Below are 72089 nucleotides of genomic sequence, written 5' to 3'. Positions count from 1 at the left end.
ACTCAAAGACTTAACATATTAACTGACACACCACTGTGTACACACTAATAGACTTAACATATTAACTGGCACACCACTGTGTACATACTAATAGACTTAACATATTAACTGTCACACCACTGTGTACACGCTAATAGACTTAACATATTAACTGACACACCACTGTGTACATACTAATAGACTTAACATATTAACTGGCACACCACTGTGTACACACTAATAGACTTAACATATTTACTGGCACGCCACTGTGCACACACTAAAAGACTCAACATATTAACTGGCACACCACTGTGTACATACTAAAAGACTCAACATATTAACTGGCACACCACTGTGTACATACTAAAAGACTTAACATATTAACTGGCACACCACTGTGTACACACTAATAGACTTAACATATTAACTGGCACGCCACTGTGCACACACTAAAAGACTCAACATATTAACTGGCACACCACTGTGTACATACTAAAAGACTTAACATATTAACTGGCACACCACTGTGTACATACTAAAAGACTTAACATATTAACTGGCACGCCACTGTGCACACACTAAAAGACTCAACATATTAACTGGCACACCACTGTGTACATACTAAAAGACTTAACATATTAACTGGCACACCACTGTGTACATACTAAAAGACTTAACATATTAACTGGCACACCACTGTGTACATACTAAAAGACTTAACATATTAACTGGCACACCACTGTGTACACACTAATAGACTTAACATATTAACTGACACACCACTGTGTACATACTAAAAGACTTAACATATTAACTGGCACACCACTGTGTACATACTAAAAGACTTAACATATTAACTGGCACACCACTGTGCACACACTAAAAGACTCAACATATTAACTGGCACACCACTGTGTACATACTAAAAGACTTGACATATTAACTGGCACACCACTGTGTACATACTAAAAGACTTGACATATTAACTGGCACACCACTGTGTACACACTAAAAGACTTGACATATTAACTGGCACACCACTGTGTACATACTAAAAGACTTAACATATTAACTGGCACACCACTGTGTACATACTAAAAGACTTGACATATTAACTGGCACACCGCTGTGTACATACTAAAAGACTTAACATATTAACTGACACACAACTGTGCACACACTAAAAGACTCAACATATTAACTGGCACGCCACTGTGTACATACTAAAAGACTTGACATATTAACTGGCACACCACTGTGTACACACTAAAAGACTTAACATATTAACTGGCACACCACTGTGTACATACTAAAAGACTTGACATATTAACTGGCACACCACTGTGTACACACTAAAAGACTTAACATATTAACTGGCACAAAACTGTGTGCACACTAAAAGACTTAACATATTAACTGGCATGCTACTGTGTACACACTAAAAGACTTGACATATTAACTGGCACACCACTGTGTACATACTGAAAGACTTGACATATTAACTGGCACACCACTGTGTACACACTAAAAGACTTGACATATTAACTGGCACACCACTGTGTACATACTAAAAGACTTAACATATTAACTGGCACACCACTGTGTACATACTAAAAGACTCAACATATTAACTGGCACACCACTGTGTACATACTAAAAGACTTAACATATTAACTGGCACACCACTGTGTACATACTAAAAGACTTAACATATTAACTGGCACACCACTGTGTACATACTAAAAGACTTAACATATTAACTGGCACACCACTGTGTACACACTAATAGACTTAACATATTAACTGACACACCACTGTGTACATACTAAAAGACTTAACATATTAACTGGCACACCACTGTGTACATACTAAAAGACTTAACATATTAACTGGCACACCACTGTGCACACACTAAAAGACTCAACATATTAACTGGCACACCACTGTGTACATACTAAAAGACTTGACATATTAACTGGCACACCACTGTGTACATACTAAAAGACTTGACATATTAACTGGCACACCACTGTGTACACACTAAAAGACTTGACATATTAACTGGCACACCACTGTGTACATACTAAAAGACTTAACATATTAACTGGCACACCACTGTGTACATACTAAAAGACTTGACATATTAACTGGCACACCACTGTGTACACACTAAAAGACTTGACATATTAACTGGCACACCACTGTGTACATACTAAAAGACTTAACATATTAACTGGCACACCACTGTGTACATACTAAAAGACTCAACATATTAACTGGCACACCACTGTGTACATACTAAAAGACTTAACATATTAACTGGCACACCACTGTGTACATACTAAAAGACTTAACATATTAACTGGCACACCACTGTGTACATACTAAAAGACTTAACATATTAACTGGCACACCACTGTGTACACACTAATAGACTTAACATATTAACTGACACACCACTGTGTACATACTAAAAGACTTAACATATTAACTGGCACACCACTGTGTACATACTAAAAGACTTAACATATTAACTGGCACACCACTGTGCACACACTAAAAGACTCAACATATTAACTGGCACACCACTGTGTACATACTAAAAGACTTGACATATTAACTGGCACACCACTGTGTACATACTAAAAGACTTGACATATTAACTGGCACACCACTGTGTACACACTAAAAGACTTGACATATTAACTGGCACACCACTGTGTACATACTAAAAGACTTAACATATTAACTGGCACACCACTGTGTACATACTAAAAGACTTGACATATTAACTGGCACACCGCTGTGTACATACTAAAAGACTTAACATATTAACTGACACACAACTGTGCACACACTAAAAGACTCAACATATTAACTGGCACGCCACTGTGTACATACTAAAAGACTTGACATATTAACTGGCACACCACTGTGTACACACTAAAAGACTTAACATATTAACTGGCACACCACTGTGTACATACTAAAAGACTGGCACACCACTGTGTTCATACTAAATGCTTGACATATTAACTGGCACACCACTGTGTACATACTAAAAGACTTGACATATTAACTGGCACACCACTGTGTACACACTAAAAGACTTAACATATTAACTGGCACACCACTGTGTACACACTAAAAGACTTAACATATTAACGGCACAAAACTGTGTGCACACTAAAAGACTTAACATATTAACTGGCACACCACTGTGTACATACTAAAAGACTCAACATATTAACTGGCACACCACTGTGTACATACTAAAAGACTTAACATATTAACTGGCACACCACTGTGTACACACTAATAGACTTAACATATTAACTGGCACGCCACTGTGCACACACTAAAAGACTCAACATATTAACTGGCACACCACTGTGTACATACTAAAAGACTTAACATATTAACTGGCACACCACTGTGTACATACTAAAAGACTTAACATATTAACTGGCACGCCACTGTGCACACACTAAAAGACTCAACATATTAACTGGCACACCACTGTGTACATACTAAAAGACTTAACATATTAACTGGCACACCACTGTGTACATACTAAAAGACTTAACATATTAACTGGCACACCACTGTGTACATACTAAAAGACTTAACATATTAACTGGCACACCACTGTGTACACACTAATAGACTTAACATATTAACTGACACACCACTGTGTACATACTAAAAGACTTAACATATTAACTGGCACACCACTGTGTACATACTAAAAGACTTAACATATTAACTGGCACACCACTGTGCACACACTAAAAGACTCAAATATTAACTGGCACACCACTGTGTACATACTAAAAGACTTGACATATTAACTGGCACACCACTGTGTACATACTAAAAGACTTGACATATTAACTGGCACACCACTGTGTACACACTAAAAGACTTGACATATTAACTGGCACACCACTGTGTACATACTAAAAGACTTAACATATTAACTGGCACACCACTGTGTACATACTAAAAGACTTGACATATTAACTGGCACACCGCTGTGTACATACTAAAAGACTTAACATATTAACTGACACACAACTGTGCACACACTAAAAGACTCAACATATTAACTGGCACGCCACTGTGTACATACTAAAAGACTTGACATATTAACTGGCACATCACTGTGTACACACTAAAAGACTTAACATATTAACTGGCACACCACTGTGTACATACTAAAAGACTTGACATATTAACTGGCACACTACTGTGTACACACTAAAAGACTTAACATATTAACTGGCACAAAACTGTGTGCACACTAAAAGACTTAACATATTAACTGGCATGCTACTGTGTACACACTAAAAGACTTGACATATTAACTGGCACACCACTGTGTACATACTGAAAGACTTGACATATTAACTGGCACACCACTGTGTACACACTAAAAGACTTGACATATTAACTGGCACACCACTGTGTACATACTAAAAGACTTAACATATTAACTGGCACACCACTGTGTACATACTAAAAGACTCAACATATTAACTGGCACACCACTGTGTACATACTAAAAGACTTAACATATTAACTGGCACACCACTGTGTACATACTAAAAGACTGAACATATTAACTGGCACACCACTGTGTACATACTAAAAGACTTAACATATTAACTGGCACACCACTGTGTACACACTAATAGACTTAACATATTAACTGACACACCACTGTGTACATACTAAAAGACTTAACATATTAACTGGCACACCACTGTGTACATACTAAAAGACTTAACATATTAACTGGCACACCACTGTGCACACACTAAAAGACTCAACATATTAACTGGCACACCACTGTGTACATACTAAAAGACTTGACATATTAACTGGCACACCACTGTGTACATACTAAAAGACTTGACATATTAACTGGCACACCACTGTGTACACACTAAAAGACTTGACATATTAACTGGCACACCACTGTGTACATACTAAAAGACTTAACATATTAACTGGCACACCACTGTGTACATACTAAAAGACTTGACATATTAACTGGCACACCGCTGTGTACATACTAAAAGACTTAACATATTAACTGACACACAACTGTGCACACACTAAAAGACTCAACATATTAACTGGCACGCCACTGTGTACATACTAAAAGACTTGACATATTAACTGGCACACCACTGTGTACACACTAAAAGACTTAACATATTAACTGGCACACCACTGTGTACATACTAAAAGACTTGACATATTAACTGGCACACCACTGTGTACACACTAAAAGACTTAACATATTAACTGGCACAAAACTGTGTGCACACTAAAAGACTTAACATATTAACTGGCATGCTACTGTGTACACACTAAAAGACTTGACATATTAACTGGCACACCACTGTGTACATACTGAAAGACTTGACATATTAACTGGCACACCACTGTGTACACACTAAAAGACTTGTCATATTAACTGGCACACCACTGTGTACATACTAAAAGACTTAACATATTAACTGGCACACCACTGTGTACATACTAAAAGACTTGACATATTAACTGGCACACCACTGTGTACATACTAAAAGACTCAACATATTAACTGGCACACCACTGTGTACATACTAAAAGACTTAACATATTAACTGGCACACCACTGTGCACACACTAAAAGACTCAACATATTAACTGGCACACCACTGTGTACATACTAAAAGACTTGACATATTAACTGGCACACCACTGTGTACATACTAAAAGACTTGACATATTAACTGGCACACCACTGTGTACACACTAAAAGACTTGACATATTAACTGGCACACCACTGTGTACATACTAAAAGACTTAACATATTAACTGGCACACCACTGTGTACATACTAAAAGACTTGACATATTAACTGGCACACCGCTGTGTACATACTAAAAGACTTAACATATTAACTGACACACAACTGTGCACACACTAAAAGACTCAACATATTAACTGGCACGCCACTGTGTACATACTAAAAGACTTGACATATTAACTGGCACACCACTGTGTACACACTAAAAGACTTAACATATTAACTGGCACACCACTGTGTACATACTAAAAGACTTGACATATTAACTGGCACACCACTGTGTACACACTAAAAGACTTAACATATTAACTGGCACAAAACTGTGTGCACACTAAAAGACTTAACATATTAACTGGCATGCTACTGTGTACACACTAAAAGACTTGACATATTAACTGGCACACCACTGTGTACATACTGAAAGACTTGACATATTAACTGGCACACCACTGTGTACACACTAAAAGACTTGTCATATTAACTGGCACACCACTGTGTACATACTAAAAGACTTAACATATTAACTGGCACACCACTGTGTACATACTAAAAGACTTGACATATTAACTGGCACACCACTGTGTACATACTAAAAGACTCAACATATTAACTGGCACACCACTGTGTACATACTAAAAGACTTAACATATTAACTGGCACACCACTGTGTACACACTAATAGACTTAACATATTAACTGGCACGCCACTGTGCACACACTAAAAGACTCAACATATTAACTGGCACACCACTGTGTACATACTAAAAGACTTAACATATTAACTGGCACACCACTGTGTACATACTAAAAGACTTAACATATTAACTGGCACGCCACTGTGCACACACTAAAAGACTCAACATATTAACTGGCACACCACTGTGTACATACTAAAAGACTTAACATATTAACTGGCACACCACTGTGTACATACTAAAAGACTTAACATATTAACTGGCACACCACTGTGTACATACTAAAAGACTTAACATATTAACTGGCACACCACTGTGTACACACTAATAGACTTAACATATTAACTGACACACCACTGTGTACATACTAAAAGACTTAACATATTAACTGGCACACCACTGTGTACATACTAAAAGACTTAACATATTAACTGGCACACCACTGTGCACACACTAAAAGACTCAACATATTAACTGGCACACCACTGTGTACATACTAAAAGACTTGACATATTAACTGGCACACCACTGTGTACATACTAAAAGACTTGACATATTAACTGGCACACCACTGTGTACACACTAAAAGACTTGACATATTAACTGGCACACCACTGTGTACATACTAAAAGACTTAACATATTAACTGGCACACCACTGTGTACATACTAAAAGACTTGACATATTAACTGGCACACCGCTGTGTACATACTAAAAGACTTAACATATTAACTGACACACAACTGTGCACACACTAAAAGACTCAACATATTAACTGGCACGCCACTGTGTACATACTAAAAGACTTGACATATTAACTGGCACATCACTGTGTACACACTAAAAGACTTAACATATTAACTGGCACACCACTGTGTACATACTAAAAGACTTGACATATTAACTGGCACACCACTGTGTACACACTAAAAGACTTAACATATTAACTGGCACAAAACTGTGTGCACACTAAAAGACTTAACATATTAACTGGCATGCTACTGTGTACACACTAAAAGACTTGACATATTAACTGGCACACCACTGTGTACATACTGAAAGACTTGACATATTAACTGGCACACCACTGTGTACACACTAAAAGACTTGACATATTAACTGGCACACCACTGTGTACATACTAAAAGACTTAACATATTAACTGGCACACCACTGTGTACATACTAAAAGACTCAACATATTAACTGGCACACCACTGTGTACATACTAAAAGACTTAACATATTAACTGGCACACCACTGTGTACATACTAAAAGACTTAACATATTAACTGGCACACCACTGTGTACATACTAAAAGATATAACATATTAACTGGCACACCACTGTGTACACACTAATAGACTTAACATATTAACTGACACACCACTGTGTACACACTAAAAGACTTGACATATTAACTGGCACACCACTGTGTACATACTAAAAGACTTAACATATTAACTGGCACACCACTGTGCACACACTAAAAGACTCAACATATTAACTGGCACACCACTGTGTACATACTAAAAGACTTGACATATTAACTGGCACACCACTGTGTACATACTAAAAGACTTGACATATTAACTGGCACACCACTGTGTACACACTAAAAGACTTGACATATTAACTGGCACACCACTGTGTACATACTAAAAGACTTAACATATTAACTGGCACACCACTGTGTACATACTAAAAGACTTGACATATTAACTGGCACACCGCTGTGTACATACTAAAAGACTTAACATATTAACTGACACACAACTGTGCACACACTAAAAGACTCAACATATTAACTGGCACGCCACTGTGTACATACTAAAAGACTTGACATATTAACTGGCACACCACTGTGTACACACTAAAAGACTTAACATATTAACTGGCACACCACTGTGTACATACTAAAAGACTTGACATATTAACTGGCACACCACTGTGTACACACTAAAAGACTTAACATATTAACTGGCACAAAACTGTGTGCACACTAAAAGACTTAACATATTAACTGGCATGCTACTGTGTACACACTAAAAGACTTGACATATTAACTGGCACACCACTGTGTACATACTGAAAGACTTGACATATTAACTGGCACACCACTGTGTACACACTAAAAGACTTGTCATATTAACTGGCACACCACTGTGTACATACTAAAAGACTTAACATATTAACTGGCACACCACTGTGTACATACTAAAAGACTTGACATATTAACTGGCACACCGCTGTGTACATACTAAAAGACTTAACATATTAACTGACACACAACTGTGCACACACTAAAAGACTCAACATATTAACTGGCACGCCACTGTGTACATACTAAAAGACTTGACATATTAACTGGCACACCACTGTGTACACACTAAAAGACTTAACATATTAACTGGCACACCACTGTGTACATACTAAAAGACTTGACATATTAACTGGGACACCACTGTGTACACACTAAAAGACTTAACATATTAACTGGCACAAAACTGTGTGCACACTCAAAAACTTAATATATTAACTGGCATGCTACTGTGTACATACTAAAAGACTTAACATATTAACTGGCATACCACTGTGTACACACTAAAAGACTTAACATATTAACGGCACAAAACTGTGTGCACACTAAAAGACTTAACATATTAACTGGCATGCTACTGTGTACATACTAAAAGACTTAACATATTAACTGGCATGCTACTGTGTACATACTAAAAGACTTAACATATTAAGTGGCACACCACTGTGTACACACTAAAAGACTTAACATATTAACTGGAACAAAACTGTGTGCACACTCAAAGACTTAACATATTAACTGACACACCACTGTGTACACACTAATAGATTTAACATATTAACTGGCACACCACTGTGTACATACTAATAGACTTAACATATTAACTGTCACACCACTGTGTACACGCTAATAGACTTAACATATTAACTGACACACCACTGTGTACATACTAATAGACTTAACATATTAACTGGCACACCACTGTGTACACACTAATAGACTTAACATATTAACTGGCACGCCACTGTGCACACACTAAAAGACTCAACATATTAACTGGCACACCACTGTGTACATACTAAAAGACTCAACATATTAACTGGCACACCACTGTGTACATACTAAAAGACTTAACATATTAACTGGCACACCACTGTGTACACACTAATAGACTTAACATATTAACTGGCACGCCACTGTGCACACACTAAAAGACTCAACATATTAACTGGCACACCACTGTGTACATACTAAAAGACTTAACATATTAACTGGCACACCACTGTGTACATACTAAAAGACTTAACATATTAACTGGCACGCCACTGTGCACACACTAAAAGACTCAACATATTAACTGGCACACCACTGTGTACATACTAAAAGACTTAACATATTAACTGGCACACCACTGTGTACATACTAAAAGACTTAACATATTAACTGGCACACCACTGTGTACATACTAAAAGACTTAACATATTAACTGGCACACCACTGTGTACACACTAATAGACTTAACATATTAACTGACACACCACTGTGTACATACTAAAAGACTTAACATATTAACTGGCACACCACTGTGTACATACTAAAAGACTTAACATATTAACTGGCACACCACTGTGCACACACTAAAAGACTCAACATATTAACTGGCACACCACTGTGTACATACTAAAAGACTTGACATATTAACTGGCACACCACTGTGTACATACTAAAAGACTCAACATATTAACTGGCACACCACTGTGTACATACTAAAAGACTTAACATATTAACTGGCACACCACTGTGTACACACTAATAGACTTAACATATTAACTGGCACACCACTGTGTACATACTAAAAGACTTGACATATTAACTGGCACACCGCTGTGTACATACTAAAAGACTTAACATATTAACTGACACACAACTGTGCACACACTAAAAGACTCAACATATTAACTGGCACGCCACTGTGTACATACTAAAAGACTTGACATATTAACTGGCACACCACTGTGTACACACTAAAAGACTTAACATATTAACTGGCACACCACTGTGTACATACTAAAAGACTTGACATATTAGCTGGCACACCACTGTGTACACACTAAAAGACTTAACATATTAACTGGCACAAAACTGTGTGCACACTAAAAGACTTAACATATTAACTGGCATGCTACTGTGTACACACTAAAAGACTTAACATATTAACTGGCACACCACTGTGTACATACTAAATGCTTGACATATTAACTGGCACACCACTGTGTACATACTAAAAGACTTGACATATTAACTGGCACACCACTGTGTACACACTAAAAGACTTGACATATTAACTGGCACACCACTGTGTACACACTAAAAGACTTAACATATTAACTGGCACAAAACTGTGTGCACACTAAAAGACTTAACATATTAACTGGCATGCTACTGTGTACACACTAAAAGACTTAACATATTAACTGGCACACCACTGTGCACATACTAAAAGACTTGACATATTAACTGGCACACCGCTGTGTACATACTAAAAGACTTAACATATTAACTGACACACAACTGTGCACACACTAAAAGACTCAACATATTAACTGGCACGCCACTGTGTACATACTAAAAGACTTGACATATTAACTGGCACACCACTGTGTACACACTAAAAGACTTAACATATTAACTGGCACACCACTGTGTACATACTAAAAGACTTGACATATTAACTGGCACACCACTGTGTACACACTAAAAGACTTAACATATTAACTGGCACAAAACTGTGTGCACACTAAAAGACTTAACATATTAACTGGCATGCTACTGTGTACACACTAAAAGACTTAACATATTAACTGGCACACCACTGTGTACATACTAAATGCTTGACATATTAACTGGCACACCACTGTGTACATACTAAAAAACTTGACATATTAACTGGCACACCACTGTGTACACACTAAAAGACTTAACATATTAACTGGCACACCACTGTGTACATAATAAAAGACTTGACATATTAACTGGCACACCACTGTGTACACACTAAAAGACTTAACATATTAACTGGCACAAAACTGTGTGCACACTCAAAAACTTAATATATTAACTGGCATGCTACTGTGTACATACTAAAAGACTTAACATATTAACTGGCATACCACTGTGTACACACTAAAAGACTTAACATATTAACGGCACAAAACTGTGTGCACACTAAAAGACTTAACATATTAACTGGCATGCTACTGTGTACATACTAAAAGACTTAACATATTAACTGGCATGCTACTGTGTACATACTAAAAGACTTAACATATTAAGTGGCACACCACTGTGTACACACTAAAAGACTTAACATATTAACTGGAACAAAACTGTGTGCACACTCAAAGACTTAACATATTAACTGACACACCACTGTGTACACACTAATAGACTTAACATATTAACTGGCACACCACTGTGTACATACTAATAGACTTAACATATTAACTGTCACACCACTGTGTACACGCTAATAGACTTAACATATTAACTGACACACCACTGTGTACATACTAATAGACTTAACATATTAACTGGCACACCACTGTGTACACACTAATAGACTTAACATATTAACTGGCACGCCACTGTGCACACACTAAAAGACTCAACATATTAACTGGCACACCACTGTGTACATACTAAAAGACTCAACATATTAACTGGCACACCACTGTGTACATACTAAAAGACTTAACATATTAACTGGCACACCACTGTGTACACACTAATAGACTTAACATATTAACTGGCACGCCACTGTGCACACACTAAAAGACTCAACATATTAACTGGCACACCACTGTGTACATACTAAAAGACTTAACATATTAACTGGCACACCACTGTGTACATACTAAAAGACTTAACATATTAACTGGCACGCCACTGTGCACACACTAAAAGACTCAACATATTAACTGGCACACCACTGTGTACATACTAAAAGACTTAACATATTAACTGGCACACCACTGTGTACATACTAAAAGACTTAACATATTAACTGGCACACCACTGTGTACATACTAAAAGACTTAACATATTAACTGGCACACCACTGTGTACACACTAATAGACTTAACATATTAACTGACACACCACTGTGTACATACTAAAAGACTTAACATATTAACTGGCACACCACTGTGTACATACTAAAAGACTTAACATATTAACTGGCACACCACTGTGCACACACTAAAAGACTCAACATATTAACTGGCACACCACTGTGTACATACTAAAAGACTTGACATATTAACTGGCACACCACTGTGTACATACTAAAAGACTTGACATATTAACTGGCACACCACTGTGTACACACTAAAAGACTTGACATATTAACTGGCACACCACTGTGTACATACTAAAAGACTTAACATATTAACTGGCACACCACTGTGTACATACTAAAAGACTTGACATATTAACTGGCACACCGCTGTGTACATACTAAAAGACTTAACATATTAACTGACACACAACTGTGCACACACTAAAAGACTCAACATATTAACTGGCACGCCACTGTGTACATACTAAAAGACTTGACATATTAACTGGCACACCACTGTGTACACACTAAAAGACTTAACATATTAACTGGCACACCACTGTGTACATACTAAAAGACTTGACATATTAACTGGCACACCACTGTGTACACACTAAAAGACTTAACATATTAACTGGCACAAAACGGTGTGCACACTAAAAGACTTAACATATTAACTGGCATGCTACTGTGTACACACTAAAAGACTTGACATATTAACTGGCACACCACTGTGTACATACTGAAAGACTTGACATATTAACTGGCACACCACTGTGTACACACTAAAAAACTTGACATATTAACTGGTACACCACTGTGTACATACTAAAAGACTTAACATATTAACTGGCACAAACTGTGTGCACACTAAAAGACTTAACATATTAACTGGCACACCACTGTGTACATACTAAAAGACTTAATATATTAACTGGCACACCACTGTGTACATACTAAAAGACTTAACATATTAACTGGCACACCACTGTGTACATACTAAAAGACTCAACATATTAACTGGCACGCCACTGTGTACATACTAAAAGACTTGACATATTAACTGGCACACCACTGTGTACACACTAAAAGACTTAACATATTAACTGGCACACCACTGTGTACATACTAAAAGACTTGACATATTAACTGGCACACCACTGTGTACACACTAAAAGACTTAACACATTAACTGGCACAAAACTGTGTGCACACTAAAAGACTTAACATATTAACTGGCATGCTACTGTGTACACACTAAAAGACTTAACATATTTACTGGCACACCACTGTGTACATACTAAATGCTTGACATATTAACTGGCACACCACTGTGTACATACTAAAAGACTTGACATATTAACTGGCACACCACTGTGTACACACTAAAAGACTTAACATATTAACTGGCACAAAACTGTGTGCACACTAAAAGACTTAACATATTAACTGGCATGCTACTGTGTACACACTAAAAGACTTAACATATTAACTGGCACACCACTGTGTACATACTAAATGCTTGACATATTAACTGGCACACCACTGTGTACATACTAAAAGACTTGACATATTAACTGGCACACCACTGTGTACACACTAAAAGACTTGACATATTAACTGGCACACCACTGTGTACACACTAAAAGACTTAACATATTAACTGGCACAAAACTGTGTGCACAATAAAAGACTTAACATATTAACTGGCATGCTACTGTGTACACACTAAAAGACTTAACATATTAACTGGCACACCACTGTGCACATACTAAAAGACTTGACATATTAACTGGCACACCGCTGTGTACATACTAAAAGACTTAACATATTAACTGACACACAACTGTGCACACACTAAAAGACTCAACATATTAACTGGCACGCCACTGTGTACATACTAAAAGACTTGACATATTAACTGGCACACCACTGTGTACACACTAAAAGACTTAACATATTAACTGGCACACCACTGTGTACATACTAAAAGACTTGACATATTAACTGGCACACCACTGTGTACACACTAAAAGACTTAACATATTAACTGGCACAAAACTGTGTGCACACTAAAAGACTTAACATATTAACTGGCATGCTACTGTGTACACACTAAAAGACTTAACATATTAACTGGCACACCACTGTGTACATACTAAATGCTTGACATATTAACTGGCACACCACTGTGTACATACTAAAAAACTTGACATATTAACTGGCACACCACTGTGTACACACTAAAAGACTTAACATATTAACTGGCACACCACTGTGTACATAATAAAAGACTTGACATATTAACTGGCACACCACTGTGTACACACTAAAAGACTTAACATATTAACTGGCACAAAACTGTGTGCACACTCAAAAACTTAATATATTAACTGGCATGCTACTGTGTACATACTAAAAGACTTAACATATTAACTGGCATACCACTGTGTACACACTAAAAGACTTAACATATTAACGGCACAAAACTGTGTGCACACTAAAAGACTTAACATATTAACTGGCATGCTACTGTGTACATACTAAAAGACTTAACATATTAACTGGCATGCTACTGTGTACATACTAAAAGACTTAACATATTAAGTGGCACACCACTGTGTACACACTAAAAGACTTAACATATTAACTGGAACAAAACTGTGTGCACACTCAAAGACTTAACATATTAACTGACACACCACTGTGTACACACTAATAGACTTAACATATTAACTGGCACACCACTGTGTACATACTAATAGACTTAACATATTAACTGTCACACCACTGTGTACACGCTAATAGACTTAACATATTAACTGACACACCACTGTGTACATACTAATAGACTTAACATATTAACTGGCACACCACTGTGTACACACTAATAGACTTAACATATTAACTGGCACGCCACTGTGCACACACTAAAAGACTCAACATATTAACTGGCACACCACTGTGTACATACTAAAAGACTCAACATATTAACTGGCACACCACTGTGTACATACTAAAAGACTTAACATATTAACTGGCACACCACTGTGTACACACTAATAGACTTAACATATTAACTGGCACGCCACTGTGCACACACTAAAAGACTCAACATATTAACTGGCACACCACTGTGTACATACTAAAAGACTTAACATATTAACTGGCACACCACTGTGTACATACTAAAAGACTTAACATATTAACTGGCACGCCACTGTGCACACACTAAAAGACTCAACATATTAACTGGCACACCACTGTGTACATACTAAAAGACTTAACATATTAACTGGCACACCACTGTGTACATACTAAAAGACTTAACATATTAACTGGCACACCACTGTGTACATACTAAAAGACTTAACATATTAACTGGCACACCACTGTGTACACACTAATAGACTTAACATATTAACTGACACACCACTGTGTACATACTAAAAGACTTAACATATTAACTGGCACACCACTGTGTACATACTAAAAGACTTAACATATTAACTGGCACACCACTGTGCACACACTAAAAGACTCAACATATTAACTGGCACACCACTGTGTACATACTAAAAGACTTGACATATTAACTGGCACACCACTGTGTACATACTAAAAGACTTGACATATTAACTGGCACACCACTGTGTACACACTAAAAGACTTGACATATTAACTGGCACACCACTGTGTACATACTAAAAGACTTAACATATTAACTGGCACACCACTGTGCACACACTAAAAGACTCAACATATTAACTGGCACACCACTGTGTACATACTAAAAGACTTGACATATTAACTGGCACACCACTGTGTACATACTAAAAGACTTGACATATTAACTGGCACACCACTGTGTACACACTAAAAGACTTGACATATTAACTGGCACACCACTGTGTACATACTAAAAGACTTAACATATTAACTGGCACACCACTGTGTACATACTAAAAGACTTGACATATTAACTGGCACACCGCTGTGTACATACTAAAAGACTTAACATATTAACTGACACACAACTGTGCACACACTAAAAGACTCAACATATTAACTGGCACGCCACTGTGTACATACTAAAAGACTTGACATATTAACTGGCACACCACTGTGTACACACTAAAAGACTTAACATATTAACTGGCACACCACTGTGTACATACTAAAAGACTTGACATATTAACTGGCACACCACTGTGTACACACTAAAAGACTTAACATATTAACTGGCACAAAACGGTGTGCACACTAAAAGACTTAACATATTAACTGGCATGCTACTGTGTACACACTAAAAGACTTGACATATTAACTGGCACACCACTGTGTACATACTGAAAGACTTGACATATTAACTGGCACACCACTGTGTACACACTAAAAGACTTGACATATTAACTGGCACACCACTGTGTACATACTAAAAGACTTAACATATTAACTGGCACAAACTGTGTGCACACTAAAAGACTTAACATATTAACTGGCACACCACTGTGTACATACTAAAAGACTTAATATATTAAATGGCACACCACTGTGTACATACTAAAAGACTTAATATATTAAATGGCACACCACTGTGTACATACTAAAAGACTTAACATATTAACTGGCACACCACTGTGTACATACTAAAAGACTCAACATATTAACTGGCACGCCACTGTGTACATACTAAAAGACTTGACATATTAACTGGCACACCACTGTGTACACACTAAAAGACTTAACATATTAACTGGCACACCACTGTGTACATACTAAAAGACTTGACATATTAACTGGCACACCACTGTGTACACACTAAAAGACTTAACACATTAACTGGCACAAAACTGTGTGCACACTAAAAGACTTAACATATTAACTGGCATGCTACTGTGTACACACTAAAAGACTTAACATATTAACTGGCACACCACTGTGTACATACTAAATGCTTGACATATTAACTGGCACACCACTGTGTACATACTAAAAGACTTGACATATTAACTGGCACACCACTGTGTACACACTAAAAGACTTAACATATTAACTGGCACACCACTGTGTACATACTAAAAGACTTAACATATTAACTGGCACACCACTGTGTACATACTAAAAGACTTAACATATTAACTGGCACACCACTGTGTACACACTAATAGACTTAACATATTAACTGACACACCACTGTGTACATACTAAAAGACTTAACATATTAACTGGCACACCACTGTGTACATACTAAAAGACTTAACATATTAACTGGCACACCACTGTGCACACACTAAAAGGCTCAACATATTAACTGGCACACCACTGTGTACATACTAAAAGACTTGACATATTAACTGGCACACCACTGTGTACATACTAAAAGACTTGACATATTAACTGGCACACCACTGTGTACACACTAAAAGACTTGACATATTAACTGGCACACCACTGTGTACATACTAAAAGACTTAACATATTAACTGGCACACCACTGTGTACATACTAAAAGACTTGACATATTAACTGGCACACCGCTGTGTACATACTAAAAGACTTAACATATTAACTGACACACAACTGTGCACACACTAAAAGACTCAACATATTAACTGGCACGCCACTGTGTACATACTAAAAGACTTGACATATTAACTGGCACACCACTGTGTACACACTAAAAGACTTAACATATTAACTGGCACACCACTGTGTACATACTAAAAGACTTGACATATTAACTGGCACACCACTGTGTACACACTAAAAGACTTAACATATTAACTGGCACAAAACTGTGTGCACACTAAAAGACTTAACATATTAACTGGCATGCTACTGTGTACACACTAAAAGACTTAACATATTAACTGGCACACCACTGTGTACATACTAAATGCTTGACATATTAACTGGCACACCACTGTGTACATACTAAAAGACTTGACATATTAACTGGCACACCACTGTGTACACACTAAAAGACTTAACATATTAACTGGCACACCACTGTGTACATAATAAAAGACTTGACATATTAACTGGCACACCACTGTGTACACACTAAAAGACTTAACATATTAACTGGCACAAAACTGTGTGCACACTCAAAAACTTAATATATTAACTGGCATGCTACTGTGTACATACTAAAAGACTTAACATATTAACTGGCATACCACTGTGTACACACTAAAAGACTTAACATATTAACGGCACAAAACTGTGTGCACACTAAAAGACTTAACATATTAACTGGCATGCTACTGTGTACATACTAAAAGACTTAACATATTAACTGGCATGCTACTGTGTACATACTAAAAGACTTAACATATTAAGTGGCACACCACTGTGTACACACTAAAAGACTTAACATATTAACTGGAACAAAACTGTGTGCACACTCAAAGACTTAACATATTAAGTGGCACACCACTATGTACATACTAAAAGACTTAACATATTAACTGGCACATCACTGTGTACATACTAAAAGACTTGACATATTAACTGGCACACCACTGTGTACACACTAAAAGACTTGACATATTAACTGGCACACCACTGTGTACATACTAAAAGACTTAACATATTAACTGGCACACCACTGTGTACATACTAAAAGACTTGACATATTAACTGGCACACCGCTGTGTACATACTAAAAGACTTAACATATTAACTGACACACAACTGTGCACACACTAAAAGACTCAACATATTAACTGGCACGCCACTGTGTACATACTAAAAGACTTGACATATTAACTGGCACACCACTGTGTACACACTAAAAGACTTAACATATTAACTGGCACACCACTGTGTACATACTAAAAGACTTGACATATTAACTGGCACACCACTGTGTACACACTAAAAGACTTAACATATTAACTGGCACAAAACTGTGTGCACACTAAAAGACTTAACATATTAACTGGCATGCTACTGTGTACACACTAAAAGACTTAACATATTAACTGGCACACCACTGTGTACATACTAAATGCTTGACATATTAACTGGCACACCACTGTGTACATACTAAAAGACTTGACATATTAACTGGCACACCACTGTGTACACACTAAAAGACTTAACATATTAACTGGCACACCACTGTGTACATAATAAAAGACTTGACATATTAACTGGCACACCACTGTGTACACACTAAAAGACTTAACATATTAACTGGCACAAAACTGTGTGCACACTCAAAAACTTATTATATTAACTGGCATGCTACTGTGTACATACTAAAAGACTTAACATATTAACTGGCATACCACTGTGTACACACTAAAAGACTTAACATATTAACGGCACAAAACTGTGTGCACACTAAAAGACTTAACATATTAACTGGCATGCTACTGTGTACATACTAAAAGACTTAACATATTAACTGGCATGCTACTGTGTACATACTAAAAGACTTAACATATTAAGTGGCACACCACTGTGTACACACTAAAAGACTTAACATATTAACTGGAACAAAACTGTGTGCACACTCAAAGACTTAACATATTAAGTGGCACACCACTATGTACATACTAAAAGACTTAACATATTAACTGGCACATCACTGTGTACATACTAAAAGACTTGACATATTAACTGGCACACCACTGTGTACACACTAAAAGACTTAACATATTAACTGGCACAAAACTGTGTGCACACTAAAAGACTTAACATATTAACTGGCATGCTACTGTGTACATACTAAAAGACTTAATATATTAACTGGCACACCACTGTGTACATACTAAAAGACTTAACATATTAACTGGCACACCACTGTGTACGTACTAAAAGACTTAACATATTAACTGACACATCACTGTGTACATACTAAAAGACTTGACATATTAACTGGCACACCACTGTGTACACACTAAAAGACTTAACATATTAACTGGCACAAAACTGTGTGCACACTAAAAAACTTAATATAGTAACTGGCATGCTACTGTGTACATACTAAAAGACTTAACATATTAACTGGCATGCTACTGTGTACATACTAAAAGACTTAACATATTAAGTGGCACACCACTGTGTACACACTAAACGACTTAACATATTAACTGGAACAAAACTGTGTGCACACTCAAAGACTTAACATATTAAGTGGCACACCACTATGTACATACTAAAAGACTTAACATATTAACTGGCATGCCACTGTGCACATACTAAAAGATTTAACATATTAACTGGCATGCCACTGTGTACATACTAAAAGACTTAACATATTAACTGTCACACCACTGTGTACACACTCAAAGATTTAACATATTAACTGGCATGCCACTGTTTACATACTAAAAATGAACGTTTTAAATTTCACGTCACTGTTTGTACACAAGAAAAACTTAATCTGCGAAGTCAATTGTGTATGGTATACAGCCATCATATTTGGTTAGATCGGGTAGTTTCTGTAACTCTTCAGCGGTGAATGGAGTAACCTTGCTTTTAAATATTTCTTTGGATCCTAAAAACGAACCATTAAATTCCGTACCAGGTTCTAACTCCAGCTAAAGTAGGAAAACAAAGAAAATAATAATTAATATTTAGTGTTTCAGTTGAAACAATTGTTTTCGTGATTAATACAGCAATATTGTTTACATGATATCCTTAATATTTCTGACGAGTTTGCATTGAGTCAAACTTACACAATTATTGAAAAAGTTTTTCATTCTGTTTTGTACCATTGCGGGATTCTGGTCCAGTGCTGGTAAATCGAACCTCAGCTCCAATGAACCAGGCAATTTCTGCTCGTCTTCATGTTGTCCGTCTTTGTAGTAAGAGATTACTGGGTTCAAAAACGCATGGCAATTTCCAGTCTCAAAATCAGGAATATGCACAAAATCATTAGGATGCTTTCCTGCTTCTCCAAAACTGAAAAATCAATTGCTATAAATGTCAGTAACGGCTATATACCAACCGATGACCTCACATCAAATATGTACACGAATTCGATTCAAACTTAATATGAAGACCAGTATGTTATCACACTATTTGTTTTAATGCTTTGATTCAAAATGACGAACCAGCGGTCGTCTTGTTAAGTGCCTACTGGTTGTGGCAGTGTTATCTTGAGAAGGCATTATTGTATAGACCCCAATAAAATGGAGTTTTAAAGGTATCAACGCTAACGTAGACGTGTTTTAGAGGCATCTATGCCAACATGAGTGTGTTTTGGGGTCATCTATGCCAACACAGGTGTGTTTTGTGGTCATTTATGTTTTGGGGTCTTATTCTTGAACATAGGTTTGTTTTAGTGTCATCTACACCAACATAGCTGTGTTTTGGGTCATCTACACCAACATAGGTGTGTTTCGGGTCATCTACACCAACATAGGTGTGTTTCGGATCATCTACACCAACATAGGTGTGTTTCGGGTCATCCTCACCAACATGGGTGTGTTTCGGGTCATCTACACCAACATAGGTGAGTTTCGGGCCATCTACACCAATATGAATGCATTTTGGTGGTATATCAATGCTAAAATAGATGTGTTTTTGGAGTACTAACAGAAATATGAATGTTTTGGGGATATCAACGCCAATATGGATGTGTTTGCGGGTACAATATATAAATTTGAATATATTTCATTACAATACAATACACAACATGTCATACAAGTAAAGCACAGGGATTGTAATTGTTTTGCTTTTTTAAATCTGGAAACATAACAATACGTCATACATTAGTAAAAACTAACCGATGAAACCCATAAGCCAGCACAACAACAAACATATGTTTGTATCCTTTAAATATTCCACTCTCCAAAACATACGATTTAGGAAGATTCTCGTAATATTCTGCTTTAATTCTTGTTTCTGTGATATCATTCAATTCAGGAATAACCAAAACATTACACAAGAAGTCGTTAAGCTGATAGATAGCATCACCGATGCTGAAACGTTCTGGTGCAAAAAAATTAAAAAAAAATAGAAATTAAAAAAGCAAAATATTAATAGACGATGTGGATAATGTTATACAAAAATGTATGGTATGATTTATCGTAAAATGTCAGTGGACATAACAGAACTCCTTCAATTAATCAGAATACTGTGTATATTGCTCATACGAATAGGTAAATCGGAGTCATGCAGTTTCCAAGTACTTTATGAACTTTTAGTACTTTATGATAAATCTTCATATATGGTTTCCATCATCCAATATCAAACAAAATTATTTATACATTTCAGCTAAAATATTGCTGGCAGAGAGAAAATATCATCTGTCTTAAATGATATGCACAATATTGTGCACATATGTGTGCGCAGTCATGTGAGTGAATAACGACTCATTACCATTAATTAATGCTGAAATTCTCTGTTGCCATCATCATATCCAAAGTCATGTGGTTGGTGAGGTTGAGTTGAGTTCCAGTTGAATAACATCAAACGGTAAAATACATTGACGATAATATTTGGGTTTTTAGTGTAGTATATGAGAACTGTATTACGGTGTGTCACTAGCAGTGACAATTGTATATTCTATTTCAATGTGAAATATTCCTGATAACTAATTGTATTTTCTTGTAGTGCAAATTACTACCATACACCGGAGTTTGCTAAATTGGCAGTCATGTGACGTAGTTCATGGTGACATCAGTGTGAACATGGTTTAATATGAATACAAAATTATACATGGAGTGTTACGCTTCACATCAAACAGGTGATCATGATATATCTCATGTCAAACAGTAAGTTATGGCGGCGATTGAGCAATATGTGTACAAACTAAACGATAAATATAAATGTAGAGTCAATTTATTTAAAGAAAGATGAGTCACACTTACCGACAGTTTTGTTCGCCAGGCTGTCCGATGTAATTGGTAAATAATCACGCGGGTAAGGATTGCCATGGTAACGTTCTTCGCATATGTGATGCAAAGTACGAATATTGTAGCGGAAACCATGGATAAAACCAGATGCTGCTTTACGATCATTTGCCAGCATGGCGGCGCCGATGAAATATATACCTAGTATGCTAGATTCCCATGTACTTGACAGAACTGGAAACTTTCCATCGGCATTGGTATCTGAATAAGAAAAAGTAATGTTCACATAAACAAATTTAGAATATGGTATATTAGATTATGAAACAATTGATAGTGAAGTTATTTAAATTATAAAAAGATAAATAAATCTTTGTTTTCCATTACTAGTGTACCGTAATAAAGTTGAATTGAATAACACAATTAAATTGTTTGCTTTTAGTGAATGATTTCATATTTTTGTATAACTTTAAATGGATGAAAAAGCGTTTTCATACAAAATCTGAATGATTCAAATACTCACTTGGTTTACAATTCTCATCAAATAGTGTCAAATCAATATAGTTGAAACCAGTACAACAAATCACGTGATCGTACGGAGGCACTCTGAGCTTGAAGTGACCCTGTTTATCTTGCCAGTGTGGAACGATATCGTCAAAAACACAAAGGTATGTGTTATCCGGAAGCTTCTCCATTGACTCCAAATTCATAGCCAAATAGATATGGAGTGATTTCAACTGGTACATATCTAGAATGTTGTTGTTTACAGCACGTAGATCACCTGACAGAGGGGTATAACGAGAGAGTAATATACAAATGAATACTGTCACATAGAAATTAAAGGTCATAAACAGACAATTATATCCTGCAAAGTGTTATATATTATTCAATATAATAATGATGAACAAATCATTTCACAAAAGTTGGAGAACACTTATATGTATATTCATTATTTATGTTTAACATCTATTTTAGTTAAAATTAATTCCAACGTTTCATTAAAATTTACTAAATCGCTATGATTGTTAAAAAACATTATAGTATTTAGTCTGTAAAATTCACTATTTTTATTTTGTGTTTTGTTCTGATATTATCTTGCCACGATCGTGGTCACCATGCGATGTTAGAGGGTGCAGCTCAATAAAAACATGTCGTACGATCTAGTATAGTAAAGTTTATATGGAGACACAATGAATAAATATATATTGTATTATAGTGAATCCCCGCTATGTCGCGGTTTCAACAAAGTCAAAACTTGATTACCTAACGCACTTTAATACTGCATTAAAATCACACTATATTTGTATTCATCCAACTCAAATTGTTTTCAATAATATATACGTACCTACATAATGAGTATCCCAGGCATGCTTCACTTTTCGATCCCCAAATATGTGCACTTTAGTGGCCGAGCCTGCAAAGTGGTTAGCCACTTCAAATGCACTGTTACCATTACCAATAACCAACACTGATTTCCCTTCGTATTTGTCAGGATTGACGTCATGTGTGGCGTAAGTTTCCATGTGCTCTTTACCGATGATATGTTGAGGGATTCTTTCCGAGCATGCACCGGTAGCCATAAACAATATGTTACATCGATACTCAATATTAGATGTACGTAGAGCAAAATTTGCTCCAGATTCATCTTTATTCTCCAGTCTTCTTATTTGTTGCACTCGAGTGTTAAAATGAATATTAAGGTCCAATTTTTTGGCATAGTCTGCCAGATAGCGCACCAAATCATCAGCGTTTGGGAACAGCTTTTTGGAGTATCGAGTGAAGCGCAGGTCTGGATCGTCGCTTAGCAACGAATTCCAGTCATGCCTCATATTATACTCATCTTCAGGGAATGGGTTAAATCGTTTGTTGATGGATATCAGGGTGCGATGACGTGGGTGTTGTATAAAAAAACGAACCTGGTACCTCACCGGCATCGATAATAACATACTTCCGGTTAGTAGTTTTCAAATAGTAGCCCATCTGAAGTCCAGCTGGACCTGCGCCCACAATAATGTATTCAAAGTCACCTGTTAATAATAATTAAATAACTCAATGAATAAAATAATGTTTATTTCATAAAAATATAGCAAAAGGTATAATTACAAGATTGTAATTGGGATCAATATGCATGTATTCGAAGACTGCAATTGCGATCAACAAGCATGTATTCAAAGATTGTATTTGAGATTAATACACATGTATTCAAAGATTGTAAATGGGATCAATGTGCATGTATTCAAAGACTGTAATTGGAATCAATATGCATGTGCTCAAAGACTGTAATTCCGATTAATATGCATGTATTCAAAAACTGTAATTGGAATCAATATGCATGTATTCAAAGACTGTGATTGCGATCAACACGAATGTATTCAAAGACTGTAATTGCGATTAATATGCATGTATTCAAAGACTGTAATTGGAATCAACATGCATGTATTCAAAGACTGTAATTGGAATCAATATGCATGTGTTCAAAGACTGTAATTGGGGTCAATATGCATGTATTCAAAAACTGTAATTGGGATTAATATGCATGTATTCGAAGACTGTAATTGGAATCAATATGCATGTATTCAAAGACTGTGATTGGGATCAACACGAATGTATTCAAAGACTGTAATTAGGTATGATATGCATGTGTTCAAAGAGTGTAATTGGAATCAACATGCATGTATTCAAAGACTGTGATTGGGATCAACACGAATGTATTCAAAGACTGTAATTAGGTATGATATGCATGTGTTCAAAGAGTGTAATTGCGATTAATATGCATGTATTCAAAGACTGAAATTGGCATCAATATGCATGCATTCAAAGACTGTAATTGGGATCAATATGCATGTGTTGAAAGACTGTAATTGGTATCAACATGCATGTATATTCAAAGATTGTGATTGGGATTAATATGCATGTATTCAAAGGCTGTAATTGAGATTAATATACATGTATTCAAAGACCGTAATTGGGATCAATATGCATGTATTCAAAGACTAATTGCAATTATTATGCATGTATTCAAAGACTGTAATTTGGATCAATGTGCATGTGTTCATATATTGTAATTTGGATCAATATGCATGTATTCAAAGACTGTAATTGGGATCAATATGCATGTATTTAAAGACAGTAATTTGGATCAATATGCATGTGTTCATATATTGTAATTAGGATCAATATGCATGTATTCAAAGACTGTGATAGAGATTAATATGCATGTATTCAAAGACTGTGACAGAGATTAATATGCTTGTATTCAAAGATTGCAATTAGTATCAACATGCATGTGTTCAAAGACTGTGATTGGGATTAATATGCATGTATTCAAAGATTACAATTAGTATCAACATCCATGTGTTCAAAGACTGTGAGTGAGATTAATATGCATGTATTCAAAGATTGCAATTAGTATCAACGTGCATGTGTTCAAAGACTATGATTGGGATTAATATGCATGTATTCAAAGACTGTAATTAGTATCAACATGCATGTGTTCAAAGACTGTGATTGAGATTAATATGCATGTATTCAAAGATTGCAATTAGTATCAACATGCATGTGTTCAAAGACTATGATTGAGATTAATATGCATGTATTCAAAGACTGTAATTAGGATTGATATGCATGTATTCAAAGACTGTAATTGGAAGCAATGTGCATGTGTTCAAAGACTGTAATTGCGATTAATATGCATGTATTCAAAGATTGCAATTAGTATCAACATGCATGTGTTCAAAGACTGTGATTGAGATTAATATGCATGTATTCAAAGACTGTTATTAGGATTGATTTTCATGTATTCAAAGACTGTAATTGGAATCAATATGCATGTGTTCAAAGAATGTGATTGAGATTGATATGCATGTATTCAAAGATTGCAATTAGTATCAACATGCATGTGTTCAAAGACTGTGATTGGGATCAATATGCATGTGTTCAGGGACTGCGATTAGGATTGATATGCATGTATTCAAAGACTGTAATTGGGATTAATATGCATGTGTTCAAAGACTGTGATTGGGATCAATATGCATGTGTTCAGGGACTGTAATTGGGATCAACATGCATGTGTTCAAAGACTGTAATTGGGATCAACATGCATGTGCTCAAAGATTTCAATTAGTATCAACATGCATGTGTTCAAATACTGTGATTGAGATTAATATGCATGTATTCAAAGACTGTGATAGAGATTAATATGCTTGTATTCAAAGATTGCAATTAGTATGAACATGCATGTGTTCAAAGACTGTGATTGGGAATAATATGCATGTATTCAAAGATTGCAATTAGTATCAACATCCATGTGTTCAAAGACTGTGATTGAGATTAATATGCATGTATTCAAAGATTGCAATTAGTATCAACATCCATGTGTTCAAAGACTGTGATTGAGATTAATATGCATGTATTCAAAGATTGCAATTAGTATCAACATGCATGTGTTCACAGACTGTGATTGGGATTAATATGCATGTATTCAATGACTGTAATTGGAAGCAATATGCATATGTTCAAAGACTGTAATTGCGATTAATATGCATGTATTCAAAGATTGCAATTTGTATCAACATGCATGTGTTCAAAGACTGTGATTGAGATTAATATGCATGTATTTACAGATTGCAATTAGTATCAACATGCATGTGTTCAAAGACTGTGATTGGGATTAATATGCATGTATTCAAAGACTGTAATTAGGATTGACAATCATGTATTCAAAGACTGTAATTGGAATCAATACGCATGTGTTCAAAGACTGTAATTGCGATTAATGTACATGTGTTCAAAGACTGTAATTGGGATCAATATGCATGTATTCAAAGACCGTAATTGGGATCAATATGCATGTGTTCAAAGACTGTAATTGGGATTAATATGCATGTATTCAAAGACTAATTGCAATTATTATGCATGTATTCAAAGACTGTAATTTGGATCAATATACATGTATTCAAAGACTGTAATTGGAATCAATATGCATGTGCTCAAAGAGTGTAATTGCGATTAATATGCATGTATTCAAAGACTGTAATTAGAATCAATATGCATGTGTTCAAAGATTGTAATTTCCATTAATATGCATGTATTCAAAGACTGTAATTGGGATCAATATGCATGTGTTCAAAGACTGTGATTGGGAACTACACGAATGTATTCAAAGACTGTAATTAGGATTGATATGCATGTATTCAAAGACTGTAATTGGAATCAGTATGCATCTGTTCAAAGACTGTAATTGGGATCAATATGCATGTGTTGAAAGACTGTAATTGGTATCAACATGCATGTATTCAAAGACTGTGATTGGGATCAATATGCATGTGTTCAGGGACTGCGATTGAGATTAATATGCATGTATACAAAGATTGCAATTAGTATCAACATGCATGTGTTCAAAGATTGTGATTGGGATTAATATGCATGTATTCAAAGACTGTAATTACTATTGATATTCATGTATTCAAAGACTGTAATTGAGATTAATATGCATGTATTCAAAGACTAATTGCAATTATTATGCATGTATTCAAAGACTGTAATTGGGATTAATATGCATGTATTCAAAGACTGTAATTGCGATTAATATGCATGTGTTCAAAGACTGTAATTGGAATCAATATGCATGTATTCACAGACCGTAATTAGGATCAATATGCATGTGTTCAAAGGCTGTAATTGAGATTAATATGCATGTATTCAAAGACTGTAATTTGGATCAATATACATGTGTTCACATATTGTAATTGGGATCAATATGCATGTATTCAAAGACTGTAATTGGGATCATTATGCATGTGTTCATATATTGCAATTGGGATCAATATGCATGTGTTCAAAGACTGTGATAGGGATTAATATGCATGTATTCAAAGACTGTGATAGAGATTAATGTGCTTGTATTCAAAGATTGCAATTAGTATCAACATGCATGTGTTCAAAGACTGTGATTGAGATTAATATGCATGTATTCAAAGATTGCAATTAGTATCAACATGCATGTGTTCAAAGACTGTGATTGGGATCAATATGCGTGTGTTCAAAGACTGTAATTGGGGTCAATATGCATGTATCCAAAGACTGTAATTGGGATTAATATGCATGTATTCGAAGAATGTAATTTGAATCAATATGCATGTATTCAAAGACTGTGATTAGGATCAACACGAATGTATTCAAAGACTGTAATAGCGATTAATATGCATGTATTCAAAGACTGTAATTGGGATCAATATGCATGTGTTCAAAGACTGTAATTGGAATCAACATGCATGTGTTCAAAGACTGTGATTGGGATCAACACGAATGTATTCAAAGACTGTAATTAGGATTGATATGCATGTGTTCAAAGAGTGTAATTGGTATTAATATGCATGTATTCAAAGACTGAAATTGGCATCAATATGCATGTATTCAAAGACTGTAATTGCGATTAATATGCATCTGTTCAAAGACTGTGATTGGGATTAATATGCATGTATTCAAAGACTGTAATTAGGATTGATATTCATGTATTCAAAGACTGTAATTGAGATTAATATGCATGTATTCAAAGACTAATTGCAATTATTATGCATGTATTCAAAGACTGTAATTGGGATTAATATGCATGTATTCAAAGACTGTAATTGCGATTAATATGCATGTGTTCAAAGACAGTAATTGGGATCAATATGCATGTATTCAAAGACTGTAATTGGGATCAATATGTATGTGTTGAAAGACTGTAACTGATATCAACATGCATGTATTCAAAGACTGTGATTGGGATCAATATGCATGTGTTCAGGGACAGCGATTGAGATTAATATGCATGTATACAAAGATTGCAATTAGTATCAACATGCATGTGTTCAAAGACTGTGATTGGGCTTAATATGCATGTATTCAAAGACTGTAATTACGATTGATATTCATGTATTCAAAGACTGTAATTGAGATTAATATGCATGTATTCAAAGACTAATTGCAATTATTATGCATGTATTCAAAGACTGTAATTGGGATTAATATGCATTTATTCAAAGACTGTAATTGCGATTAATATGCATGTGTTCAAAGACTGTAATTGGAATCAATATGCATGTATTCACTGACCGTAATTGGGATCAATATGCATGTGTTCAAAGGCTGTAATTGAGATTAATATGCATGTATTCAAAGACCGTAATTGGGATCAATATGCATGTATTCAAAAACTAATTGCAATTATTATGCATGTATTCAAAGACTGTAATTTGGATCAATATGCATGTGTTCATATATTGTAATTGGCATCAATATGCATGTATTCAAAGACTGTAATTGGGATCAATATGCATGTGTTCATATATTGTAATTGGGATCAATATGCATGTGTTCAAAGACTGTGATAGAGATTAATATGCATGTATTCAAAGACTGTGATAGAGATTAATATGCTTGTATTCAAAGATTGCAATTAGTATCATCATGCATGTGTTCAAAGACTGTGATTGGGATTAATATGCATGTATTCTAAGATTGCAATTAGTATCAACATGCATGTGTTCAAAGACTGTGATTGAGATTTATATGCATGTATTCAAAGATTGCAATTAGTATCAACATGCATGTGTTCAAAGGCTGTGATTGAGATTAATATGCATGTATTCAAATATTGCAATTAGTATCAACATGCATGTGTTCAAAGAGTGTGATTGAGATTAATATGCATGTATTCAAAGATTGTAATTAGTATCAACATGCATGTGTTCAAATACTGTGATTGGATTAATATGCAAGTATTGAAAGTCTGTAATTAGGATTGATATGCATGTATTCAAAGACTGTAATTGGAAGCAATATATATGTGTTCAAAGACTGTAATTGCGATTAATATGCATGTATTCAAAGATTGCAATTAGTATCAACATGAATGTGTTGAAAGACTGTGATTGAGATCAATATGCATGTGTTCAAAGACTGTAATTGGGGTCAATATGCATGTATTCAAAAACTGTAATTGGGATTAATATGCATGTATTCGAAGACTGTAATTGGAATCAATATGCATGTATTCAAAGACTGTGATTGGGATCAACACGAATGTATTCAAAGACTGTAATTGCGATTAATATGCATGTATTCAAAGACTGTAATTGGGATCAATATGCATGTGTTCAAAGACTGTAATTGGAATCAACATGCATGTATTCAAAGACTGTGATTGGGATCAACACGAATGTATTCAAGGACTGTAATTAGGATTGATATGCATGTGTTCAAAGAGTGTAATTGGGATTAATATGCATGTATTCAAAGACTGAAATTGGCATCAATATGCATGTATTCAAAGACTGTAATTGGGATCAATATGCATCTGTTGAAAGACTGTAATTGGTATCAACATGCATGTATTCAAAGACTGTGATTGGGATTAATATGCATTTATTCAAAGACTGTAATTAGGATTGATATTCATGTATTCAAAGACTGTAATTGGGATCAATATGCATGTATTCACAGACCGTAATTGGGTTCAATATGCATGTGTTCAAAGGCTGTAATTGAGATTAATATGCATGTATTCAAAGACCGTAATTGGGATCAATATGCATGTATTCAAAGACTAATTGCAATTATTATGCATGTATTCAAAGACTGTAATTGGGATTAATATGCATGTATTCAAAGACTGTAATTGCGATTAATATGCATGTGTTCAAAGACTGTAATTGGGATCAATATGCATGTATTCACAGACCGTAATTGGGATCAATATGCATGTGTTCAAAGGCTGTAATTGAGATTAATATGCATGTATTCAAAGACCGTAATTGGGATCAATATGCATGTATTCAGAGACTAATTGCAATTATTATGCATGTATTCAAAGACTGTAATTTGGATCAATATGCATGTGTTCATATATTGTAATTGGGATCAATATGCATGTATTCAAAGACTGTAATTGGGATCAATATGCATGTATTTAAAGACAGTAATTTGGATCAATATCCATGTGTTCATATTTTGTAATTGGGATCAATATGCATGTGTTCAAAGACTGTGATAGAGATTAATATGCATGTATTCAAAGACTGTGACAGAGATTAATATGCTTGTATTCAAAGATTGCAATTAGTATCAACATGCATGTGTACAAAGACTGTGATTGGGATTAATATGCATGTATTCAAAGATTGCAATTAGTATCAACATCCATGTGTTCAAAGACTGTGATTGAGATTAATATGCATGTATTCAAAGATTGCAATTAGTATCAACGTGCATGTGTTCAAAGACTATGATTGGGATTAATATGCATGTATTCAAAGACTGTAATTAGTATCAACATGCATGTGTTCAAAGACTGTGATTGAGATTAATATGCATGTATTCAAAGATTGCAATTAGTATGAACATGCATGTGTTCAAAGACTGTAATTGGGATTAATATCATGTATTCAAAGACTGTAATTAGGATTGATATGCATTTATTCAAAGACTGTAATTGGAAGCAATATGCATGTGTTCAAAGACTGTAATTGCGATAAATATGCATTTATTCAAAGATTGCTATTAGTATCAACATGCATGTGTTCAAAGATTGTGATTGAGATTAATATGCATGTATTCAAAGATTGCAATTAGTATCAACATGCATGTGTTCAAAGACTGTGATTGAGATTAATATGCATGTATTCAAAGACTGTAATTAGGATTGATTTTCATGTATTCAAAGACTGTAATTGGAATCAATATGCATGTGTTCAAAAACTGTAATTGCGATTAATATACATGTGTTCAAAGACTGTAATTGGGATCAATATGCATGTATTTAAAGACTGTAATTAGTATCAACATGCATGTGTTCAAAGACTGTGATTGAGATTAATATGCATGTATTCAAAGATTGCAATTAGTATCAACATGCATGTGTTCAAAGACTGTGATTGGGATCAATATGCATGTATTTAAAGACTAATTGAAATTATTATGCATTTATTCAAAGACTGTAATTTGGATCAATATGCATGTGTTCATATATTGTAATTGGGATCAATATGCATGTATTCAAAGACTGTAATTGGGATCAATATGCATGTGTTCATATATTGTATTTGGGATCAATATGCATGTGTTCAAAGACTGTGATTGGGATCAACACGAATGTATTCAAAGACTGTAATTAGGATTGATATGCATGTGTTCAAAAAGTGTAACTGGGATTAATATGCATGTAATCAAAGACTGAAATTGGCATCAATATGCATGTATTCAAAGACGGTAATTGGGATCAATATGCATGTGTTGAAAGACTGTAATTTGTATCAACATGCATGTATTCAAAGACTGTGATTGGGATTAATATGCATGTATTCAAAGACTGTAATTAGGATTGATATTCATGTATTCAAAGACTGTAATTGAGATTAATATGCATGTATTCAAAGACTAATTGCAATTATTATGCATGTATTCAAAGACTGTAATTGGGATTAATATGCATGTATTCAAAGACTGTAATTGCGATTAATATGCATGTGTTCAAAGACTGTAATTGGAATCAATATGCATGTATTCACAGACCGTAATTGGGATCAATATGCATGTGTTCAAAGGCTGTAATTGAGATTAATATGCATGTATTCAAAGACCGTAATTGGGATCAATATGCATGTATTCAAAAACTAATTGCAATTATTATGCATGTATTCAAAGACTGTAATTTGGATCAATATGCATGTGTTCATATATTGTAATTGAGATCAATATGCATGTATTCAAAGACTGTAATTGGGATCAATATGCATGTGTTCATATATTGTAATTGGGATCAATATGCATGTGTTCAAAGACTGTGATAGAGATTAATATGCATGTATTCAAAGACTGTGATAGAGATTAATATGCTTGTATTCAAAGATTGCAATTAGTATCAACATGCATGTGTTCAAAGACTGTGATTGGGATTAATATGCATGTATTCAAAGATTGCAATTAGTATCAACATGCATGTGTTCAAAGACTGTGATTGAGATTGATATGCATGTATTCAAAGACTGTGATAGAGATTAATATGCTTGTATTCAAAGATTGCAATTAGTATCAACATGCATGTGTTCAAAGACTGTGATTGGGATTAATATGCATGTATTCAAAGATTGCAATTAGTATCAACATGCATGTGTTCAAAGACTGTGATTGAGATTAATATGCATGTATTCAAAGATTGCAATTAGTATCAACATTCATGTGTTCAAAGACTGTGATTGAGATTAATATGCATGTATTTACAGATTGCAATTAGTATCAACATGCATGTGTTCAAAGACTGTGATTGGGATTAATATGCATGTATTCAAAGACTGTAATTAGGATTGACAATCATGTATTCAAAGACTGTAATTGGAATCAATACGCATGTGTTCAAAGACTGTAATTGCGATTAATGTACATGTGTTCAAAGACTGTAATTGGGATCAATATGCATGTATTCAAAGACCGTAATTGGGATCAATATGCATGTGTTCAAAGACTGTAATTGGGATTAATATGCATGTATTCAAAGACTAATTGCAATTATTATGCATGTATTCAAAGACTGTAATTTGGATCAATATACATGTATTCAAAGACTGTAATTGGAATCAATATGCATGTGCTCAAAGAGTGTAATTGCGATTAATATGCATGTATTCAAAGACTGTAATTAGAATCAATATGCATGTGTTCAAAGATTGTAATTTCCATTAATATGCATGTATTCAAAGACTGTAATTGGGATCAATATGCATGTGTTCAAAGACTGTGATTGGGAACTACACGAATGTATTCAAAGACTGTAATTAGGATTGATATGCATGTATTCAAAGACTGTAATTGGAATCAGTATGCATCTGTTCAAAGACTGTAATTGGGATCAATATGCATGTGTTGAAAGACTGTAATTGGTATCAACATGCATGTATTCAAAGACTGTGATTGGGATCAATATGCATGTGTTCAGGGACTGCGATTGAGATTAATATGCATGTATACAAAGATTGCAATTAGTATCAACATGCATGTGTTCAAAGACTGTGATTGGGATTAATATGCATGTATTCAAAGACTGTAATTACTATTGATATTCATGTATTCAAAGACTGTAATTGAGATTAATATGCATGTATTCAAAGACTAATTGCAATTATTATGCATGTATTCAAAGACTGTAATTGGGATTAATATGCATGTATTCAAAGACTGTAATTGCGATTAATATGCATGTGTTCAAAGACTGTAATTGGAATCAATATGCATGTATTCACAGACCGTAATTAGGATCAATATGCATGTGTTCAAAGGCTGTAATTGAGATTAATATGCATGTATTCAAAGACTGTAATTTGGATCAATATACATGTGTTCACATATTGTAATTGGGATCAATATGCATGTATTCAAAGACTGTAATTGGGATCATTATGCATGTGTTCATATATTGCAATTGGGATCAATATGCATGTGTTCAAAGACTGTGATAGGGATTAATATGCATGTATTCAAAGACTGTGATAGAGATTAATGTGCTTGTATTCAAAGATTGCAATTAGTATCAACATGCATGTGTTCAAAGACTGTGATTGAGATTAATATGCATGTATTCAAAGATTGCAATTAGTATCAACATGCATGTGTTCAAAGACTGTGATTGGGATCAATATGCGTGTGTTCAAAGACTGTAATTGGGGTCAATATGCATGTATCCAAAGACTGTAATTGGGATTAATATGCATGTATTCGAAGAATGTAATTTGAATCAATATGCATGTATTCAAAGACTGTGATTGGGATCAACACGAATGTATTCAAAGACTGTAATAGCGATTAATATGCATGTATTCAAAGACTGTAATTGGGATCAATATGCATGTGTTCAAAGACTGTAATTGGAATCAACATGCATGTGGTCAAAGACTGTGATTGGGATCAACACGAATGTATTCAAAGACTGTAATTAGGATTGATATGCATGTGTTCAAAGAGTGTAATTGGTATTAATATGCATGTATTCAAAGACTGAAATTGGCATCAATATGCATGTATTCAAAGACTGTAATTGCGATTAATATGCATCTGTTCAAAGACTGTGATTGGGATTAATATGCATGTATTCAAAGACTGTAATTAGGATTGATATTCATGTATTCAAAGACTGTAATTGAGATTAATATGCATGTATTCAAAGACTAATTGCAATTATTATGCATGTATTCAAAGACTGTAATTGGGATTAATATGCATGTATTCAAAGACTGTAATTGCGATTAATATGCATGTGTTCAAAGACAGTAATTGGGATCAATATGCATGTATTCAAAGACTGTAATTGGGATCAATATGTATGTGTTGAAAGACTGTAACTGATATCAACATGCATGTATTCAAAGACTGTGATTGGGATCAATATGCATGTGTTCAGGGACAGCGATTGAGATTAATATGCATGTATACAAAGATTGCAATTAGTATCAACATGCATGTGTTCAAAGACTGTGATTGGGCTTAATAAGCATGTATTCAAAGACTGTAATTACGATTGATATTCATGTATTCAAAGACTGTAATTGAGATTAATATGCATGTATTCAAAGACTAATTGCAATTATTATGCATGTATTCAAAGACTGTAATTGGGATTAATATGCATTTATTCAAAGACTGTAATTGCGATTAATATGCATGTGTTCAAAGACTGTAATTGGAATCAATATGCATGTATTCAGTGACCGTAATTGGGATCAATATGCATGTGTTCAAAGGCTGTAATTGAGATTAATATGCATGTATTCAAAGACCGTAATTGGGATAAATATGCATGTATTCAAAAACTAATTGCAATTATTATGCATGTATTCAAAGACTGTAATTTGGATCAATATGCATGTGTTCATATATTGTAATTGGCATCAATATGCATGTATTCAAAGACTGTAATTGGGATCAATATGCATGTGTTCATATATTGTAATTGGGATCAATATGCATGTGTTCAAAGACTGTGATAGAGATTAATATGCATGTATTCAAAGACTGTGATAGAGATTAATATGCTTGTATTCAAAGATTGCAATTAGTATCATCATGAATGTGTTCAAAGACTGTGATTGGGATTAATATGCATGTATTCTAAGATTGCAATTAGTATCAACATGCATGTGTTCAAAGACTGTGATTGAGATTTATATGCATGTATTCAAAGATTGCAATTAGTATCAACATGCATGTGTTCAAAGGCTGTGATTGAGATTAATATGCATGTATTCAAATATTGCAATTAGTATCAACATGCATGTGTTCAAAGAGTGTGATTGAGATTAATATGCATGTATTCAAAGATTGTAATTAGTATCAACATGCATGTGTTCAAATACTGTGATTGGATTAATATGCAAGTATTCAAAGTCTGTAATTAGGATTGATATGCATGTATTCAAAGACTGTAATTGGAAGCAATATATATGTGTTCAAAGACTGTAATTGCGATTAATATGCATGTATTCAAAGATTGCAATTAGTATCAACATGAATGTGTTGAAAGACTGTGATTGAGCTCAATATGCATGTATTCAAAAACTGTAATTGGGATTAATATGCATGTATTCGAAGACTGTAATTGGAATCAATATGCATGTATTCAAAGACTGTGATTGGGATCAACACGAATGTATTCAAAGACTGTAATTGCGATTAATATGCATGTATTCAAAGACTGTAATTGGGATCAATATGCATGTGTTCAAAGACTGTAATTGGAATCAACATGCATGTATTCAAAGACTGTGATTGGGATCAACACGAATGTATTCAAGGACTGTAATTAGGATTGATATGCATGTGTTCAAAGAGTGTAATTGGGATTAATATGCATGTATTCAAAGACTGAAATTGGCATCAATATGCATGTATTCAAAGACTGTAATTGGGATCAATATGCATCTGTTGAAAGACTGTAATTGGTATCAACATGCATGTATTCAAAGACTGTGATTGGGATTAATATGCATTTATTCAAAGACTGTAATTAGGATTGATATTCATGTATTCAAAGACTGTAATTGGGATCAATATGCATGTATTCACAGACCGTAATTGGGTTCAATATGCATGTGTTCAAAGGCTGTAATTGAGATTAATATGCATGTATTCAAAGACCGTAATTGGGATCAATATGCATGTATTCAAAGACTAATTGCAATTATTATGCATGTATTCAAAGACTGTAATTGGGATTAATATGCATGTATTCAAAGACTGTAATTGCGATTAATATGCATGTGTTCAAAGACTGTAATTGGGATCAATATGCATGTATTCACAGACCGTAATTGGGATCAATATGCATGTGTTCAAAGGCTGTAATTGAGATTAATATGCATGTATTCAAAGACCGTAATTGGGATCAATATGCATGTATTCAGAGACTAATTGCAATTATTATGCATGTATTCAAAGACTGTAATTTGGATCAATATGCATGTGTTCATATATTGTAATTGGGATCAATATGCATGTATTCAAAGACTGTAATTGGGATCAATATGCATGTATTTAAAGACAGTAATTTGGATCAATATCCATGTGTTCATATTTTGTAATTGGGATCAATATGCATGTGTTCAAAGACTGTGATAGAGATTAATATGCATGTATTCAAAGACTGTGACAGAGATTAATATGCTTGTATTCAAAGATTGCAATTAGTATCAACATGCATGTGTACAAAGACTGTGATTTGGGATTAATATGCATGTATTCAAAGATTGCAATTAGTATCAACATCCATGTGTTCAAAGACTGTGATTGAGATTAATATGCATGTATTCAAAGATTGCAATTAGTATCAACGTGCATGTGTTCAAAGACTATGATTGGGATTAATATGCATGTATTCAAAGACTGTAATTAGTATCAACATGCATGTGTTCAAAGACTGTGATTGAGATTAATATGCATGTATTCAAAGATTGCAATTAGTATCAACATGCATGTGTTCAAAGACTGTAATTGGGATTAATATCATGTATTCAAAGACTGTAATTAGGATTGATATGCATTTATTCAAAGACTGTAATTGGAAGCAATATGCATGTGTTCAAAGACTGTAATTGCGATAAATATGCATTTATTCAAAGATTGCAATTAGTATCAACATGCATGTGTTCAAAGATTGTGATTGAGATTAATATGCATGTATTCAAAGATTGCAATTAGTATCAACATGCATGTGTTCAAAGACTGTGATTGAGATTAATATGCATGTATTCAAAGACTGTAATTAGGATTGATTTTCATGTATTCAAAGACTGTAATTGGAATCAATATGCATGTGTTCAAAAACTGTAATTGCGATTAATATACATGTGTTCAAAGACTGTAATTGGGATCAATATGCATGTATTTAAAGACTGTAATTAGTATCAACATGCATGTGTTCAAAGACTGTGATTGAGATTAATATGCATGTATTCAAAGATTGCAATTAGTATCAACATGCATGTGTTCAAAGACTGTGATTGGGATCAATATGCATGTATTCAAAGACTAATTGAAATTATTATGCATGTATTCAAAGACTGTAATTTGGATCAATATGCATGTGTTCATATATTGTAATTGGGATCAATATGCATGTATTCAAAGACTGTAATTGGGATCAATATGCATGTGTTCATATATTGTAATTGGGATCAATATGCATGTGTTCAAAGACTGTGATTGGGATCAACACGAATGTATTCAAAGACTGTAATTAGGATTGATATGCATGTGTTCAAAAAGTGTAACTGGGATTAATATGCATGTATTCAAAGACTGAAATTGGCATCAATATGCATGTATTCAAAGACGGTAATTGGGATCAATATGCATGTGTTGAAAGACTGTAATTTGTATCAACATGCATGTATTCAAAGACTGTGATTGGGATTAATATGCATGTATTCAAAGACTGTAATTAGGATTGATATTCATGTATTCAAAGACTGTAATTGAGATTAATATGCATGTATTCAAAGACTAATTGCAATTATTATGCATGTATTCAAAGACTGTAATTGGGATTAATATGCATGTATTCAAAGACTGTAATTGCGATTAATATGCATGTGTTCAAAGACTGTAATTGGAATCAATATGCATGTATTCACAGACCATAATTGGGATCAATATGCATGTGTTCAAAGGCTGTAATTGAGATTAATATGCATGTATTCAAAGACCGTAATTGGGATCAATATGCATGTATTCAAAAACTAATTGCAATTATTATGCATGTATTCAAAGACTGTAATTTGGATCAATATGCATGTGTTCATATATTGTAATTGGCATCAATATGCATGTATTCAAAGACTGTAATTGGGATCAATATGCATGTGTTCATATATTGTAATTGGGATCAATATGCATGTGTTCAAAGACTGTGATAGAGATTAATATGCATGTATTCAAAGACTGTGATAGAGATTAATATGCTTGTATTCAAAGATTGCAATTAGTATCAACATGCATGTGTTCAAAGACTGTGATTGGGATTAATATGCATGTATTCAAAGATTGCAATTAGTATCAACATGCATGTGTTCAAAGACTGTGATTGAGATTGATATGCATGTATTCAAAGACTGTGATAGAGATTAATATGCTTGTATTCAAAGATTGCAATTAGTATCAACATGCATGTGTTCAAAGACTGTGATTGGGATTAATATGCATGTATTCAAAGATTGCAATTAGTATCAACATGCATGTGTTCAAAGACTGTGATTGAGATTAATATGCATGTATTCAAAGATTGCAATTAGTATCAACATTCATGTGTTCAAAGACTGTGATTGAGATTAATATGCATGTATTCAAAGATTGCAATTAGTATCAACATGCATGTGTTCAAAGACTGTGATTGAAATTGATATGCATGTATTCAAAGACTGTGATAGAGATTAATATGCATGTATTCAAAGATTGCAATTAGTATCAACATGCATGTGTTCAAAGACTGTGATTGAGATTAATATGCATGTATTCAAAGATTGCAATTAGTATCAACATTCATGTGTTCAAAGACTGTGATTGAGATTTATATGCATGTATTCAAAGACTGTGATAGAGATTAATATGCTTGTATTCAAAGATTGCAATTAGTATCAACATGCATGTGTTCAAAGACTGTGATTGAGATTAATATGCATGTATTCAAAGATTGCAATTAGTATCAACATGCATGTGTTCAAAGACTGTGATTGAGATTCATATGCATGTATTCAAAGACTGTGATTGAGATTAATATGCATGTATTCAAAGATTGCAATTAGTATCAACATGCATGTGTTCAAAGACTGTGATTGAGATTAATATGCATGTATTCAAAGATTGTAATTAGTATCAACATGCATGTGTTCAAATACTGTGATTGGGATTAATATGCAAGTATTCAAAGTCTGTAATTAGGATTGATATGCATGTATTCAAAGACTGTAATTGGAAGCAATATACATGTGTTCAAAGACTGTAATTGCGATTAATATACATGTATTCAAAGATTGCAATTAGTATCAACATGCATGTGTGCAAAGACTGTGATTGAGATCAATATGCATGTGTTCAAAGACTGTAATTGGGATTAATATGCATGTATTCGAAGACTGTAATTGGAATCAATATGCATGTATTCAAAGACTGTGATTGGGATCAACACGAATGTATTCAAAGACTGTAATTGCGATTAATATGCATGTATTCAAAGACTGTAATTGGGATCAATATGCATGTGTTCAAAGACTGTAATTGGAATCAACATGCATGTATTCAAAGACTGTGATTGGGATCAACACGAATGTATTCAAAGACTGTAATTAGGATTGATATGCATGTGTTCAAAGAGTGTAATTGGGATTAATATGCATGTATTCAAAGACTGAAATTGGCATCAATATGCATGTATTCAAAGACTGTAATTGGGATCAATATGCATGTGTTGAAAGACTGTAATTGGTATCAACATGCATGTATTCAAAGACTGTGATTGGGATTAATATGCATGTATTCAAAGACTGTAATTAGGATTGATATTCATGTATTCAAAGACTGTAATTGAGATTAATATGCATGTATTCAAAGACTAATTGCAATTATTATGCATGTATTCAAAGACTGTAATTGGGATTAATATGCATGTATTCAAAGACTGTAATTGCGATTAATTTGCATGTGTTCAAAGACTGTAATTGGGATCAATATGCATGTATTCACAGACCGTAATTGGGATCAATATGCATGTGTTCAAAGGCTGTAATTGAGATTAATATGCATGTATTCAAAGACCGTAATTGGGATCATTATGCATGTATTCAAAGACTAATTGCAATTATTATGCATGTATTCAAAGACTGTAATTTGGATCAATATGTATGTGTTCATATATTGTAATTGGGATCAATATGTATGTATTCAAAGACTGTAATTGGGATTAATATGCATGTATTCAAAGACTGTAATTTGGATCAATATGCATGTGTTCATATATTGTAATTGGGATCAATATGTATGTATTCAAAGACTGTAATTGGGATTAATATGCATGTATTTAAAGACAGTAATTTGGATCAATATGCATGTGTTCATATATTGTAATTGGGATCAATATGCATGTGTTCAAAGACTGTGATAGAGATTAATATGCATGTATTCAAAGACTGTGACAGAGATTAATATGCTTGTATTCAAAGATTGCAATTAGTATCAACATGCATGTGTTCAAAGACTGTGATTGGGATTAATATGCATGTATTCAAAGATTGCAATTAGTATCAACATCCATGTGTTCAAAGACTGTGATTGAGATTAATATGCATGTATTCAAAGATTTCAATTAGTATCAACATGCATGTATTCAAAGACTGTAATTGGGATTGATATGCATATATTGAAGGACTGTGATTGGGAATAATATGCATGTATTCAAATATTGCAATTGGAATCAATATGCATGTATTCAAAGAATGTAATTGGAATCAATATGCATGTGTTCAAAGACTGTGATTGGGATTAATATGCTTGTATTCAAAGACTGTAATTGGAATCAATATGCATGTATTCAAAGAATGTAATTGGAATCAATATGCATGTGTTCAAAGACTGTAATTGAGATTAATATGCATGTATTCAAGGACTGTGATTGGGAATAATATGGATGTATTCAAATATTGCAATTGGTATCAATATACATGTATTAAAAGACTGTGATTGGGATCATTATACATGTATTCAAAGACTGTGATTGGGATTAATATGCATGTATTCAAAGACTTTAATTGCAATTATTATGCATGTGTTCAATGACTAATTGGGATCAGTATGCATTGTTGATTGACTGACTTTAGTTTAGACTGGCCGAATCGATCCTGTCATTTACCTTTCTGACCTGTGCTCCAGAACTGATTTCTCTGACTACCACATTGTAACTGACTAGATTTCAGATGTTTACAACCTTTACAAATCCTTAGCTCCTTCAAAACTATTATCAACTGCAGACAGCACAACCTATTGGTTAAAATAACTACTTAATCGAGCTGCAAAATGCCAAATGCTCTCTCCACCTTCTGCCCTACTAGTTCGAGTCTCTTTTTAAAACCTTCTTCATTCATATAATAACAAAGCTGCCTTACTAACATTGTAACAAGTTTGATTGTAGCAAAACAACTTCAACAACATTGGAAGCAATTGCTGTACATTTACCGACAATGTTGATAATAACTTGCTGTAGTGTAGCAATATTTAGTTAAACATAATCGTTCAAAGAATGAATGAAATGATAGGAAATGAAACATTATCTTAGGTTGTCATCACGTGAACAATGTTTATAAGATTCAACTTGTTTTATTGATCTTTTATATCTCGTGGTGTCTCCATACTGTGTTCTAAGCTTGTTCTTGGAGTTCTGTACATCGTGTACTTTCGAGCAACAGTAGCGACAGACTGTCTCGGTATTGCATGTTGTTCAATTTCTACACCAAGAACGAATTCTATAAGAAGGCAATTTTCTGTTTTCTTGTTAAACTTGTGGAAAAGCTTCGTCCGGATGTTTACATCGTCTACGGTGTTGTTGCAAATTACACATGTCTTGCTGCCTGTCTGTGGCGACAAAACTACCTTACTAACTGTCTTGCTCCGTATTGTCGCAGTCATATCCGTTGTCATTTTTATGAGTGAAATAACTAAACCCCAACACCACTACTACTGTAATTCTAATCTAATCTACACTACACTATATGATAACAGTTTATCCCATGTCAGCTACATTTTCAGTTCTAAACTACAAAATACGACTAGAAGTAGACGTGTTTCCAATGTGACCCAACCTTTCATCCGCCCATTCATGAATAATCAATGACATCATGAATAATTAATAGCGGTCAAATGCATGGAATTAGTGTGACACCACTATCTGAACATGATGGTCTTGGTTGGTTCTGGTCCAAATTAGAAACTGGTTGTTTGACTGAAAGGGGGCACCTGGCTACCATTTATATTGTATTCACCAGGATAGACACTCCAATCTGCAGCCATGGATAATATAATATCATAGATTTGGAAGATAATAATACAGGCGTTACAATTGTGTTTCTTCCTATCAGGAGATTTGTGGTTGTCATGTCATCCCAGAGAATTTGTGTACAAAGTCCAATTTAAACCTTACACACTGTGAGTCAATTAATAGGTCATTTGCTTCACATTTCTTTAATGACAGGTTCAATGAATCATATATGAGATAGTAAAGCCCTTTATTAACATATAATATTTTACGATTTAAGTTTAACATGCAAAATATTCATGAACACAATAACACGAATATTACATAAACATGGCGTGGCAATTGGTATGACAATGTAGACAAAATTAAGTAAACAATATTAAATAACAACAGTAAAACCATTAAACAATTATATCAGTTTGACATATGACATATAAAAAACCGTTGACTTACTCATTTTCTCAAAAGTTGTTGCTTCTTTTACTGCAGCTTAGATTACAGGACGTTGTTGTCACAAATGTTGCCACAGCAGAAATAACAGATTTATTGTAAGTTATATTACTAAATGTTGTTACAGTTCAAGTCGTCCTGTAAAGTGGAAATAACAAGATTATGCATGTACTAGTAGTACATTATATAACTAAATGTTGTCACAGTGTTCAACTTGCCTTGTAAAAAATAATGTGTATATAGCAAACTAGATTACTGAATGCTGTCACAGTGTTATAAAATAAGAAATAACAGATTTATAGTAAGTTTTATTACTAAATGTAGTTACAGTGTTTATTTTTTAAGTTAATATACTATTATAATCTTTATTTTAGGTATACGAAATATTAACACTGTTCAACAACATATCACAGTTCGAAATACATTTTAAAATAGTGTTGTCATTACTTAAATGTCTCTGAGAAAACAGTACAGTTCATTGACACGATTCAAAATCTCAGAGTACACAAGTCCCGTAAAACTGGGACAAATTATTTATGAAGGTGCTTATTCCGACGAAAAAGTTTATAATTGCGATAAAACTGGTTTATTTTGGAAGATGTTACCGTTGAAGTCGCAAGCTACAGCAAACAACCCACATAATATCGGACATAAACAAAATAAACAACGCATCACTGCAGTGTTTACAGCAAACATAATCATGATCGATTCTTATTCGAATACTGCCTGGCACATGTGATGATATAACATACAATTTGTAGTAAATTTGTTTCTTACCTTTCAATTAACTTGTGTATTTAATAAAGAAGACACACTATAAATAAACCCATGAGTGTATATGCGCCTTTTATACGTATGATATTTTCAAAGACATAGTTGGAATTGAAGCAATAGAGTGGCATATTAATCCATGAAACATATTCACACATATCCGTACATATCATCCTGTATTATTGTGTGTGGGGAAAAATTCTCATGCACACAATCATAATAACGGGAAATGGTTTTCTTCCTGATTTGTAGGAAACTGTTTCTCAACTTGTCTCTTTATTTGGTTTCAGGCCATGTTCAAGATGGCTACCCCCATATAAAGAAAGCTTTACAAAATGAACTGGATCTACACGAACAATAACTGAAATCACTTGTAACTTTTATAAAACACATGTTAGAAACACTTAAATGTAACAAACTCTGGGGAGCTAATAATCTAAATTATAAAAATATAAAAAGAATTATTCAAAATAAACTTAAAGATACATATAATAATGAGTGGATGAAACAACTCAATAAAGACAACAATCAAAATGTTGGCAACAAATTAAAGACATACCTACTGGTAAATAAAAAATTACAAATTTGAAAATTATCTAAAAGTAATTTGAATTATAATATAAGATCAGCAATTACAAAATTAAGAATTTCAAGCCATAACTTGCCAATTGAGAAAGGGCGGTACAATAATATCCATCAAAGAATATGCAAATTGTGCGACTCATCTGAAGTGGGTGATGAAAAACACTATGTTATGAACTGTTCAAATTCAGATATTAAATCAAATAGAGAAAACAAATTCACAATATTAGCTTTCCAGAATTTGAAAAACTAAATCAAGAATGTAAATTCATTTATTTGTTAAGTGCTTTGGATACTCATCTTATTATACCTTTCACTAAATTTGTTAATTCTATTTTAAATGTAGTTAATAGTTGTATTTAGTGGCCATACTACCGTATTGTACTATATTGGTGTTGTATCAATAAACTATTATTAAATTATAAATTACTCGTAATACTTTTACATTATTGCATATGTACTGCAGTTTATCTTGATTCGTCCCTGAAATCAAAATCGGTATTTCCACAACCCATATGCAAATGAGGTCTGAGAGCAAACAAAGTAGTCCCTTCAGGAGTACCGTTTTTCAAAATAAACAATATTTAGAAGTACGATATTTTCCCTTTGGGGTACATGAATATACTTGCTGAGTTAGATGAAATTTGAACAACAGTAATGGTACTTTTAGGCAGTCACTTATTTTGAGTCAAACAAATTTGCATATCACCCATGCAATAATGTTTTCGGTATTTCACGGTCGATATGCAAATGAACATGGTATTTCCATTGGATACCGAACTATTTTTATTTTGTAAACACATTTTCGTCTGCTATTTTTATCCGGTTCAAATCGTTCAGCAACATTTTTGGCATGTCAGGTGTACATCACATAAAATACTACGATTGGGAGAACTTAATGTATGTTGATCACCTGGAAATTGAGTTATATAAACCTTGAAGGGCTCTCGAAAGACCCATCCGCAGTAAAATCAGCGATTACTATAGCCGCAACCATTGAACATCGATATACCAGGAAGTTTCTGCTGGCGACGTTGCGGCGTTACTGAGTTCCAAATAAAGATTATCAACGCCAAATGAGCAACATTTTAACCGGTAACCAAGACTCATTCAATCCACGACCAGCAAGCAATATCAGAAAAGAAGTTGTAGCTTGCAGCTCAGCGACGACCGCTGTCGACGAAAGTCATCCCGTCTGTAGAGTACTGCAGTTGCACGGCTTGTTTGCCAGTGCACAATTCTGTGGCGGAACTTTCAACTTCAACATAAACTGTGTATCATAATCGTCCAGTTCAAGTTCTGGCTCTGTCGTGGCCCCGACTAAACGTCCATGAGTAATTTATTCGGACAGTGATTCAGATTAGACGTATGATTATTTTATTTCCACACAGACAGTGACACGCGTTCTACACTGGCACGCGTTGCTAGGGCGTAACACTGTCTTGGAACATATAAATGGGCAATGTGGTTCCCCGATCTAAATTACATCCGATTTGTTGCACGTTCTTTCTTTAATATGAAATAATCAAATATGGAACATATGTAATAATAACAGAATCCCACACCCTCGCTCGTGAAAGTACTGTCGCAGGATACACCTCATCACTCGTGAAAATAACTTCCATCCGCAACGAAAGCCACGGGGAGGGTGTGGGGTTCTGTCACTTTATCACGCCACCTCACATAACAAAGCAAATTGTCCAGATGAATCCAGACACGTACCAGGCCAAGTAAAAGCATTCAATGTCACCTAAAGCAATATAGACCCACCCCGAGCAGACGCGACCACAGGTCGGCGCCAGTGAGATTCGAAAGCCAACTGCTTAGTCAAACCCCCAGCAGTTAGCCAATGCGCTAGCTAGTTTGCAAATTGGCTGCCCCAATACTTCTGAGACTTGCTTATAAAAAAACCACAACATTTATAAAAAGCACAGTGCTGAGATTCACTTCGAGTATTCCTGAAACATAATCTTACAATTGCATACGAGTTGTCAAAACATACAATTTGGTGACAGTTGAGAATGATATACCAAGATTTTGACAATTCCATGAGAACATCGCAATGTTCTTTTAACACATGAAACGGATGTACATTGGTCGAATTTTGTATAGTTTCAAGCATCCGTAAATATTTTGACAATAAAACCCTTATTCACATTATGCGAATACAAACAAGACATTAAGCAGGATTAAAAGTAACATGTAAATCTTGTATAAACCCAATGAAAAGTCTGGAGTCATAGTGAATACTTCTAGCGAGCCATTCCTCTAAAAATGTCATTACTGTGGCAATAACATTGAACCTTGCTCTTCCATAAAGCAGCAGTTTCCATCTTCAAACAAGTCATTGAAAATGACACAGTCCCCGTTAAATTTTTGAAATTTTTTTTTGTGCCCGTCATATTAAAGCGGAGGGGTTGTCGCGAGAGTCCAAGATACCGCAAGATGCCAGCCAGTCTACCATCTTTGATCCAATTGCGAAATAAATCGTCATGGACATGTATCCTAACATTTATATTCTATGTACCAAGTTTGAATGACAACTGACAAAGCATGTTCAAAATACAACATTTTCAAAAACAAGATGGCTGCCAGTCGGCCATTTTGAATCAAATCGCTAAGCCACTGCATGTGCATATGTCCCACATAAGGTACTAGACACATGCAAAGAATGAACGCAATCGTCCACAAGATTCTGAAATATGACTCTGGACAGATTGACGCAGGGACGTCGGACACACGGACGGATAGACATAGGAACTCACGAACGGTCGGGGACATGTATCCTAACATATATGATCTATATACTAAATTTGAATGAAAACTGACAAAGCATGTCCAAAATACGACATTTTCAAAAAACAAGATGGCTGCCAGTCGGCCATCTTTGATCCAATTGTGAAATAAATCGTCGTGGACATGTATCCTAACATGTATAATCTATGTACCAAGTTTGAATGAAAACTGACAAAGCATGTTCAAAATACAACATTTTCAAGAAACAAGAAGGCTGCCAGTCGGCCATTTTGAATCGAATCGCTAAACCACTGCATGTGCATATGTCCCACATAAAGTTCTAGGGACATGCAAAGAATGAACGGAATCAGTCCAAGGGATTCTGAGATATGACTCCGGACGGACGCACGGACGCACAGACGCACGGACGGACGGAGACCGAATTATAAGTTCCAGTTTTCGGACTTCGTCCGAACGGGGACTAATAATCAAAATACCCTTGATACCCTGGCGAAGCATGTCTATTGTTTCACAACGACTGTCCCAAAGGATTTTTGTCTTCTCAATTTCTCAAGATAAACGTCCCAAGGTTGTTTTGTTTACTATAAGGACTTGTCTTTTAGCAGCATTACTAGTATTTTTTGCTATTGCACAAAAAAGCAGCAGATACTTTTACTGGAGATCACAGAATTTGCATGAATTTTCCCCCGGCCATTCACGCAAACTGCAAATCAAGTCTTTTATACCGCACTTTGCATCCGCAATGATGGATGTATTGTGACGTATTTTGACCCCTGATTCTGACCTTGCATTCTGGCCACATTTACTGCAGTTTCAACACAAGAGACACACTATAAATAAACCCATGGGTGTATATGCGCTTTTTATATGTTTTCAATGCACGACCCACCACCCCCCACCCTTTCACGAGGCCCCTCGGTAAGTCGCGGTTTTTGCTTGGATCCTGATACCCGCGACTTAGTATTAAGCCTGGGACTATACAACCCTCTGACTATTGAATTCTCGGGCTACAGGTAGATGGTGTTGAATTAACTATTTGTTATATTACTTCATACGAAAAATAACAGTAGAGTGTATGAAATAGCCAACTTACAAGTGAATCTGGATACAGAGATTGTAGCTTCCTTAGTGGCTGGAATAACGTGGAATATGAGATAATGGTTTAGAACGTCACTAAATATAATCCTTGTATTTGAACCAGTACAAATCAGATGTATTGTGACGTATTTTGACCCCGGATTCCGACCTTGCACTCTAGCTACATTTACTGTCCTTTCATACCAGTTCAATTTCCTTTCATTATTTTATCAAGATTCCGTGATGTTTAATATTTAAAACCAACCTTTATTTTACAGTAACTCTAGTTTTCACTTTTTGTAGAATTATTTTACTGATCAAAAGACTTTTCACTTCTATCATGAATCTCCCACAGTACTTCCGCAGACATAGCGGTGAGCGCCAACATAACTACAAACAGCCTCGTTCTCTGGAGCTGATGAATCTGAACCATTCGGGTCGCGCATTAATTGGTTTCCCATACCTCACTGAACCATTCAGGTCGCGCATTTATTGGTTTCCCATAACTCACTGAACCATTCAGGTCGCGCATTTATTGGTTTCCCATACCTCACTGAACCATTCAGGTCGCGCATTTATTGGTTTCCCATAACTCACTGAACCATTCAGGTCACGCATTTATTGGTTTCCCATAACCCACTGAACCATTCGGGTCGCGCATTTATTGGTTTCCCATAACTCACTGAACCATTCGGGTAGCGCATTTATTGGTTTCCCATACCTCACTGAACCATTCGAATCGCGCATTTATTGGTTTCCCATAACTCACTGAACCATTCAGGTCGCACATTTATTGGTTTCCCATAACTCACTGAACCATTAAGGTCGCGCATTTATTGGTTTTCCATAACTCACTGAACCATTCGGGTCGCGCATTTATTGGTTTCCCATAACTCACTGAACCATTAAGTTCGCGCATTTATTGGTTTTCCATAACTCACTGAACCATTCGGGTCGCGCATTTATTGGTTTTCCATAACTCACTGAACCATTCAGGTCGCGCATTTATTGGTTTCCCATAACTCACTGAACCACTCAGGTCGCGCATTTATTCGTTTTCCATAACTCACTGAACCATTCGGGTCGCGCATTTATTGGTTTCCCATGTCTCACTGAACCATTCTGGTCGCGCATTTATTGGTTTTCCATAACTCACTGATCACATCCGGGTTGCGTTTTTATTGGTTTCACATAACTCACTGATGACATTCGTGTCGCGCATTTATTCGTTTTCCATAACTCACTGAACCATTCGGGTCGCACATTTATTGGTTTTCCATAACTCACTGAACCATTCGGGTCGCGCATTTACTGGTTTCCCATAACTCACTGAACCATTCGGGTCGCGCATTTATTGTGGTTGGGTATCACAATAGAAGATAGGATACGAAACTTAACGAGCCTGGTAGTGTATACACACTACGCAGTTACGGGATAAAGTGACAGCGAGACGATATACTTCAGCAACGGATAGTATTTATTCTGGAGAACATAATATGTATCATCGAGAGTTTGGTAACAACTAGTAATTACAAAGATCACAGTATTTATAGACCGTCAAGGATTCACACCGTGTAAACAATTTTTGGCACTGATTATATAATTATGAGTGTTTCCTATTACGTTAGTATAAGTGGCCTTGATCATGACAATGGCTTAAAGCAGTCAAGGTTGTGCTAGTTCTCCATAGATTTACTTGCAATATCAAAACAGAAACACATTGAACTAACACTAAAGAATGAGTATATATGCGGAAAGAATACGAGTAAATACGAAGCAATAACTGTGACTTAATGTTCCCGACATACTCCCGGGGGACGAAAGATAATTCCTGGCAATTATCGATAGGAAAAAAAAATATTATTGATTCTTGAAAGAAAAATACATGAATATACGGCAAGAAAAAAAAGTTCACAGAATGTGTTCATAAGAATACATGTACAGAAACTAAAAGCAAATAAAGATAAAGGAGTTTACGAGTATATATACACAACGGGTTAGTTGTCAGACTTGCAAAATAAATGTATTTGTAGGAAATGTTATTTTCACAATAAAAGTTATTTATTAATCAAAGAAGTTCCTTCTTGGCTAATTTTCTAATCCATTTCATGGCCTGAACGGCGGCCTTGCGTTGAGGACGTTGAGATATGAGTGGTGAATTGACATTATTGGATTGCGTTGTGTCATCTATTGCTTCCATCGAAACGATAGACGAGGTTATCGGGGAAATCGGGATTCCCTCAGGTAGTGATGTATTAGCTGAATTCACTTCACTCGTCTCCAATGGGTATAGTTTGGTGATTGGGCGGTTTGTACACAACGTCGCTTGGTGTTTTTCTGACGCGTGCCCAATTTTGATTTTGTAGAATATCCAGGGTCGTATTTACGTCGAGTTCCCGTATGGAAAGCAGAGATTGTTTGTTGTTCGGCTAGAAAGGTCTGGGCTTCATTATAAAATGCAGCAACTGTGGACTGAAGGTGGTCGGGATTGTACATAGATTGTTCATTTCCAACTGATAAGATTCGTATTTCATTTCATACGGCTTCGCTTAGAGTAGGTAATGTCCACGCTTCTTTTCCGTGGGCCCTCGCGAGTTGGCGTTGGAAATCGAGCGGTAGTTTTTCGAGAATCATTGGAATAAGTAATAGTCCATATTGAGATTCGTCTTCTCCGAGCACTTTCAGGCCTCGTATAGTTGCCTCGAGTCCGTCATGGAAATGTCGTAGACTTGTGGGATTACTGTCCGGTCGTGGTTGTTCCCATAATGATTTCATGTATGCGTGGATAATGTCTTGCTTCTGACCATATCTTTCTTTGAGTAGATCGAACGCAACTTTGCAATTTCCCTCGGTTGTAGGCAGTCCGTCAATTAGTCGCTTTGCTTCACCACCAACGTAACTACGAAGGTAGACAAACGTTTGAATATCCGTCAGTTGTGGGTCGTTGTGAATCGCGATTCGAAATTATCTTTGAATTGGATCCACAATAAGAGGTCGCCATAGAAAATGGATATCTCCAACTTCGGTAACTGGACGCACTTGTATCGTGCAGTTTGTTGTTAGGGTGGTTGACTTACGGGTTGTGGAGGTCCCGGTTGAGGTGCTTCGAGGTTTTGGATTTGTTGTCGTTCTGTTGCAATTCTCAGTCGACCGGAAGAGCTGTTTTCTTGGATGAACATACGTATGTGAGTACACCGTCTTGAAGGAGCGGTTTCTTTGTCCATTGTGTCGGTGAAGTCAGGGTGGTCCGCATCAACCAGGTCGATTACTGCTTGGTTTGTTGAAATAAATGCTTCCACATGTCGGTCGATGTCTGGTTGACTAACGGTGATTTCTCTGTAAGCAGCTTCCTTGTCGGGTTGGTCGTTGTATTGTTGAACGATAGTTTCGACTGTATCAAGCACCCTTGTGAGAATTATTCTGGCTTTGTCCCGTCTTTTCTTCAGTGTAGTTAAATTTGGCATGATGACTCGTTAGATCCTGGTCTCGGCACCAAAATGTGGTTGGGTATCACAATAGAAGGCAGGATACGAAACTTAACGAGCCTGGTAGTGTATACACACTACGCAGTTACGGGGTAAAGTGACAGCGAGACGATATACTTCAGCAACGGATAGTATTTATTCTGGAGAACATAATATGTATCATCGAGAGTTTGGTAACAACTAATAATTACAAAGAAATCACAGTATTTATAGACCGTCAAGGATTCACACCGTGTAAACAATTTTTGGCACTGCTTATATAATTATGAGTGTTTCCTATTACGTTAGTATAAGTGGCCTTGATCATTACAATGGCTTAAAGCAGTCAAGGTTGTGCTAGTTTTCCATAGTTTTACTTGCAATATCAAAACAGAAACACATTGAACTAACACTAAAAGGATGTGTATATATGCGGAAAGAATACGAGTAAGTACGAAGCAATAACTGTGACTTAATGTTCCCGATATTTATTGGTTTCCAATGACTCACTGATCACATTCGGGTTGCGCATTTATTGGTTTCCCATAACCCACTGAACCATTCGAGTCGCGCATTTATTGGTTTCCCACGACTCACTGAACCATTCGGGTTGCGCTTTTATTGGTTTCCCATCACTCACTGAACAATACGGGTCGCGCATTTATTGGTTTCCCACAACTCACTGAACCATTCGGGTCGCGCATTTATTGGTTTTCCATAACTCACTGAACCACTCGGGTTGTGCATTTATTGGTTTCCCATAACTCACTGAACCATTCGGGTTGCGCATTTATTGGTTTCCCGTGACCAACTGAACCATTCGAGTCGCGCATTTATTGGTTTCCCATAACTCACTGAACCATTCCGGTTGAGCATTTATTGGTTTCCCATAACTCACTGAACAATTTGGGTCGCGCATTTATTGGTTTCCCATACCTCACTGAACTATTCGAGTCGCGCATTTATTGGTTTCCCATGACTCACTGAACCATTCGGGTTGCGATTTTATTGGTTTCCCATAACTCACTGAACAATTCGGGTCGCGCATTTTTTGGTTTCCCACAACTCACTGAACCACTCGGGTTGTGCATTTATTGGTTTCCCATAACTCACTGATCACATTCGGGTTGCGCATTTATTGGTTTCCTTTGACTCACTGATCACATTCGGGTTGTGCATTTATTGGTTTCCCATGACTCACTGATCACATTCGGGTCGCACAATTATTGGTTTCCCATAACTCACTGATCACTTTCGGGTTGCGCATTTATTGGTTTCCCTTGACTCACTGATCACATTCGGGTCGCACATGTATTGGTTTCCCATAACTCACTGATCACATTCGGGTCGCACATTTATTGGTTTCCCATAACTCACTGATCACATTCGGGTTGCGCATTTATTGGTTTCCCTTGACTCACTGATCACATTCGCGTCGCACATTTATTGGTTTCCCATAACTCGCTGAACCATTCGGGTTGCGCATTTATTGATTTCCCATCACTCACTGAACCATTCGGGTTGCGCATTTATTGGTTTAACATAACTCACTGAACCTTTCGGGTTGCGCATTTATTGGTTTCCCAAAACTCACTGAACCATTCGGGTTGCGCATTTATTGGTTTCCCATAACTCACTGAACCATTCGGGTTGCGCATTTATTGGTTTTCCATAACTCACTGAATCATTCAGTTTCGCATTTTTTGGTTTCCCATAACTCACTGAACCATTCCGGTTGAGCATTTATTGGTTTCCCATAACTCACTGATCACATTCGGGTCGCGCATTTATTGGTTTCCCATAACTCACTGATCACATTCGGGTCGCGCATTTATTGGTTTCCCATAACTCACTGATCACATTCGGGTTGCGCATTTATTGGTTTCCCATGACTCACTGAACCATTCGGGTCGCGCATTTATTAGTTTCCCATAACTCACTGATCCATTCGGGTCGCGCATTTATTGGCTTCCCATGACTCACTGAACCATTCGGGTCGCGCATTTATTAGTTTCCCATGACCAACTAAACCATTCGGGTCGCGCATTTATTGGTTTCCCATAACTCACTGATCACAATCGGGTCGCGCTTATATTGGTTTCCCATGACTCACTGAACCTTTCGGGTCGCGCATTTATTGTTTCCCATAAATCACTGAACCACTCGGGTTGTGCATTTATTGGTTTCCCATAAATCACTGATCACATTCGGGTTGCGCATTTATTGGTTTCCCATAACTCACTGAACCATTCGGGTTGCGCATTTATTGGTTTTCCATAACTCACTGAATCATTCGGTTTCGCATTTATTGGTTTCCCATAACTCACTGAACCATTCCGGTTGAGCATTTATTGGTTTCCCATAACTCACTGATCACATTCGGGTCGCGCATTTATTGGTTTCCCATAACTCACTGATCACATTCGGGTCGGGCATTTATTGGTTTCCCATAACTCACTGATCACATTCGGGTTGCGCATTTATTGGTTTCCCATGACTCACTGAACCATTCGGGTCGCGCATTTATTAGTTTCCTATAACTCACTGATCCATTCGGGTCGCGCATTTATTGGTTTCCCATAACTCACTGAACCATTCGGGTCGCACATTTATTGGTTTTCCATAACTCACTGAACCATTCGGGTCGCGCATTTATTGGTTTCCCATAACTCACTGAACCATTCGGGTCGCACATTTATTGGTTTTCCATAACTCTCTGAACCATTCGGGTTGCGCATTTATTGGTTTACCATGACTCACTGAACCATTCGGGTCGCGCATTTATTAGTTTCCCATAACTCACTGATCCATTCGGGTCGCGCATTTATTGGTTTCCCATAACTCACTGAACCATTCGGGTCGCACATTTATTGGTTTTCCATAACTCACTGAACCACTCGGGTTGTGCATTTATTAGTTTCCCATAAATCACCGATCACATTCGGATCGCACATTTATTGGTTTCCCATAACTCACTGAACCATTCGGGTCGCGCATTTATTGGTTTCCCATAACTCACTGAACCATTCGGGTCGCACATTTATTGGTTTTCCATAACTCTCTGAACCATTCGGGTTGCGCATTTATTGGTTTCCCATAACTAATTGAACCATTCGGGTTGAGCATTTTTTTGGTTTCCCATAACTCACTGAACCATTCGGTCGCACATGTATTGTTTTCCCATAACTCACTGAACCATTCGGGTCGCACATTTATTGGTTTTCCATAACTCACTGAACCACTCGGGTTGTGCATTTATTGGTTTCCCATAAATCACCGATCACATTCGGGTCGCACATTTATTGGTTTCCCATAACTCACTGAACCATTCGGGTCGCGCATTTATTGGTTTCCCATAACTCACTGAACCATTCGGGTCGCACATTTATTGGTTTTCCATAATTCTCTGAACCATTCGGGTTGCGCATTTATTGGTTTCCCATAACTAACTGATGATATTCGGGTTGCGCATTTATTGGTTTCCCATGTCTCACTGAACCATTCGGGTTGCGCATTTATTGATTTTCCATAACTCACTGATCACATTCGGGTTGCGTTTTTATTGGTTTCACATAACTCACTGATGACATTCGTGTCGCGCATTTATTCGTTTTCCATAACTCACTGAACCATTCGGGTCGCGCATTTATTGGTTTTCCATAACTCACTGAACCATTCGGGTCGCGCATTTATTGGTTTCCCATAACCCACTGAACCATTCGGGTCGCGCATTTATTGGTTTCCCATGAATCACTGAACCATTCGGGTTGTGCATTTACTGGCTTCCCATAACTCACTGAACCATTCGGGTCGCGCATTTATTGTGGTTGGGTATCACAATAGAAGATAGGATACGAAACTTAACGAGCCTGGTAGTGTATACACACTACGCAGTTACGGGATAAAATGACAGCGAGACGATATATTTCAGCAACGGATAGTATTTATTCTGGAGAACATAATATGTATCATCGAGAGTTTGGTAACAACTAGTAATTACCAAGATCACAGTATTTATAGACCGTCAAGGATTCACACCGTGTAAACAATTTTTGGCACTGATTATATAATTATGAGTGTTTCCTATTACGTTAGTATAAGTGGCCTTGATCATTACAATGGCTTAAAACAGTCAAGGTTGTGCTAGTTTTCCATAGTTTTACTAGCAATATCAAAACAGAAATACATTGAACTAACACAAAAAGGATAAGTATATATGCGGAAAGAATACGAGTAAATACGAAGCAATAACTGTGACTTAATGTTCCCGACATACTCCCGGGGGACGAAAGATAATTCCTGGCAATTATCGATAGGAAAAAAAAATATTATTGATTCTTGAAAGAAAAATACATGAATATACGGCAAGAAAAAAGTTCACAGAATGTGTTCATAAGAATACATGTACAGAAACTAAAAACAAATAATGATAAAGGAGTTTACGAGTATATATACACACAGGTTAGTTGTCAGACTTGCAAAATAAATTTATTTGTAGAAAATGTTATTTTCACAATAAAAGTTATTTATTAATCAAAGAAGTTCCTTCTTGGCTAATTTTCTAATTCATTTCGTGGCCTGAACGGCGGCCTTGCGTTGAGGACGTTGAGATATGAGTGGTGAATTGTCATTATTGGATTGCGTTGTGTCATCTATTGCTTCCATCGAAACGATAAACGAGGTTATCGGGGAAATCGGGATTCCCTCAGGCAGTGATGTATTAGCTGAATTCACTTCACTCGTCTCCAATGGGTATAGTTTAGTGATTGGGCGGTTTGTACACAACGTCGCTTGGTGTTTTTCTGACGCGTGCCCAATTTTGATTTTGTCGAATATCCAGGGTCGTATTTACGTCGAGTTCCCGTATGGAAAGCAAAGATTTTTTGTTGTTCGGCTAGAAAGGTCTGGGCTTCATTATAAAATGCAGCAACTGTGGACTGAAGGTGGTCGGGATTGTACATAGATTGTTCATTTCCAACTGATAAGATTCGTATTTCATTTCATACGGCTTCGCTTAGAGTAGGTAATGTCCACGCTTCTTTTCCGTGGGCCCTCGCGAGTTGGCGTTGGAAATCGAGCGGTGGTTTTTCGAGAATCATTGGAATAAGTAATAGTCCATATTGAGATTCGTCTTCTCCGAGCACTTTCAGGCCTCGTATAGTTGCCTCGAGTCCGTCATGGAAATGTCGTAGACTTGTGGGATTATTGTCCGGTCGTGGTTGTTCCCATAATGATTTCATGTATGCGTGGATAATGTCTTGCTTCTGACCATATCTTTCTTTGAGTAGATCGAACGCAAATTTGCAATTTCCCTCGGTTGTAGGCAGTCCGTCAATTAGTCGCTTTGCTTCACCACCAACGTAACTACGAAGGTAGACAAACTTTTGAATATCCGTCAGTTGTGGGTCGTTGTGAATCGCGATTCGAAATTATCTTTGAATTGGAAATCACAATAAGGGGTCGCCATAGAAAATGGGTATCTCCAACTTCGGTAACTGGACGGACTTGTATCGTGCAGTTTATTGTTAGGGTGGTTGACTTACGGGTTGTGGAGGTCCCGGTTGAGGTGCTTCGAGGTTTTGGAATTGTTGTCGTTCTGTTGCAATTCTCAGTCCACCGGAAGAGCTGTTTTCTTGGACGAACATACGTATGTGAGTACACCGTCTTGAAGGGGCGGTTTCTTTGTCCATTGTGTCGGTGAAGTCAGGGTGGTCCGCATCAACCAGGTCGATTACTGCTTGGTTTGTTGAAATAAATGCTTCCACATGTCGGTCGATGTCTGGTTGACTAACGGTGATTTCTCTGTAAGCAGCTTCCTTGTCGGATTGGTCGTTGTATTGTTGAACGATAGTTTCGACTGTATCAAGCACCCTTGTGAGAATTATTCTGGCTTTGTCCCGTCTTTTCTTCAGTGTAGTTAAATTTGGCATGATGACTCGTTAGATCCTGGTCTCGGCACCAAAATGTGGTTGGGTATCACAATAGAAGGCAGGATACGAAACTTAACGAGCCTGGTAGTGTATACACACTACGCAGTTACGGGATAAAGTGACAGCGAGACGATATACTTCAGCAACGGATAGTATTTATTCTGGAGAACATAATATGTATAATCGAGAGTTTGGTAACAACTAGTAATTACAAAGAAATCACAGTATTTATAGACCGTCAAGGATTCACACCGTGTAAAGAATTTTTGACACTGATTATATAATTATGAGTGTTTCCTATTACGTTAGTATAAGTGGCCTTGATCATTACAATGGCTTAAAGCAATCAAGGTTGTGCTAGTTTTCCATAGTTTTACTTGCAATTTCAAAACAGAAACACATTGAACTAACACTAAAAGGATGTGTATAAATGCGGAAAGAATACGAGTAAGTACGAAGCAATAACTGTGACTTAATGTTCCCGATATTTATTGGTTTCCAATGACTCACTGATCACATTCGGGTTGCGCATTTATTGGTTTCCCATAACCCACTGAACCATTCGGGTCGCGCATTTATTGGTTTCCCACGACTCACTGAACCATTCGGGTTGCGCATTTAATTGGTTTCCCGTGACCAACTGGACCATTCGAGTCGCGCATTTATTGGTTTCCCATAACTCACTGATCATTTTCGGGTTGCGCATTTATTGGTTTCCCTTGACTCACTGATCACATTCGGGTCGCACATTTATTGGTTTCCCATAACTCGCTGAACCATTCGGGTCGCGCATTTATTGGTTTCCCATAACCCACTGAACCATTCGGGTCGCGCATTTATTGGTTTCCCACGACTCACTGAACCATTCGGGTTGCGCATTTAATTGGTTTCCCGTGACCAACTGGACCATTCGAGTCGCGCATTTATTGGTTTCCCATAACTCACTGATCATTTTCGGGTTGCGCATTTATTGGTTTCCCTTGACTCACTGATCACATTCGGGTCGCACATTTATTGGTTTCCCATCACTCACTGAACCATTCGGGTCGCGCATTTATTGGTTTCCCAAAACTCACTGAACCATTCGGGTTGCGCATTTATTGGTTTCCCAAAACTCACTGAACCATTCGGGTTGCGCATTTATTGGTTTCCCATAACTCACTGAACCATTCGGGTTGCGCATTTATTGGTTTTCCATAACTCACTGAATCATTCGGGTCGCGCATTTATTGGTTTCCCACAACTCACTGAACCATTCGGGTCACGCATTTATTGGTTTTCCATGACTCACTGAACCACTCGGGTTGTGCATTTATTGGTTTCCCATAACTCACTGAACCATTCGGGTTGCGCATTTAATTGGTTTCCCGTGACCAACTGAACAATTCGAGTCGCGCATTTATTGGTTTCCCATAACTCACTGAACCATTCCGGTTGAGCATTTATTGGTTTCCCATAACTCACTGAACAATTCGGGTCGCGCATTTATTGGTTTCCATACCTCACTGAACCATTCGGGTCGCGCATTTATTGGTTTCCCATGACTCACTGAACCATTCGGGTTGCGCTTTTATTGGTTTCCCATAACTCACTGAACAATTCGGGTCGCGCATTTATTGGTTTCCCACAACTCACTGAACCGTTCGGGTCGCGCATTTATTGGTTTTCCATGACTCACTGAACCACTCGGGTTGTGCATTTATTGGTTTCTCATAACTCACTGATCACATTTGGGTCGCACATGTATTGGTTTCTCATAACTCACTGATCACATTCGGGTCGCACATGTATTGGTTTCTCATAACTCACTGATCACATTCGGGTCGCACATTTATTGGTTTTCCATAACTCACTGATCACTTTAGGGTTGCGCATTTATTGGTTTCCCTTGACTCACTGATCACATTCGGGTCGCACATTTATTGGTTTCCCATAACTCACTGAACCATTCGGGTCGCGCATTTATTGGTTTTCCATGACTCACTGAACCACTCGGGTTGTGCATTTATTGGTTTCCCATAACTCACTGATCACATTCGGGTCGCACATTTATTGGTTTCCCATAACTCACTGAACCATTCGGGTCGCGCATTTATTGGTTTTCCATGACTCACTGATCACATTCGGGTCGCACATTTATTGGTTTCCCATTACTCACTGAACCATTCGGATTGCGCATTTATTGGTTTTCCATAACTCACTGATCACATTCGGGTTGCGCATTTATTGGTTTCCCATGTCTCACTGAACCATTCTGGTCGCGCATTTATTGGTTTTCCATAACTCATTGATCACATTCGGGTTGCGTTTTTATTGGTTTCACATAACTCACTGATGACATTCGTGTCCCGCATATATTGGTTTTCCATAACTCACTGAACCATTCGGGTTGCGCATTTATTGGTTTAACATAACTCACTGAACCTTTCGGGTTGCGCATTTATTGGTTTCCCAAAACTCACTGAACCATTCGGGTTGCGCATTTATTGGTTTCCCATAACTCACTGAACCATTCGGGTTGCGCATTTATTGGTTTTCCATAACTCACTGAATCATTCAGTTTCGCATTTGTTGGTTTCCCATAACTCACTGAACCATTCCGGTTGAGCATTTATTGGTTTCCCATAACTCACTGATCACATTCGGGTCGCGCATTTATTGGTTTCCCATAACTCACTGATCACATTCGGGTCGCGCATTTATTGGTTTCCCATAACTCACTGATCACATTCGGGTTGCGCATTTATTGGTTTCCCATGACTCACTGAACCATTCGGGTCGCGCATTTATTAGTTTCCCATAACTCACTGATCCATTCGGGTCGCGCATTTATTGGCTTCCCATGACTCACTGAACCATTCGGGTCGCGCATTTATTAGTTTCCCATGACCAACTAAACCATTCGGGTCGCGCATTTATTGGTTTCCCATAACTCACTGATCACAATCGGGTCGCGCTTATATTGGTTTCCCATGACTCACTGAACCTTTCGGGTCGCGCATTTATTGTTTCCCATAAATCACTGAACCACTCGGGTTGTGCATTTATTGGTTTCCCATAAATCACTGATCACATTCGGGTTGCGCATTTATTGGTTTCCCATAACTCACTGAACCATTCGGGTTGCGCATTTATTGGTTTTCCATAACTCACTGAATCATTCGGTTTCGCATTTATTGGTTTCCCATAACTCACTGAACCATTCCGGTTGAGCATTTATTGGTTTCCCATAACTCACTGATCACATTCGGGTCGCGCATTTATTGGTTTCCCATAACTCACTGATCACATTCGGGTCGGGCATTTATTGGTTTCCCATAACTCACTGATCACATTCGGGTTGCGCATTTATTGGTTTCCCATGACTCACTGAACCATTCGGGTCGCGCATTTATTAGTTTCCTATAACTCACTGATCCATTCGGGTCGCGCATTTATTGGTTTCCCATAACTCACTGAACCATTCGGGTCGCACATTTATTGGTTTTCCATAACTCACTGAACCATTCGGGTCGCGCATTTATTGGTTTCCCATAACTCACTGAACCATTCGGGTCGCACATTTATTGGTTTTCCATAACTCTCTGAACCATTCGGGTTGCGCATTTATTGGTTTACCATGACTCACTGAACCATTCGGGTCGCGCATTTATTAGTTTCCCATAACTCACTGATCCATTCGGGTCGCGCATTTATTGGTTTCCCATAACTCACTGAACCATTCGGGTCGCACATTTATTGGTTTTCCATAACTCACTGAACCACTCGGGTTGTGCATTTATTAGTTTCCCATAAATCACCGATCACATTCGGATCGCACATTTATTGGTTTCCCATAACTCACTGAACCATTCGGGTCGCGCATTTATTGGTTTCCCATAACTCACTGAACCATTCGGGTCGCACATTTATTGGTTTTCCATAACTCTCTGAACCATTCGGGTTGCGCATTTATTGGTTTCCCATAACTAATTGAACCATTCGGGTTGAGCATTTTTTTGGTTTCCCATAACTCACTGAACCATTCGGTCGCACATGTATTGTTTTCCCATAACTCACTGAACCATTCGGGTCGCACATTTATTGGTTTTCCATAACTCACTGAACCACTCGGGTTGTGCATTTATTGGTTTCCCATAAATCACCGATCACATTCGGGTCGCACATTTATTGGTTTCCCATAACTCACTGAACCATTCGGGTCGCGCATTTATTGGTTTCCCATAACTCACTGAACCATTCGGGTCGCACATTTATTGGTTTTCCATAATTCTCTGAACCATTCGGGTTGCGCATTTATTGGTTTCCCATAACTCACTGATGATATTCGGGTTGCGCATTTATTGGTTTCCCATGTCTCACTGAACCATTCGGGTTGCGCATTTATTGGTTTTCCATAACTCACTGATCACATTCGGGTTGCGTTTTTATTGGTTTCACATAACTCACTGATGACATTCGTGTCGCGCATTTATTCGTTTTCCATAACTCACTGAACCATTCGGGTCGCGCATTTATTGGTTTTCCATAACTCACTGAACCATTCGGGTCGCGCATTTATTGGTTTCCCATAACCCACTGAACCATTCGGGTCGCGCATTTATTGGCTTCCCATAACTCACTGAACCATTCGGGTCGCGCATTTATTGTGGTTGGGTATCACAATAGAAGATAGGATACGAAACTTAACGAGCCTGGTAGTGTATACACACTACGCAGTTACGGGATAAAATGACAGCGAGACGATATATTTCAGCAACGGATAGTATTTATTCTGGAGAACATAATATGTATCATCGAGAGTTTGGTAACAACTAGTAATTACCAAGATCACAGTATTTATAGACCGTCAAGGATTCACACCGTGTAAACAATTTTTGGCACTGATTATATAATTATGAGTGTTTCCTATTACGTTAGTATAAGTGGCCTTGATCATTACAATGGCTTAAAACAGTCAAGGTTGTGCTAGTTTTCCATAGTTTTACTAGCAATATCAAAACAGAAATACATTGAACTAACACAAAAAGGATAAGTATATATGCGGAAAGAATACGAGTAAATACGAAGCAATAACTGTGACTTAATGTTCCCGACATACTCCCGGGGGACGAAAGATAATTCCTGGCAATTATCGATAGGAAAAAAAAATATTATTGATTCTTGAAAGAAAAATACATGAATATACGGCAAGCAAAAAGTTCACAGAATGTGTTCATAAGAATACATGTACAGAAACTAAAAACAAATAATGATAAAGGAGTTTACGAGTATATATACACACAGGTTAGTTGTCAGACTTGCAAAATAAATTTATTTGTAGAAAATGTTATTTTCACAATAAAAGTTATTTATTAATCAAAGAAGTTCCTTCTTGGCTAATTTTCTAATTCATTTCGTGGCCTGAACGGCGGCCTTGCGTTGAGGACGTTGAGATATGAGTGGTGAATTGTCATTATTGGATTGCGTTGTGTCATCTATTGCTTCCATCGAAACGATAAACGAGGTTATCGGGGAAATCGGGATTCCCTCAGGCAGTGATGTATTAGCTGAATTCACTTCACTCGTCTCCAATGGGTATAGTTTAGTGATTGGGCGGTTTGTACACAACGTCGCTTGGTGTTTTTCTGACGCGTGCCCAATTTTGATTTTGTCGAATATCCAGGGTCGTATTTACGTCGAGTTCCCGTATGGAAAGCAAAGATTTTTTGTTGTTCGGCTAGAAAGGTCTGGGCTTCATTATAAAATGCAGCAACTGTGGACTGAAGGTGGTCGGGATTGTACATAGATTGTTCATTTCCAACTGATAAGATTCGTATTTCATTTCATACGGCTTCGCTTAGAGTAGGTAATGTCCACGCTTCTTTTCCGTGGGCCCTCGCGAGTTGGCGTTGGAAATCGAGCGGTGGTTTTTCGAGAATCATTGGAATAAGTAATAGTCCATATTGAGATTCGTCTTCTCCGAGCACTTTCAGGCCTCGTATAGTTGCCTCGAGTCCGTCATGGAAATGTCGTAGACTTGTGGGATTATTGTCCGGTCGTGGTTGTTCCCATAATGATTTCATGTATGCGTGGATAATGTCTTGCTTCTGACCATATCTTTCTTTGAGTAGATCGAACGCAAATTTGCAATTTCCCTCGGTTGTAGGCAGTCCGTCAATTAGTCGCTTTGCTTCACCACCAACGTAACTACGAAGGTAGACAAACTTTTGAATATCCGTCAGTTGTGGGTCGTTGTGAATCGCGATTCGAAATTATCTTTGAATTGGAAATCACAATAAGGGGTCGCCATAGAAAATGGGTATCTCCAACTTCGGTAACTGGACGGACTTGTATCGTGCAGTTTATTGTTAGGGTGGTTGACTTACGGGTTGTGGAGGTCCCGGTTGAGGTGCTTCGAGGTTTTGGAATTGTTGTCGTTCTGTTGCAATTCTCAGTCCACCGGAAGAGCTGTTTTCTTGGACGAACATACGTATGTGAGTACACCGTCTTGAAGGGGCGGTTTCTTTGTCCATTGTGTCGGTGAAGTCAGGGTGGTCCGCATCAACCAGGTCGATTACTGCTTGGTTTGTTGAAATAAATGCTTCCACATGTCGGTCGATGTCTGGTTGACTAACGGTGATTTCTCTGTAAGCAGCTTCCTTGTCGGATTGGTCGTTGTATTGTTGAACGATAGTTTCGACTGTATCAAGCACCCTTGTGAGAATTATTCTGGCTTTGTCCCGTCTTTTCTTCAGTGTAGTTAAATTTGGCATGATGACTCGTTAGATCCTGGTCTCGGCACCAAAATGTGGTTGGGTATCACAATAGAAGGCAGGATACGAAACTTAACGAGCCTGGTAGTGTATACACACTACGCAGTTACGGGATAAAGTGACAGCGAGACGATATACTTCAGCAACGGATAGTATTTATTCTGGAGAACATAATATGTATAATCGAGAGTTTGGTAACAACTAGTAATTACAAAGAAATCACAGTATTTATAGACCGTCAAGGATTCACACCGTGTAAAGAATTTTTGACACTGATTATATAATTATGAGTGTTTCCTATTACGTTAGTATAAGTGGCCTTGATCATTACAATGGCTTAAAGCAATCAAGGTTGTGCTAGTTTTCCATAGTTTTACTTGCAATTTCAAAACAGAAACACATTGAACTAACACTAAAAGGATGTGTATAAATGCGGAAAGAATACGAGTAAGTACGAAGCAATAACTGTGACTTAATGTTCCCGATATTTATTGGTTTCCAATGACTCACTGATCACATTCGGGTTGCGCATTTATTGGTTTCCCATAACCCACTGAACCATTCGGGTCGCGCATTTATTGGTTTCCCACGACTCACTGAACCATTCGGGTTGCGCATTTAATTGGTTTCCCGTGACCAACTGGACCATTCGAGTCGCGCATTTATTGGTTTCCCATAACTCACTGATCATTTTCGGGTTGCGCATTTATTGGTTTCCCTTGACTCACTGATCACATTCGGGTCGCACATTTATTGGTTTCCCATAACTCGCTGAACCATTCGGGTCGCGCATTTATTGGTTTCCCATAACCCACTGAACCATTCGGGTCGCGCATTTATTGGTTTCCCACGACTCACTGAACCATTCGGGTTGCGCATTTAATTGGTTTCCCGTGACCAACTGGACCATTCGAGTCGCGCATTTATTGGTTTCCCATAACTCACTGATCATTTTCGGGTTGCGCATTTATTGGTTTCCCTTGACTCACTGATCACATTCGGGTCGCACATTTATTGGTTTCCCATCACTCACTGAACCATTCGGGTCGCGCATTTATTGGTTTCCCAAAACTCACTGAACCATTCGGGTTGCGCATTTATTGGTTTCCCAAAACTCACTGAACCATTCGGGTTGCGCATTTATTGGTTTCCCATAACTCACTGAACCATTCGGGTTGCGCATTTATTGGTTTTCCATAACTCACTGAATCATTCGGGTCGCGCATTTATTGGTTTCCCACAACTCACTGAACCATTCGGGTCACGCATTTATTGGTTTTCCATGACTCACTGAACCACTCGGGTTGTGCATTTATTGGTTTCCCATAACTCACTGAACCATTCGGGTTGCGCATTTAATTGGTTTCCCGTGACCAACTGAACAATTCGAGTCGCGCATTTAATGGTTTCCCATAACTCACTGAACCATTCCGGTTGAGCATTTATTGGTTTCCCATAACTCACTGAACAATTCGGGTCGCGCATTTATTGGTTTCCATACCTCACTGAACCATTCGGGTCGCGCATTTATTGGTTTCCCATGACTCACTGAACCATTCGGGTTGCGCTTTTATTGGTTTCCCATAACTCACTGAACAATTCGGGTCGCGCATTTATTGGTTTCCCACAACTCACTGAACCGTTCGGGTCGCGCATTTATTGGTTTTCCATGACTCACTGAACCACTCGGGTTGTGCATTTATTGGTTTCTCATAACTCACTGATCACATTTGGGTCGCACATGTATTGGTTTCTCATAACTCACTGATCACATTCGGGTCGCACATGTATTGGTTTCTCATAACTCACTGATCACATTCGGGTCGCACATTTATTGGTTTTCCATAACTCACTGATCACTTTAGGGTTGCGCATTTATTGGTTTCCCTTGACTCACTGATCACATTCGGGTCGCACATTTATTGGTTTCCCATAACTCACTGAACCATTCGGGTCGCGCATTTATTGGTTTTCCATGACTCACTGAACCACTCGGGTTGTGCATTTATTGGTTTCCCATAACTCACTGATCACATTCGGGTCGCACATTTATTGGTTTCCCATAACTCACTGAACCATTCGGGTCGCGCATTTATTGGTTTTCCATGACTCACTGATCACATTCGGGTCGCACATTTATTGGTTTCCCATTACTCACTGAACCATTCGGATTGCGCATTTATTGGTTTTCCATAACTCACTGATCACATTCGGGTTGCGCATTTATTGGTTTCCCATGTCTCACTGAACCATTCTTGTCGCGCATTTATTGGTTTTCCATAACTCATTGATCACATTCGGGTTGCGTTTTTATTGGTTTCACATAACTCACTGATGACATTCGTGTCCCGCATATATTGGTTTTCCATAACTCACTGATCACATTCGGGTCGCGTTTTTATTGGTTTCACATAACTCACTGATCACATTCGTGTCGCGCATTTATTGGTTTTCCATAACTCACTGATCACATTCGAGTCGCGCATTTATTGGTTTCCCATAACTTACTGAACCATTCTGGTCGCGCATTTATTGGTTTCCCATAACTTACTGAACCATTCTGGTCGCTCATTTATTGGTTTCCCATAACTTACTGAACCATTCGGGTTGCGCATTTATTGGTTTTCCATAACTCACTGAATCATTCTGGTCGCGCATTTATTGATTTCCCATGACCAACTGAACCATTCGGGTCGCGCATTTATTGGTTTCCCATACCTCACTGATCACATTCGGTTTGCGCATTTATTGATTTTGCATGTCTCACTGAACCATTCGGGTTGCGCATTTATTGGTTTCCCATACCTCACTGAACCATTCGGGTCGCGCATTTGTTGGTTTCCCATACCTCACTGAACCATTCGGGTCGCGCATTTATTGGTTTCCCATGACTCACTGAACCATTCGGGTCGCGCATTTATTGGTTTCCCATAACTCACTGATCACATTCGGGTTGCGCATTTATTGGTTTCGCATGACTCACTGAACCATTCGGGTCGCGCATTTATTGGTTTCCCATAACTCACTGAACCATTCGGGTCGCGCATTTATTGGTTTTTCATGACTCACTGAACCACTCGGGTTGTGCATGTATTGGTTTCCCATAACTCACTGATCACATTCGGGTTGCGCATTAATTGGTTTCGCATGACTCACTGATCACATTCGGGTTGTGCATTTATTGGTTTCCCATAACCCACTGAACCATTCGGGTCGCGCATTTATTGGTTTCCCATGACTCACTGAACCATTCGAGTTGCGCTTTTATTGGTTTTCCATAACTCACTGAACAATTCGGGTCGCGCATTTATTGGTTTCCCACAACTCACTGAACCATTCGCGTCGCGCATTTATTGGTTTTCCATGACTCAGTGAACCACTCGGGTTGTGCATTTATTGGTTTCCCACAACTCACTGAACCATTCGGGTCGCGCATTTATTGGTTTTCCATGAATCACTGAACCATTCCGATTGAGCATTTATTGGTTTCCCATAACTCACTGAACCATTCGAGTCGCACATTTATTGGTTTCCCATAACTCACTGAACCATTCCGATTGAGCATTTATTGGTTTCCCATAACTCACTGAACAATTCGGGTCGCGCATTTATTGGTTTCCCATACCTCACTGAACCATTCGGGTCGCGCATTTATTGGTTTCCCATGACTCACTGAACCATTCGGGTTGCGCTTTTATTGGTTTCCCATAACTCACTGAACAATTCGGGTCGCGCATTTATTGGTTTCCCACAACTCACTGAACCGTTCGGGTCGCGCATTTATTAGTTTTCCATGACTCACTGAACCACTCGGGTTGTGCATTTATTGGTTTCCCATAACTCACAAATCACATTCGGGTTGCGCATTTATTGGTTTCCCTTGACTCACTGATCACATTCGGGTTGTGCATTTATTGGTTTCCCATGACTCACTGATCACATTCGGGTCGCACATGTATTGGTTTCTCATAACTCACTGATCACATTCGGGTCGCACATTTATTGGTTTCCCATAACTCACTGATCACTTTCGGGTTGCGCATTTATTGGTTTCCCTTGACTCACTGATCACATTCGGATCGCACATGTATTGGTTTCCCATAACTCACTGATCACATTCGGGTCGCACATTTATTGGTTTCCCATAACTCACTGATCACATTCGGGTTGCGCATTTATTGGTTTCCCTTGACTCACTGATCATATTCGGGTCGCACATTTATTGGTTCCCCATAACTCACTGAACCATTCGGGTTGCGCATGTATTGATTTCCCATCACTCACAGAACCATTCGGGTTGCGCATTTATTGGTTTCCCAAAACTCACTGAACCATTCGGGTTGCGCATTTATTGATTTCCCATAACTCACTGAACCTTTCGGGTTGCGCATTTATTGGTTTTCCATAACTCACTGAATTATTCGGGTTCGCATTTATTGGTTTCCCATAACTCAATGAACCATTACGGTTGAGCATTTATTGGTTTCCCATAACTCACTAATCACAGTCGGGTTGCGCATTTATTGGTTTCCCATAACTCACTGATCACATTCGGGTCGCGCATTTATTGGTTTCCCATAACTCACTGATCACATTCGGGTTGCGCATTTATTGGTTTCCCATGACTCACTGATCACATTCGGGTCGCACATGTATTGGTTTCTCATAACTCACTGATCACATTCGGGTCGCACATTTATTGGTTTCCCATAACTCACTGATCACTTTCGGGTTGCGCATTTATTGGTTTCCCTTGACTCACTGATCACATTCGGATCGCACATGTATTGGTTTCCCATAACTCACTGATCACATTCGGGTCGCACATTTATTGGTTTCCCATAACTCACTGATCACATTCGGGTTGCGCATTTATTGGTTTCCCTTGACTCACTGATCATATTCGGGTCGCACATTTATTGGTTCCCCATAACTCACTGAACCATTCGGGTTGCGCATGTATTGATTTCCCATCACTCACAGAACCATTCGGGTTGCGCATTTATTGGTTTCCCAAAACTCACTGAACCATTCGGGTTGCGCATTTATTGATTTCCCATAACTCACTGAACCTTTCGGGTTGCGCATTTATTGGTTTTCCATAACTCACTGAATTATTCGGGTTCGCATTTATTGGTTTCCCATAACTCAATGAACCATTACGGTTGAGCATTTATTGGTTTCCCATAACTCACTAATCACAGTCGGGTTGCGCATTTATTGGTTTCCCATAACTCACTGATCACATTC

General features: G+C 36.8%; 1 pseudogene; it reads right to left on the bottom strand.

Moving 5' to 3' along the window:
* Positions 1 to 21091: 21091 nt before the first annotated feature.
* Positions 21092 to 54154, bottom strand: LOC144353158 (FAD-dependent oxidoreductase domain-containing protein 2-like; annotated as a pseudogene).
* Positions 54155 to 72089: the final 17935 nt, after the last annotated feature.

Source organism: Saccoglossus kowalevskii, chromosome 11 (genome assembly GCF_978046115.1).
Source record: "Saccoglossus kowalevskii chromosome 11, keSacKowa6.1, whole genome shotgun sequence".
Taxonomy (NCBI): domain Eukaryota; kingdom Metazoa; phylum Hemichordata; class Enteropneusta; family Harrimaniidae; genus Saccoglossus; species Saccoglossus kowalevskii.
This window is presented reverse-complemented; position numbering and strand designations above follow the sequence as displayed.